A 69,220-nucleotide genomic window follows, 5' to 3' on the forward strand; every position below is an offset into this window, starting at 1 on the left:
GCTCCCCCTGGGAGCTCCCACACCTCCTGCATGAAACTCGGGGAGGGCCTTGACTGTAAACTCTTTGGGGCAGAGACCATCTTTTGGATCAATGTTTGTCCAGCCCCTCGCACCATGGGGTCCTGGTCCTTGGCCGGGGGTCCTGGGCAGTACAATAAGGCACATCATAAATCATCATCACGTCTCTGGCTGGAGGGTAGCGACCTGCCGCCTTGTGCCTGCGCAGGGGAGTCCTATTAATAGTCTGCCCAGTGCTTAATTTGTAATGAAAGAGGCACGGGGGCTCAAGCAATTCGTTTACACTCCTAACTGATGCAGCAAGCGCCGGGGCTATGGACTGCCAAGCCTAGAGGTGCCCCCGGGGCTCAGCCCTGGCACAGAAGCGCTTGACAAGCAGCATGCGTGGCAGGAGATGGGACGTCTCAGCAGCTGTTGGGGGCGGGGAGGGGCTCATCATGTCATTAACCCTGGAAAGATTCAAATCAAAGCACCTCCTGGTGAACTCAATGTGCACCAGAAGTGAGCAGCTTCTTACCCTGCATCGCCTCCTAGTGGCCAAGTACACGAATTAACTTCAACCACTTCACCCTGGCTAAACTTTGCAGGAGCGCTCTCTGCTTGCATGGGCCTCTGCTTTCGGGAATCCAATCTGAGGCACCTAGGGGCCCTGATCCTCCAAGATATTTAGGTGCCTAATTCCCACCTTGGAGGATCTGGACCCTAGTGCCTGACATTTGGCACGGCCCAAGACCTGCGGCTCCCCGTCCGCAGCCAGGCAGGGTGGGTATCAGGTACAAGGGGCCAGATTGTCAAATTCCCTCACCTGTCATTGATGTTCATCCCCCACCAGCTCCGCTACACCCAGCTTCTTTGAAAATCTGGCCCCGTGTCTGAAATGGGGCATCCCAGAATCAGTGATCACCTCTGGACATGGGGTTGTAAGCAAACGTGGTACCTTCCTCCCAACAAACCCGCAACCTGGCTGGATTCAGAGCCACATCTCCTGCTAGCAGTGACTATGGTGAGTGTTTCTTGCTCTTTGCTCCTTCGAGCCAACAAAGGGAGATGAGAGTGAACGGGACCCAGCTCCTCAAAAATATTTAGGTGCCTCACTCTCATTGAAATCAGTGGGAGTTTGGGTTCTAAGTATCCGGGCCTCGGAGGAGCCTGTTCCTTTTTGTGCAGCATCAAGCAAATTGCTGACAAAGTTTTGGTCACGGGGCAAACCCGCTCCACCTGCGCAGTCCGTGAAGGGGGCGCACAGCTGTAAACAAGCCAGAATCTCTAGAACTGGTGTCGATGAGTAAGGAGCAAAGAATCCAGCTTGATTCTCCGGGAGGGAGGGGGAATTGTGTTATTTGCAAGCAGAGCGGGTGTGATTGGGAGTCCCTGAGAGACTCCAGAGGCGTTTTTGCAGAGTCACTTTGAGGCGCAGAGCTGCATTGGAATAAAAGGCCAAAGAGAGGACGAGCGCTGAGGGGGGAGGCCTGGCTGTACAGAAGAGACAGATACAATTAGAGTTCACCTCGTTTCAGTGGCGCTGGGACACTTTGAATAGTCGGGGTGCTGAAAGCAGTTTTAACTTTTTGCCTCATGCCCCCCCTTACCCCTGTCCGAGCCCCCACATCCCCCAGAGCTGGGGCCGGGAGCAGGGTTGTGTCTCTGGGGGGACCTGGTAAGGGGGCTGAGGCTGGGGGCCGGCACAGGGCCAGGAGTGGACCCCCGGGTGCAGAGCTGGTGACTTGGATCCTGGGAGTGGAGTCCCAGCCGCGGGGCCGGGAGCGGAGCCCTGGGAGCGGGGGGCTGGGCGCAGGGCCCCGGGAGCGGAACCCCAGGAGTGGGCCGCGGGGCACAGGAGCAGAGCCCCAGGCGTGGAGCCGGGAGTGGGGTGCTGGGCGTGGAGTCCCAGGCACACGGGGCTTGCGGCCAGGGCCTCGTGTAAAACCTGGGGGTGCTGCAGCACCCCCCGCGCCGCTAGTTCCCGAGCCTTTGCATCATTTAAATAATGATGATGTGTAACAGAACAATAAGAGAGTTCATAGGAATTCTGTTCTCTGGGTATAATAGGTCTTACCTCACAGATCCTTGGCTATAAAGTGCTACAAAATCACCACCCAGAATATCTGTCTCATGTAACGCTTTCAAGCCAGAGATCTGAATGGCAAGTAGCATTATCCCCATTTTACAGCTGGGAAAGTTGAGGTGAAGTGACTTGACCGTGGTCAGTGAGCAGGCTAAAGACAGAGGCAGGAATAGAGCCCACATCTCTTGAATCCCAGTCCCCTATCTTCTGAGCTACCCGGCTTCTGCTGAATTCAGCCTCAGCCTTGCTTCTGAGGCAGGTAAAAGGGAGCTGGGTAAAGCAAGGCACAGAGCAGAGACTTGGCCAGAGTCATAGAGCAAGCCAGCGATGACAATACCAAGCACAGACCCCCCGCCAAGAGGCGTGGCTCTCGTCTCTGCTCCTAGGACTGCTGTCCTAACTGCTAGACCACACTGGCTATTTATAGAGCGAGTTCCTCCTTCTGACTGCAGCCTGGGGAACCAAAATATCATAGGCCAGATTGTCTGTACAAACTGGCCGTGAGACCTTCAGAAGCTTTGTGTCGCATTGCAATACAAAAGAAATTAAATGCATTTTGCGTGGTTGTTTTTTTTTTAAATAAAATGAACAGGATCCACTTTTTTTTTTAGACGGTTTGTATCTTTAGATGTGTCCTGTAGAGCTGAGGAGCCTGGGTTCTATTCCCAGCTCCTGGGGTCCTTTATTCAGTGAATCCGGGCAAGTCACTGAACTCTGTGCCTCAGTTTCCCCATCTATAAGGTGGGTCATACTCCTGCTCTTGCAGGGATGTTGGGAGGGCTGAGATTGCAAAGTGCTTTGAGATCCTCCAACGAGGCATGCGATAATATAATAATACTGCCTAGCCGGCAGGCAGGGTACCAGACCTCCGCCTGTACTGTCACTGCTCACATTCTCCACCTAGAAGAGTGTGTTGCAGGTGTGTTTGAGGTGGCTATTCTAGGCTGCTGCTGCTACCTATCCGATTCCTGTTGTAATGTCTGCTCTTTCCACAGGGTACCAGCAGGTGGCGTGTCTCCCTCACAAGTCTGCCAGCTCTGGTGAACTGGGCAACAGCCAGGGGTTGACACCAGGGGCCTGGGTTGTTTGGGGGCCTGTGTAAGCCTGAAGCCTTCTGCTCTCACCCGCCCTGTGTCTCTAGCTCCTAGCTCACACTGTTCATCTGCAAGGCGGCATGCTTCACAACTGAGGTCAGTATCATAGAATATCAGGGCTGGAAGGGACCTCAGGAGGTCATCTAGTCCAACCCCCTGCTCAAAGCAGGACCAATCCCCAGACAGATTTTTGCCCCAGATCCCTAAATGGCCCCCTTAAGGATTGAACTCACAACCCTGGGTTTAGGAGGCCAATGCTCAAACCACTGAGCTATCCCTCCCCCCATCATCCCCATTCCACAGAGGGGGAAACAGAGGCACGGGCAGGGGTGGCGTGACTTGACTGAGGTCACCCAGCAAAGCAGTAGCAGAGCTGAGAACTGAATCCAGGTCTCCTGATTCCCAGTGTGGTGCCCTGTCCATTAGCAGGCTACCTCCCCAGGCTGGGCTGGAAGGGCTCATCAGCCTGGTAGGCCTCACTGACACTCAACCCAATCTGCTCCAGTGTGGCAGGGAACAGCCTGATACCTCATAACAAGCACCTCTCAGCTCTGTTCTACATGCTCTGCCCAGCCCCAGAGCCCAGCGCCATCTGCCTCCCACTGCTTGAGATGCCTCTAGGTCACTATTGATTTCCCCCCCCCCCTCCCGGATAAAGAAGCCGTTTGACTTGCTGCTCACCCCTGCACAGCTGTGTGCACAGCTGCCCTGGCAGCTGCCGGCAGGAAGGGGGGAATCCAGCCCTGAGCCGCCGGGTGAAACAGCTGCAGAAGCAACAGCAAAGGGGTTGGCGAATTGGTGGAGATAAATCTCAACTGGGCAGAAGCAACGGGGGAGAGTGAGGCTCTCCGAGGCCCCTGTGAGGGACGGGATGCTGCGGGGGGAGAAGCTGGAGGAGCCTCTGGAGCTGCACGGTCAAATCTCCGCCCTTCATCCTGCTGAGTAGATAGATAACCCTGCAGAGCCAGTGCCCCATGCTGGGGCCACTGGCTGCATCTCAGCAGCACTGTCTGTATGTACAGCGCCTTTCTGTTTTCATGCCCCCCACCCCTTTGCTCTAGGTGGGGCTCTGTGCTTCCGAGAGCGAAGGGGGGCTTTGCTGTCCCCCGGCCTGTGCTGGAGGGTGTCTCTCTGCACCCACAAACTGTTCTTTTTTGGAGCCCCCATAGCCAGTAAATGGAACCAGGCCTGGGGTTCAGGCAGGGTACCAGGCAGGCTGAGTGGCACGCATGTGGGTGCTGCTGGCTGGGCTGCCTCCCTTGGCAGAGAGACAGAGAGATCTGTCCTGGGGAGGTTGGGGGTGGTGGGAGAGCGATCGGGGAGTGGTGCTGAGCTGGAAGTGTCTGCCCAAGTGGAAGGGGGCCAGTCGTCCCGCTTGGGTCCCGAGGCAACATAATCTTTGCTTTAATACGCAGCACCCCCTGCCTGAGCAGGACGTGATGCCTGGCCGTAGCACCGGAGGGCTGGTTTCCATTGTGGATCAGGCCATCCAGAAACTTCATGGACTTGGTCTGCTGGCCTCTGAGTTTACCGGGTCCTCCCCCTCCCCCAGCTGTTGGCACTGCCAGCCCCCCCCAAGTTTGTAATGCAGGGATTCTGCTTGGGCGGCAGCACCCAGCCCTCTTATGGCCACCTTCCCAGCATGGAGCCCAGTGCTTCCCGCAGGAAAGCCAAACAGCTCCTGGATGCCTCCCCACCCCAGGAGTTGTGGCAGCAAAGGGAAGGGAAACCAGGGCTGCTGGATTGGTGGACCCAGGCGCCGTCTAGCCTGGCTCCGACCTGGCCCGACCCAGCTCAAGCTGCAGCAGTGACAGAGCCCCTGTCCTCTCACTGGGGCCCTGGCCTGCACCCATCTCTCTGGGACTCTCCAGCAGGGCCCGAGCCCCGCATTCCTCTGGTCTCCTGCCCTTCCTCCCTGATGGATGGGACAGGCAGGGGGAGGGGCGGGGGAACAGCCTCTCTTCCTTCATGTGCCATTGTTGGTTCCCTTTTCTCCAGCCAGCAATCTGCTCCCTGCATGCCAACAGACAAAGACTGTAGCTCCAGGGCCCTTCACTCCCCCTATTGTGCCCTGGGGAAGGCATTTGGCCATAAAGATTCACCGTTTGCATCTCAATGCGGCCTCCTTCCCCACCCTCCACCCTCCCACCGCAGATCCTGAGACGCAAAACCCCAAGATGGGCCTGCAGCCCAGGGGAACCCCAGCAGGAGGGTCCTGTTCCAGCGGCATGGGCCAAGCCCAGGCCTCAACCCTCTGTGCCCAGGAGGGTGTGGCTGGGCTGGGTCATCAGCAGGCACTTTGCCAGCTGTGAACCCCCCCAGATCCTAAGGCAGGGCCGTGCAGGGCAGTCTTGTGAGCCGGGTTTCTGTTCGGTGGAAGAGCTTGAACTGAAGTTCACCTGCTTTGAAACAGCTGAGAGTCAAAGTGATGCTGAGCTGTTAGTTCTGTCTGTGTGCGCAGGGACGGGGATAAGGGAAGGAATATTCAGGGGGCCTTGGTCAATATTTCCCCTCTGCCTAACGTTGCACAAGGTGCTGTGCGCCTGTTGACTTTGAGCCCCTGCCCCCCCCCCACACCCAGAGGTGGCTGCATTTCAGTGGTGCTGCTGTCCATAGGTTGCAAAGTGCTTTGGGATCTTTTGGGATGAGATGCACAATAGAAGTGTGTGTGTTTGTGTGTGAGGGGGAGACCCAAAAGTTCAGCTCATTACACACACAGTGACAAGCTACAAACTTTGGGACAGGAGCCAGGCGTTCCCCCAACGTTTGGAGGGGAAGGGGATTGGCTCGGAGGGATGGGTTGGGTTGGCCCACCTTTAATATTGAGATGTTTGTATATTTCATGTGTGTATGTGCGCATGTGTAGCTTGGAGTGTATGTTTATATTGGGGGGGGCTGAAAGGCTCATATCTTTGTTCTTCCCATTTGGTTGAAAGACAATCTTAACCTTGTCAGCCCTCGATTTCTTTTTGAGCCCTTCAGCTGCTGTTCCCGGATACCACTAAAAACCAAGAGGATTAGGGCCGTCCCTGCCTGGGCCACCCCTTGAACCCTGTGTTCTCAGAGCTTCCAGGAGGAACCACACTGCATCCTGGGAGTGCACAGTCTGCAATACATTGGGGCTTGTTTATGGGCAGCTCAGCTTGCCCAGGGAGCCGGAACTCCATGGCTCTGCCACTGAATGGTTCCTGGGCACCGCATTGACGGTGGGCGTGGTTACAGCCTGCTTCCATTTTGGAGCACAGACGGGACCTACCCACACTGAAAGGTGTTTTCAATGGGGCCAAAGCCCTGGTTGTAGCCAGGTCTCGCTCTCAGCACAGTTCAGGGAGCATGGTTAAGGTGTGTGCTGTAGCTGGTGTGGACTGTTGCAAAGAGAGGGGCGACTGATTCACAACCACCAGCTTCTTCATGACGTTTAAACCTTCGGTCTGCTGCCAGATTGTCCTGTCCATGCTAGGACTGTGATTCTCATCAACTTGCTTGTTGGCTCTGGTGGAGCACAGTGCGGGCTGGTGGGTGTGGGGGTGTCTGTTCCTTGGAGGAGTCGATCCTCACCATTGTGTGTGGTTTGCCTGTGTCTCTGTCCTCTCGATTGGATGATGTAACCTTTGGAAACAGAAGGAAGAACTGCTGAGGAAAACCTGATTTTATTCTCTCAGGGAGAGGGTAGAGGAGTAATGGGAGGGAGGTGATATGAGACTCCGGTGATGTGGGCAGGATAAGTAGCTAGATATCAGGTAATTAACCATGCACAGGAGATTTTCTTTTCTCAAGAAATTATTTGCCTCTGTGGATTTAAAACCCCTTGGGATCTTCCCAGAGACAGACAGACAGACACCCCCACACACGCCACTGAAAGGTTTATTTGTTAGACTTCACACTTTCCCCCCCCCTTGTTGCTTTCACACAAAATAACTGCATGTGTCTTTACATGCCCAGCCCTATGCATGAAGGATACTCAGTGGTCTCACAGCTGTATCTCCTCTTTGAATAATTATCTGGGTGCTGGCGGTCTGGCCGGGGGTGGGGGTTGGGGGTTGAAGAACTGCTGTGTTCAGGATCCCATCCTATTTGCTAAGGGATTGCTTGAATTGTTGGTCTCTATCAGTCACCTACTATCATTATTGCAGATACTTCAGTAGTCTGTTCGCCTAGGAATTTATATTACACCCATCAGTGAGGAATCCGAGTGCCTTCCAAAGGGACTAGAGCGTAGGCATGATACAGGGGCACTGTCCCCTGTTGCAAAGGGGGTGGTCACATCTCTTTGGCCCTATGCTTTTGGCCAGGGACAGCAGGGAAACGGCTGGGTGTTAAGTGGCCTATCCCATGCACAGCAATCGCTCTTATCTGCCGTGTGCATAGTTTGAATTCACTTCTCTCCCTTTTCTGTTACATCAGCTCCACTGGCAGGGTGGCCGTGAATCGCCCAGAGTTGCATCACTGTTTGCTTTCACTCAGTACAGATCAGCTTGGGCTCCATGCTCTGTTCAGCTGGCTGTTCAGAAAGCAGGAGCGGCGCGGAAGGGATTGTGAATAACATCTCCATGAGAATGCGATGGGGTTTGATTCAAAAGCATATTTGCAAATACCGGGGGCAGCATTCACCCACCTGTTAAGTATAGTGTGGATGGGCCCTTGACCTCACTGTGCCTCAGTTTACCCATCTGTGAGGACAGCTAACGATTAACTAAATAGATCTTGAGATGATTCTCCCTGACTTGGAAGGCTGGGTTTGAGCTGCTGCCATCCCCAGGGCTTTTATCAGTCTGCTGAGAAGCCCTTAAGTTATTGCCTAGACACACAACTATTTTAGTAACAAAGAGTCCTGTGGCACCTTAAAGACTAACAGATGTATTGGAGCATAAGCTTTCGTGGGTGAATGCCCACTTCGTCAGACGCATGTGTTTCACCCACGAAAGCTTATGCTCCAATACATCTGTTACTCTTTAAGGTGCCACAGGCCTCTTTGTTGCTTTTTACAGATCCAGACTAACACGGCTACCCCTCTGATACTTAACTATTTTAGTGTTGTTCTGAGGCAGCACATAGTAAATAAATCCCTCCTCCCCCTGCCTTTGCTCTCATCAGGGGTGAATTGCCAGTCTGAGTGGATTTTACAGGCCCTGAAAGTGATGGGGTTGTAAACTGACTCCCAGCTGGTGAGAAGGAAGAGTTTTCCCTTGATTATGCCGTACACAATTGGGTGCATTATAGCGGAGCTCGTCCTTTCCGTTTGAAGGGACGCCGTCAAATTCAGAATGACACTTCTGACTGAATATTTCACTCCTGTTGTTCCAAGGAATCCCTATGATCTTTGCAGAATAGTGATTTTAGTCAGTGTGTTTACTCTGCGCATTTGACAGCACTTTGCGTGCTGTCAATTTCACTGTATTCCCCTGTCTGGTCAGTTACTTTCCCTAGTTTGTTTGGGTCTTTCACACAGTCATAGGGGATAGTAAAATCAATTTAGAAACAGGATGGTGTGATTGTAAAACCACAAAAATTGGCCAGGAGGACTTGGGGCAGGTGTAAAACTTGCAACTACTTTCAACTTCTTTTTTGTTTTCCCTGACTACCTGTTAAAATGATGGTTTCCCTTTAAACCATCCAGTGCCGGTCGGTGTCCAGACAGAATACCAGATCAGAGAGACAATTGCTCTCTCTCAGCTGGCCAATTTTATGGCTTGAAAGAAACAAACATTGACTGCAGATATGTAAAGCTGGTGAATGATCAGAAGATCGGTTGAAGGTCAGAATGTCTTGGTCTCCCACCCACCTTGGTCATCCAGCCAGAGCCCAGCAGGCCTGGCCAGCTTTAATAAGCTGCCAAAAGTTAAATTTAGAAATGCCTATGTTTGATTTAGATGTCCGGGAATGGGGGCTTTGTATTTCTAATCAGTAGGTGGATAGGTGAAAATACACCCATGCAAGACCACGGGAGGTCTTTGAACCACTGTGAGCTTCAGTGTACGTCTTACTTGGATTTAAGAAATACGTTGTATATAAGCATCTTCTTTTTCAGGTAATTAACTTGGCTCCTGTAGAGCAGACAATCTGGTTGTAGTATCAGATCAAGCTGTAGGTCTTTTCTAAGCTAGCTAGCTGCATGGGATACAGATTGAATTAGACCTTTGTATTATAGCAGTCACCCTTCTTGATGGTTTTTGCACTGCTAGGCTTACAGGTGGCTTTGCGGGCTATGATCTAATACCTCTATATGACCTTTATTCTACTCTGATTAAATGTAACCTAATTATCAGACATTCGTGTGTGAACCAGATTGGTATGTGCCGTAACCTTTGATTGACCAAATATATCAGGAGAAAAGAAACTAACCATGGGAACTTGGTACCCCTATTCGCAATATTGTTTATATTGTGGTTGTGCCTAGGAGTCCAAGTCAAGGACTAGACCCGCATTGTGCTATGTGCTGTGGAAACAGAGCAAAAAGACACCCTGTGCCCCAAAGAGCAATGCTGGATTCCTTTCTCCACTTCGTTCTGCCCTGCGGAAAAGATCGGTCTTCTCTATAGATGCTTTGTCACCTTCGGAAGGAGCAAACATTATCACTGAGTTATATATCACTATTAATGAGCCCTGGCCTGGATTGTTCTAGAGGGCTGCACTACACTATCTCTGGTTGCCATGCTCCACCCCAGCAGTGGCTGCATTTCAGAATCGGTCAGCGTCGTGGCCTCAGTTGGGGCGAAAGGGTTGTAGATCGCTCTCATGTTCTGGAGACTTTCCGCCGTATCATTCTAACTGTGACAAAGCCTAGACTGGCGCTGATTGACATGGCATCTTCTTCACGGATACAGTGCCTGTCGTTTAAAACAATGCCTTAGCAACAACTAGTGATTGAAAGAGTTATCCAGGGTCTGTTCTTCTTGCTCTAGGTGGACTTCATAATCAGACCCTGTTTCAGGCTCAGGATATAGTCAATTATTAGTTCTCCTTGTGCATGAGGGGGACTCCCCTTTCTCTGTTTTCACAATAACCCTTATGGTCATTGGCCCCAGTCCGGCAAGAGGCTCCGCCCGGATGGACCCTGGCACCCACGCAGAGCAACCTGGGTTCATGTTGGGTGGGGCTTCAGCTCTCTGAGATGTCAGTGCCTCTGGAGGCCAGATTTCAGTAAAGGAGCTGGGACTGGGCATTCCCATCTCCAGGTGCAAGCAGGATCCCAAGTGTTGGCTGCAGGAGGGAGTTGCATTTAATTCCTCCCTCCCCACCCCAGCTTTACTGATAAAGGCCTGAAATGGTCTAGTCGGGGCGATGAGCTTATTTGCAAATGGACATCTCCTGTTGCATAACATGCACCTAATGGGCCACATGGGATTATACTTATAGGCGCACTCAGCTGCCAGCGTCGTGGGGTCTTCATACAGCTCACTTACTACTCAGGCTCCTCGCTTGGTCTCTTGCGGTGTCGCTGGCAAAAAACGGACCCTTAATACACCCCCAGCAGAAGTGCGTAGAGTAGACGGAGCTCTGGCTGTTACCGCAGATGATCCTAGTCCCTGAGCCCTGTCAAGACTATCGCCTCCCCCGTGGCGACCAGCAGGGGTAAATTGCGGTGCAGATTGTTGCCAGCTTTGCGTGATCGAAGTAGAGGAAACTGTCTCAGACGTGCCCGTATCGGATTTCCCGGCGCCGGAGGATTTGTGGCTTGCCGCACCGGCCAGGTGTTTGACAGGAGGCTTAGGTGGTGCAGCTGGCCCATGGGTGTGGGTGGGCCAAGGGCCCTCAGGGCTTCGGCAGTAGGGTTTTGGTTAACCCCGTGCTTAACTGAAGTCACAGGCAGCCCCTGAATGCAGGGCCCTGTGCTCCCAGGCTGAGCCTATGTGGCTCTCTGGGCCTGGTTGGTCTTCTGTTCTGTATGTCAATAGACTCCATCAAGCGCCTGGCTATGGCCTATTATCGCTTTCTCCACTTGCCTGCCTGGGTATTCCCAGTAGCTACCTTCCTCCTGGCAGCTCTTACAAGGTTCCCAAATGTGCATCCGATTCATGTTTCATAGGGCCAGTTGTTACATTATCACTTACAGACGTGGCCTCTCTTCTGGGGTGGGGGGGACACGACGGGGTTCCACATGGTTCTCTCTGCTGCCCCCAAATGCCTCTCATCACGGCAACCCCTCACATGGCTAAGGCTCGTCCCCGTGGGGAAATATACCATCATGGCTAGACCAGTATAATTATCCTGACCACAGATCGTCCTCTCTGCCCTACCTGACACCACCTGAGGATACAGGTAAGAGCCCCCCACCCCCGTGGACTCTTGTAACAGTATAAGAGTGCTCTTTTCCAGTGGCTTGTCATGGGGGGTGTCACCAGCATTGCCATGCCAATATAATTATACTGGTATAGCTAGTCAATTTCCCCATGTAGACAAGCCCTAAGAAGAGCTGCTGGCTGTTAAACCAGAGCCCGTCAAGACAATTGCCCGCCTAGGCTAAGGGGGAAAACTAAAGAGCAACGTGATGTTACTGCTCCTCTCCAAGCTGGGAGATCTGCCCTTGTGGTTCTGTTACGTGGAACAATGTCCAGGCCCCAAGACAGCGGCGGTGCCTGGAGGCACCTCCTCTCCTCTAACCTCGATCTGCCCTCCCCGCACCGAGAACTGAGACCACGAAGTCCAACTGTCCAGCTCCTGGGACAATCCAGCCTGGCTGGACCCTACAGAGGCAGCCTTCAGACTGCAGAACCCTGGAACTGCCTCTGAAGAATTTTGAATGGACCAAGTCGCACTGTGGCACCTCCCCTTTGTGGTTGGATGGAAACTGGTTATTCCTCATGCAACGTGGAGCTAATTAGCAGGCTAACGGGAACTGACAGAGGAACAGTCCATCTAGCCCTGATCCTCACTCCAACAACCACCAGCCTTCCGCAGCAGGCAAGGCAGTAACACACCTGACCTATTGTGTAGGGCCATAGATGGAGGAGGTGAGGGAATTCCCACCCCATGTCCTGAGGCTTTCTTAGCCCGGCTCGGGTTCACGCAGATGTTCCTAGAAATATTTCTTTTGTATTTGACTCTCTAAGGCCTTGTCTGCACCAGGGGGATTCTCAATAAACCTTCCCACCATTCGCCTCTGCTGCGATTAGCAATGGTAAGAGCCTTGCTGGGGTTGGGCCGCTGGCTTCCTCTGCTGCGTGCCCGTGCGACCTGCTTTGAGCAGGGTTATGTGAGCTGGTGTTCAGGGCAAGCCGTCTGTCAGGCCTGGGGTCGCCAGCATTGCTCGGACGGGTGCCGCTAGACTGGGGTTAGCAATGGAGGGCTGCAATGTCCCCTCTCCCCGAGGGAATCCGCTTGTCACTGCCAACTGCTCCCCTCCCCCATTACAGGCTCCAATGCAGGGATCTCAGGCAACAGCTCCTTCTCTCCACCAGGCCTCAAGATTTGGGGCCTGATCCAAAGCCATTGAAGTAAGTGGCAAGACTGCCACTGACTGCACAGGGCTTTGAATCAAGCTGTCTAGGCAGTACTGGATCTTATTTTTCCTTCCCAGACCTGTGATCAGTGTTGTTCCTTCCTTTCTTCCTCCTGGCCCCCAGCTTTCCCTCGGTGCCCCCCAATATCTGCCACTGTCACATTCGCTTGGGTGCTTCTGCTAAAATGAGCAGCAGCAAGAAAGTTCACATCTGCCTTCAAGCTGTCACCTCAGCCCTTACTGAGATGACGGGGTGCCCGTCATACTTCCCGGAGCTGTTGTGTCAGGGTGTCTCCAGCCGGCAACACCGTGGCCACGCACAGCTGGCAGGGCTTATCTTCACAGCCAGAACAGCAACGTTTACAATTAAATCAATTCTGCAGAAACGGATGGGAGCTGAGGTCGTCCAAACCCCCAGAACGGCCCTGTCCCAGCGAAGAAGACCGATCGTTCTAACTGGCGCAGGTAGGGATGCTTGGAGTTGAAGATGCCTGACACTTTCCATTGCAAGATCCTGTTTTCAGACCCTGGATTGTAGTCTTGTGCATTCCCAAGCTTTAGAGTAGTCTTTGATGGTGTGAAATGTACCAGATGATGCTGGTGGGTGAATCTCTGCCAACTGCTCTCTCCTATGGGCCTCCCCAGGACCACCACCGGTAGCTCATAAATTATAAATCACCCTGATGCTTCTGGTGGGGGGTGTTGCCTGGAGGCCTGTCTTTGCCTGCTAAACTGCTCTGCTTAAAAAGGTGAAGCCATTCAAATGAAGGCTCCCCATCCCAGACATTGAGGAAGCAATTAAGGGGCAATGATGCAAATATTTGTGCTGCAGTCAGAGGGGTTGGCTAATTGCCTCTCCTTAAATCTGTTAGCCCAGGCTTTTGTCCTGGAGTCAAATTAACCCTTTGCACTCCCAGCCCCCCTCCTGTTAATGAATAAAGAGGAAATTGTGGAGCAAATGATGGAAAGATTTGAAAGAGATAGAGGCTGCCCTGCTTTTGCTAGCTAGACTTGGTCTGCAGCACTCCTGCAACACCAATGCTAGGGTGTAGTCAGTCCTCTCTCTGTGGTCTAGATGAGACTAGGGCCAGATCCTCAGCTGCTGTAAATGGACGTAGCTTTATTGAATTAAGTGGAGCTGTCAGGATCTCACCCACAGTGGTTAAAATACTGGTGTCCTGTATGTAACAGCACTCCCACCATCACCTACTGCGCCCATGGGAAAGCTGAAGAAAAATGCCAATTGTAGGCAAAGCCAAAGTAGATTTAGTTCCTATTTTGTGACAATGTTATGAGCTTCCTCAGGGAGACTTGCTGGTACAGATCTGTCGCATCTTAGGTGCATTTAACATGTGTGATTTCAGCTTTACGCGTTCGGCAAAAACAAAAAACAAAAAAAAGAGAAAAATAACAATTTAAATACTGTTTCTGTAGTGCGGGCGATTCCGCCCGCCATTAAACTCAATGTAATTTTGACTATACGCGATTTTCGCTTTAGGCGCTGACTACGGAACGTAACCCCAGCATAAGATGAGACAGACCTGTATATTGAATTTCAGCGCTTAGCTTTTCAACCCCCAACTGCAATGCCAGTCTCCTTCCTACCCAAAATCCTCAATGAAGATCATGTAACTGATGACGTTATTTAATCTCAAAGGGCTTTTACCTTCCATGTTGGATCACAATCACTTTCTTTAAGCCTTAAATATTCCTCAATTTCTTGAGACTGTTTAATCTGCCTAACTTTAAACTTCTCATTGCTTAGATACTACATTGGTGAATAGATATAAATACTTCTGCCAATTGTCAAGACAATGAATGAGACAATGGCCCTTATAAAAATGAAATACAGTATTAGAATGCTTCCTATTATATTGTGGTGATCTGGGGCTAGAATACTGAAGGTTTTTTTTAATATATATATATAGGCCTTGAATGAATTTGGCCCAATGTGCTAATTCAGATTAAGATCTTTCTGGTATGGCTCAGCCTTCATCTTTCCAGAGCATGTCAGCTGAGAGCCTGCCAGTGTGAGACTTTAACATTCCATGTTCTCTCTGCTCTCCCTGGGTGTTTAAAGATCTCTTGGCAGTTTTCATATTTGTAGCGGTTTGTCCAATATTTACCAAAATATTTCCCTCCCACTCCTGTTCTGTAGGGTGTTTGTGTCAGTTGAGCTCCTGGCTGATGCACTCCAGAAGTGGGCAGCTGTTAGGGATGGTTTCAGCAAGTCCCTGTTCACTTTGGGGGTCCAGAAGCAAGAAAGCTGCTATGTTTACTTAAACTAAAAATCTTATTTACCTCTCCAATTAAGTTTCTTTTTACTTTCCACTTCTTCCTCTTGTCAATGTTATTCTTTAAACCAACAGGGAGTTTCCATCCCATCTCAACCTGACATTTAGAATTAAGTGAAAATAGATCTTTGGTAACATCCACTTCCTTTTTTGTGTAACCAACTTTTTAATTAACCTTATGTAACTTCAGTTACAAAAGGGGAACGTTTTGGAGGGTGCAATTTCAGCTAGTCGCCAGATGGTGGCGCTTTTTAATACTGTAGTCCTGGCTAGGATAAATCAGAGATTCTGATCCAATAAGAAGCTTGGGGTAGGAGGTTGTTCATTCAGTTGCATTCCATGTAGATTCTATTGTAAATCGGTTCTGGATTCAGTGTGGGGTCTTGATCTGTGATGGGCCATTTTAATACCTGCCTGTTGCTCTGTGAAAAATAATGGAAGTTGGATTAGCTTGAAGTGTTTTATACAGCCATGTGCATTGTTCAATATAAAGTAACTGAGATCAGCTGCGTGCAGTACCCACTCTTTGTATTCCCTTGAGTAGGTGGATCATTTTTCTGCCTGTCTTAGGTATGGATTTATATGGCACCTCTTATCAGACTATCTGAGCGCCTTACAATCTGTTAAAATATTTGATCCCCACAGCACCCCTGGGAGGTAGGGATTATTGCTATTTTGCTGATAAAGAATTGAGGCACAGAGGTATGTCCACCTGGGGATAAAAGTCTCAGAGCCTGAGTCAGCTGACCCAGACCAGCTGCAGGATTTTTATCCCCATGATGATGTAGATACGCCAGAGGCTCAGGCTCAGAAATCAGTGGGAGCTAGATGCCAACAAGCTGATCAGGATCTGGGCTCATGCACAGTGCTCTAACCACTGCACCATCCTCCTTTCACCTCTCACTCCGGAAGCACTGAGAGTTCTTGGACACTAGTTCATCTTCATTACAGGACGTTAGCTGCATTGGAGAAGAAATTTAGTTCTTTAGTGGAAATAAGAGTATTCTCTAAAAGGATGAATGGACATAAAGCAGAAGGCTTCCAAGCATGTCAGTCCACAACTGACTAGGGAAGAGGGTGCAAATGACAGCTGGAGCATGTTGTACCAAAGTATTCTTTAGTATTTCAAGAACAAATCAATATATGCTCCATGCACAGCCTTCCACCAAGAGATTTGCCTGGGAATTTGCAAACTCCATCTTTGTATTAATGGGAGAAACTTAATGCCTTGAATAGGCCTTTCCTCTCTTACTACTGTAATCCTATGTGTTTGTTTCTTAAATTACATGCTACATCCAACAGCCTCTGATATTAAAACAACCAAACATATACCTTGTATTTTTAAACCTTTTTACTGTTTTACCTATTTAACAAATACACATGACACAAATAGTCAAAAAAGACAGACTAATACAGATTCAGCATAATAACGAGAAGTAATAAAAATATTAAAATAGTGTCGTTTGCAAGCTCTATGACTACAGCATAGGCTCCGCAGTGTAGACATAGTATGTTAGTAAGTAAGTGGCGTAATAAGCGTCCCCTGCCTATGCTGCCCTAGAAATTGTTTGCCACTGTAGGAATGCCGCTTCCTTGAACACAGTTAGCTATGCCTATAGCACTCTTCGGTCCGCAGAGCTGCATCTACACTGGGGGGTTTGTCAGGATGGTATATTGGTCAGGGGTGTTTTGGTTTTTATACCCCAGCCTGACATAGCCTATGTCTACGACGGAGCCTATGTGCACGTACAGCCCCTAGCACAAACAGTGCCCAGCGCTCAGCTGGGACCTCTAAGTATAATATAAATAATCAGTTCACGAGTAAGTCGGGCAAATAACTTTGCAGAAAAGTGAGTATACGCCGAACACACTACTCTAACAGATATAATCTACCACTCCCACAGTATCAGCTGCTAAACTACAGGCTAACCTGGGTGAAAAAAATGTTTCTCAAAGGTTGCTTTTGTTTTGCAGGTATTCAGCACCCCACCCCCCCCATCAGGTGTTTTACAAAGACGAGCAACGTTAGCCTTGTTTGTACAGAGGGGAAATGGAGTCACATACAGGTCAACACCAAGTCAGTACTCAGGGCTTCTCTCCCATCCATAGCTGCCCTAAATCTACTGGGGTTAACAGATTAGCCCGTGGGTTTAGGACAGTGTTAGTGCATGGCTTGCAGGCAAGAGCAGGACTTCGGGTGTGTTTTTAGGGCAGGGAAGATTCAATTGCCCTTACAGTGCCTGTGAGCAAACACTCCTTGATGCTGCCCCGCTGCTGGCTGCTTTCCTTGGGAAGTGGGCTGCGGTGGGACCCCCACGGCCGGCCAGTGCTTTGGACAGTCAGCTGCTCTGCTGTGCCATTACCAGGGCCAAGAGGGAACGGCAGCATTAACAGCGGAGCTGGGCGGAGCACCGAGGTGATTTACAAGGACTCGCCCCGCCCATTATGCAAATCACAGCCCCCTGGTTGGGGGTCCGCTTGCCGGGGGCGGGGCTATTCGCTGCAGACGGGATATAAGGCGGTGGGGGAACAATGCACCCGAGTCTCAGCTCGGTCGCTCTGATCGCGGGGACCGGCCCCGGGGGTGTAGGCTGTAGCCAGAGCGAGCCGCCCGCTTGGAGCAAGAGCAGGACACGGGGGAAAGGTGACTCCAAGGGGTGGGGCCCTGGGGCTGATCTTCTCTCTTTTTCTTTCTTCCCCCCCCCGGGGGGGCTGTAGTTTGGTGACCCTGGGAAACTTGGAGGCAGCGCGGTTCCCCCCCGCGCTTCTGCCCTGCTCCAAGCCGGGCAGCGGGGACCGACCCGTTTGTAACTTACCCGCCCCACGTGCATGGGGGGCCGCTGGACGGTGGGTGGGTGGGAGCAGCTCCGCGCGTGGGAGTCTCCCTGGGAGGGGGGTGACTCCGATTTAGGGCTTTGGGGTCTCTAGTGGGCGCGGTCCGTGTGGGGGCGGTTGGAACCCCCTTGGTGAGTGCGTTCAGTGGGGATTTGATCACGCACCGGGAAGATGCCGCGAACGCCCCGTAATTAGAGTTTTGAGGGGCGTGGGGTGGCCACGGTACAGAGGCTGATCTGATGTTGGGGTGTTTCCCTGCCTGGCTTGGTGCGGGGGCTTATCTCCTCTTCTCCCCCCCCCCCCCATGATGCTGACACTGCGCTTTGGGATCCCCAGGCGACCCCCTCCAGAGATGGAGTTCGACTCTTACCAGCATTACTTCTATGACCATGACTCCGAGGAGGATTTCTACCGATCCACCGCCCCCAGCGAAGACATCTGGAAGAAATTCGAGCTGGTGCCCACTCCCCCCATGTCGCCCCTGTGCAGCGCGGGGGGGAAAACCTGTTGCCCCGGGGCAGGGGAGAGGTCCGACTGGCTCTCCCACTGCTGCCTGGCCGGGGAGGAGCCGGAGTATCTGATCGACACCGGGGAGATCTTTGGGAACCTGAGCGCCTTCGTTCTCCAGGACTGCATGTGGAGCGGCTTCTCCGCCCGGGAGAGGCTGGAGAAAGTTATGACCGAGAAACTCTCCACGGGCACGCAAAGGGTTAATCCGCACAAGCCCTCCTTTGCCCAGGACTTCGGGTTCAACAACTCGGTGAGCGAGTGCGTGGATCCTGCTGCCGTCTTCCCCTGCCCCTTGGCTGAGAACAAACATCCCCCTGCCTCCTCCGGGCCCGAGCGGCAATGCGATTCTGGTAAGGGATTAAAAAAAACCCACAAGTTCCCTTGCTTAAAATCAAGGTGTGGGCTGGTCCCAGCAACCCAGTGAACTTTCTGCTTTCTCCAGCATTGCAAAACCGCCGTGCTGGTGGCTCTCCCGTTTACACATGTGTTGGTAAACAGTCTGGGAACGGCTCTCCGGAAGCCCAGCCTCCTTTTGTTGTGACTCCAAGCTCGTGTAAAGCCCACGGACAAGAACAAAGGGAAGCTGAACAGTCTCTTCCCCCCCTAGGATTTTTGCTTGGGAACCCCCTGCACATTGCAGGGAGGGGGTGACCCTGGAGGGACCCCAGATTCCAGAATTCTGCTGCTTTAAAAAAAAAAAATCTTTCCCTCCTGCTAGGAGACGGCGCTGGGCTCCTCTGGGGAACGCTCTCTGAGCCTGGAAGCTGCATGGGGAAGTTTGCATCCTCTTGTAATGCTTCCCACCGCAGCCATATTGGTGTTCTTTCGGCTTGATTTACAGCACCCAGGCTGAAGTGCTCCCCCACGACTAGGTTTCAGCTGATCAGACCGCTCCCCTTTGCAGCCTGTCTCCGATGGCCTCCTAGGACAAAAGGCAAAATCTCTTTGTGGGCTTTGACTGTCACAAAACAATTGTTCATGTCTCTGGGGACATCCCTTCTTGGTATGTGCGGGGAGGCATGCTACCAAGCAACTAGATGCATCTCCTAGCCCTGCCTCTGCAAAAGGGTCCTGTCTCCTGGGTCCTAGCCAGTCTCACACTACAGGAAAACTGGTGTAAATACTAGACTGAGGCTTAAAAGTGATCAAGGGAATGGTGTGTCAAGCCACCAAAACTAAGTCTGAGCCTTGATCTGTAGGGCTGGAAGTTTAATACATGCGTTTTTTTTTTTTTTTTTTTTTATGCCCTTGTTTTAAATTTGTCACTTAATGGCAGGCAAAAATCCTCCCAAATCAGCTGCTAATTTTTTTTTTTGCTCCTTCTAGAAATGACCAGATGGAGGAGGTGTGATTTCGATACACCTAAACTCCAGGCAAGATTTAAATGACTGCCCTCTGAAACGAAGGGGGGGCGGGGTATGGCGGAAGTGCTGACACAACCTTGGGGGTGCAGGGCTAGACACCTCATTATCTTGACCTTAATACTAGAGTCTGACTGATGAGTCAGGCATGAGTAATTTGGTTATGACTCATTCCAGGAATGAGGATGGCTGGGCCAAGAAGCACCTTTAGGACTAAGATTTAATTACATTAGGATGATGGAGATAGTAAGGAGGCTGCAGGCTCTAAAGGGCTTAATCTCAATTAGTGGGGGGGGGGGAACTGCATTCATTATTTCTACTTTAATCATGCTACTTCGGTGACCTGCACTTTACCTGATCTGAATCCAGGCCCCTTGGGCACATGCTCCTGGCAACATGGTCCCAGAACAAAAAGCAACAGATTGCAGCAAACAATGAGGGGGGCCTCAGTGAGTGACTTGGGCATTGGCCAATGAGGGATGGGTAGCTTTGCAGCAGCAACATTCCAAGCGCCTGCTGAGGCAGCCAATGGCCACCTGGCTGGGAGGAGGGGCCCAGCCAGTCAGATTTTTTATTAATGGGGAAACGATACTATTGTCCACACAATGGAAGTTTGTGACAAAAGAAGGGCATAAAAAGTGCACAGTACAAAGCAACCAGGAAATAGCATTGACTATCAGGAGGTGTGTGTGTGTGTGTGTGTGTGTGTGTGTGTCAGTCACCTAAAATAATAAAACCACATTAGCAAATTCTAGACTGCTGATCACCAAGTGATGCAAGCCCTCTGAAGGATAATCTCTCTAGCATTAGAGGGGCATGGGAGACAGTGTGATCTAATGCGGAGAGCGGACGATTGGGAATCAAGAGCCCTGGGTCCCAACCTCTCTTCTGATTTAACAATAATCTACTGGCATGATGAGTATTGCCAGCGTGCAAAAGGAGACAGACCTCCACTGTCTGCTAGCATAGAGCTTCACTCTATGTTGAGGGTCTTATTCACTGACTAGCTGCGTGACTGTGGGCAAGTATATTAAACAGCTCTGCCTCTGTTTCCCCAACTGTAAAATGGAGGCAATACCCATCTTTGTGAAGTGTTTTGATTGAGTGAAAGGCATTGCTAATGCAAAGGATTGCTAAGCCAGTTGGAATGCCATGCACAAGGGGCCTGTGCTTGCTTTTGAGCTTTACAATCTCTTGGGGAAAGACCAAGTGACTTTGGAAAGTGGCAGGGAGTGAATTGATAGTAGCCGCTATAATTCAGGGATGGCTAGAATGGAGTTTTAAAGAGTTGGGTCTGTTCTCTTTGTTTACAGCTTTGATAACCTTTCCCCTCAGACCCTTTCTTTAAGGCTGAACATGTTTGAGGTGGTGAGGGGAGGAATGTTAAATGGTGGATGGCTTAGAGGTTCATTGAACCTGATGGCAAAATGTCCCCCCTCCCCCACTGTGAGAGGGGAGGATTGTCTCTCCTCCTCTCCCCCCCAGCTGAATGGGGAGAGGAGAATACCAGGGTGGGGGGTGAATAGGATTTATAACTTGTGAAAAGTAACAAGTCACTAAAGTGCGAAGCTGCAGTGAACAGGAACAAAGGGCAGCTCAGCCCCCAGATCCCTCATTTACAATTCCAATGGGCCATGAAAGAGCCCGACAAGCAGGAGCAAGGGGAAGATCTTTATCCTTCAAACTCTGTCCCCAGCCACTAAGGCTCTTGCTCCCCTCCTTTCTGCTGGGGGAGGTGAGGACTGGTGCAGGAATTTCTTGCCTGTTGGGTCTTTGTTCTTAATGAGTGTTGCCCATGGTGTGTAAGGGAAACAGTAAGAAATCCATGTCCCACTTCCTGGGACACGGAGCCTGAAGCTAAGGGGAGAAATCTCAGTCCTATGACTGGGATTAGGGGATGTGGGAAAGACCAACTCAATCATCCTTCCTGGGGCAGAATTGTTTTATGCAATGCACTGGGATCCATGCAATATGATCCTCTTCCTGATAAGTTTAACCTAGCAGGGTGACTCTATAATCTCCAGAACATAAAGAAGTACTGGAGATCCATGCACTAGGTATGGTGCTGCACCCTGGTCTCTTCTTTGGGCATGTCACTGCCCCATGCTAAGAGGCTTGGCAAGGGGTAGCTGAAGAGAATAGTCGAATGATTCCAAGTGATGGGTTGTTTTGCTTGCGTCTGTTTTGAACAGAGGGTGAAGAGATTGATGTGGTGACAGTGGAGAAGAGACAATCGCTCAGCATGAGGAAGCCGGTCACCATCACCGTGCGAGCAGACCCCCTGGACCCCTGCATGAAACACTTCCACATCTCCATCCATCAGCAACAGCACAACTACGCTGCCCGCTCTCCACCAGACCCCTGCTCCCAGGAGGAGGCCTCAGAGAAGGAGATCAAGGAGGAGCCCCTGAGCAGCCCAGAGCAAGCCGCAGAGAGCTCATCGCCTGAGCCTTGCCTGCTGAAACCTGAGAGCGCCCCGAGCTCAGATAGCGAGGACATGGCCAAGAGGAAAAACCACAACTACTTAGAACGCAAGCGGCGAAACGATCTCCGCTCACGCTTCCTGGCACTGAGGGATCAGGTCCCCGGTCTGGCTAACTGTCCCAAAACCCCCAAAGTGGTGATCCTGAGTAAAGCTTCGGAGTACCTGCAGTCACTAGTTAGTGCAGAGAGGAGGATGGCTACAGAGAAAAGGCAGCTGAAGTTGAGACAGCATCAGCTGCTGAAACGAATCACCCATCTCAAGGGACGTTAGCTACCAAAAACTTGACACCTTTCCTATATTGATTTGCACATTTTTGGTTATTGTGAACCCTCCAAACTACAGATCCCAGAATGCACTGCAGCCAGCGCACACAAATATGGCTTGCATTCTAGGAAATTTAAACTGTGTGCGGGGGGTGGGTTCTTTGTTTCCCTTATTCACGTCTGGTCTCGGGTTCCTCTTTAACGGGGCAGGGAGTTGCCAACTGTGGGTTGAGTTAACTCTTTGGGGACGCTGGTAGGTTGGCACCGGAGTAATTTTGACACTGGATTTTGCAAGACACTTGGGCTGAAATTGTCAAAAGTGACCATTGAGTTCTGGGGGTCTCATTTTGAGGGTCTCCAACTTGAAGCACCTGCGTCCTGACTGCCAGAGATGCTGAGCATCTGAACAGAGATGTGGAACAACGCTGGCTGAGGCCCACAGGAGCTGCCTTAGTGCCTCTGAACTTCAGGCCTCAGGTGCCTGAAACTGGGCACTCAAAGATTGAGGCCCTTTTCCAAAATAGGGGCCTGAGTGGATAACCCCAACCTAGAGATGGCAGGATCCTCATTCAGACAGATAGGACCTGTCACTGAATCCAGCTATTCTGTGAATTTACTTTCATGCACACACAATTTTGGGTGGTTCGTTAACATGGCCGTTGCTGCCATGGACCTATTAAGTTTCACCCAACTTCTGTTGTTCAACCCAACCCCAGCGCTGGTTCCCGTGGTGCGGTGCTCTTCCACCGTCCCTTCCCTGACCCATCCTCAGGGTTTGTACTGGCCCACCTCCCCAATCACGACCCTTCACAACATCCCACCTCCTATTCTGCAGCGGGGGGGGCTGACACCATGTACCCAACACATCCCCTCCAGAAGAAGTCCATTCAATTCCTAAGTGGCACCTGCTCCACTGCAACTGAGTAGAGAGAATCTAGGCCAGGGTGTTCAGATCCAGAAAACAAGGGGGTTGCAATCCAGTGGTCCAGTTTGGGTCCATCTCTCTAGAAGCAGTGACAGCTGGGGGATGCCTGGAGGTGCGTTGGGAAAGCTTTGCTCTAGGGGCTGGGGCTGCCGTTAAAGATCCTCATTCTCCCAGGGGTGGGATGATGCATGGATTAAACTCCTATCACTGGAGAAGAACCGAGACGAGCTTGACATGGACTATACCTCACTTTCTTACCACTTTACACAGTAGCTTGTCTTGAGGTTTCTGTTCTAGAAACTGCTGCTGTAACTGCCTGAGTCTTATACTGGGGGACCCTTTTTTTAATACTGTATTTTTGTACAACTGTTTTGGAGAGTATTGTTAAAGATTTGTCTTTTTGTAAACCTTTCTCGGGGGAGTGTGTGCGCTGTCCCTGCTGCCGCGTGGAGAGTGCGTGTTTTGGGGGGGCGGTTCCTGATGCCTTTCTAGGAATAGTCCGAGAAGGGTCCTATGTTCTGATTTACTGTTTGGAAATAAGTGAGTGATTCCTTGGAGGGGGAGGACGTTATCTGGGGCCCAGCTCCTCAAGCAGTACAATGGGCTATTGAATGGGGTTTTCCTCTCTCTGAGGATGAGGGTGAAAATGACCCTGTGTGGCTGACTTTCACATATTCCCCAAAAGCAGGCTCTTAAGAGCGATGCTGCTTAAGATCCCAAGTGTAGCCCAGGACTGACAACAAGGGCTGATCTAATTGTTGCTTGGAGCTACTTTGTCTTTACTAGGTGGGTAGAAGCCACCTCTTAGAAGGGATCTGATCAGGACTTTTAGCCTCTGTTTGCTGACCTGCAGCTACATTCCCTGAAGTTGCATTTGTTCAGCTGGCCAAGGGTCTTCTCTCACCTCCCCACAAATCTCCCTCTTCTGTGAATACTAACCAGTTGATTCAAGGGAAGTGGGGAGGGGAGTAGGACCAGCGGCCTTCGTCTCCCTTGGCACTGATGGGGCTGACTCTCTACTTTGCAGCAGAGACGCACGGAGCAGCCAGTGAGCTGTCTGGCTCCTAACTGACCTACTGAGAAACTTTAGAGTTAACACTGTGGTCGGATTTAGCACTTTCTTCATTACCTCACACTTCATAAATAAATAAGTTACAAAGACAGACTGGGTTGGCTTTTTCCATATAGTTGTTCCCTGGGTGCCTGTTTCCAGGGGGGTAACTGCCACTGCAGCTGCCCTAACTAACTTGCCCAGCTTTGAGTCTTTGCAGGGTCCTGGAGAAGGGAACAGTGGCCTTGTTATTGCATGAGCAGTTGAGATGAGCCATAAACAATGCACAAAGCTAAGGAGGGCTGCTGGGATCCAGCTGCTGGGTCAGTAGGACTTTCACCTACAGCCCTTCCCTCTGCTGTTGGAGAAGGGCCACCATATCCCACTCAAAGCTTTGCCTTTCTAGGAAGAGGAGTATGCTGGCTTCTGGCCATTTGGCCGTATCCCTGAATGGCAGGATCAAAACATCAGCACAGGCACTGTTACTGTGCCTAAGGTATCCCAGGCAAGTAAATCACTGAGCACAGTTATAGGATTGATGTGTGTCTACAGAATTATCACAGCTGTTAGATCCCCAAATGCTCCTGGGGAAGGCTTGGATGATGGCTTGGGGGAAAGAAGGGGGGTCAGGGGGAGTTTGCAGAAATTAGAGTGCAAGATATTTAGAACCAAAATGGGATATTTTCCTTTAAGCAGCACATAGTCTCCTGCAAGCAAGACTAGTCCCTTTGTGTAGGCATTCTCACAAAATTTAAAATGTGGAATGGCTACAGCAGTGGGTCCTGGGAAACAAATCACCTAGATTAATTTATCTTTAAGTGGTTTTATTGAGGAAGAGGGGCTGAGAGCTGAGTTCCTCTAATGAGGGACTCGATGTAATTTTAAACTCTTCTAATGGCACTACAGAACAGTCAGCATGTGGAATTCACTGCCCCTGAAGGTCATCAAGATGACAATTCATCATCATATTCAGTGAGTAACTCTAGAGGAAAGCTCAGACGGGGAATGAAATTGCTTGCTGGGGTGGGAGAGGGGCTAGACTTCCCTTTAGGGGCTACTAGAGAATTTCCTACATCCCCATATGCAGAGTTTGAAATATTTTTTTTGCCTTAATTTGAAGCATATTTATTACCCATTAACAATCCCAGGTTATTGGTTTTAACTCCTGGAGGCAAAATCCTGTACTAAATGCAATGGAGCACAGGCATCACGTTACTGCTAAGGCAGTCTCTAGAATGCGGCTAAAATGCCATTTCAAGAGAGGTTTAGTCAGGAGCGCTGCCATCTTTTCCGCTGCCCCGAAATGCTGCCCCCCCACAGAAGCGGCGGAAGGTCCTGCCGCTGAAATACTGCTGCGGTCGCCGCCCCCCAAATCACAGTGCCCTAGGCGACCGCTATGGGGGGGGAGAAGGGGGGAGATCGATCTAAGATACGCAACTTCAGCTACGAGAATAGCGTAGCTGAAGTTGACGTATCTTAGATCGACTTAGAATTACTTACTTTGCGTCCTCGCGGCGCGGGATCGAAGGCTGCGGCTCCCCCGTCGACTTTGCTTCCGCCTCTCGCCGAGCTGGGGTTCAGCAGTCGACGGGGGATTGATTTATCGCATCTACACTACACGCGATAAATCGATCCCCGATAGATCGATCGCTACCCGCTGATCCGGTGGGTAGTGTAGACGTACCCTGGGAGTTGAACCCAGGTGTTCTGACTCCTAATACTTTTCTCTCACCTCTACACAAAACACTATGGTAAAGAATATAGGTTCAAAGTGTCTAGATTTATTTCGACAGGAGGGCAGGGTGGGAAGCAATAGATGCACTCTTCAATGCAGCAGTAGTGAGTTGAGTTGATCCTCTCTTATTCATACAGTCTGCTTGTCCCAGAGCATGACAAGAAAAAGATGGAAGGTGGGATTTGTACATGAGTCTTTGTGAGTTAGCACAAGTTTAATTGAAAGTCAATGGGACTTGTGCTGCTAAGCCATTTAGGCACCTAACTCTGATTGATTTCAGTGGCAGTTAGGAGCCTAAATACCGTTGAGGATCTGGGTTTTAAATGCCTTTGAAAATCTCACCCAGAGACTCCATTTAGTTCAGTTTAGCGGTTGGATCATACACAGGCAAAAAACTGGAGGCAGCATCTCTGTAAAGTTGTGCACTGAGCTGGCTTGGAAGCATAAGTGCTAGAACTAAGGGTGCTGGGGGGTACTGTCGCATGTCCTGGCTTGAAGTAGTACTGTAAGAACAAGCCAAATACATGGTATCTGCCTTCAGCACCCCCACTATAAAAATTGTTCCAGCACCGCTGCTCGGAAGGCTGCAAAAGTACTGGACCATCATTAGATGAGACAGCATTGTAAGACCAAAGAAGTGGGGGTCAAGATAACTTTTAAACCAAAGTGCAAAAGCTTGTAGAGATTCATTGTACGCCTGTTTAGAGGGAGAATAGCTGAGCTAGGTCTGGCTAGAGAGAAGTCTGAGCATATTTAAAAAAAAATTGGGTTTGCATAAAATACTCAGATATCAAATCATAACTCACAGTTGAAGAGGATGGTTAGTGGAGTAAGCATCATATTTGAAATAGACCCATTGGAAGCACAGGTTAAAAATACATCAGGATTAAATAAACCTGACATCTACCCAAAGCAGACAAACCAAATAAAGTGTGCATGGATGTGTGGGTCTCTTGAATGAAACTTTGTGTACCCATTAAAGATGGGTATTTTTAAAAGGATGGTGTTTTGCTTTGTTAAAATTACCTACTGAGAGGTTTTTAAAGGACTTTCTGCTTTTTTGGGGGTAGGGGGAGGGCAGAGGCTTAATGACAGAAGGTATGAAAGATATTTAAATGAAACAAACAGGGCTCTTTGTGTTTGGAAGTTACATGTTGTTCTGGGATCAATTTGAAATCTAGTCAATTTCAAAACCAAGTTAAAAGTAGCTTTAGATGTTACACCTGTCCCTGAATCTTCCTGCCATTTTTGTCACTTTTCAAGTACAGCTTCTATCTTTAAAAATGCTTTTTCTAGTATTACTACATGAAGGACTCAGGGAAATTGAGAGTATAAGGTAAATATTGAAACTGACTATACACACAGTGCTGCCAAAGGCACGTAATAAACAAATGGAGAGCCTATTTCCCCTTATAATCTCCTTCAGCAATCAGACTCTCAGGTGTTAGCTGTAATAATACAGCTAACAGACAAAAGCCAAATTTTTAAGTTCACTTTGTCCTGTTAACACCAAGCCTTTTAGGGGGGTCAGCCCATTTCATATTGCATGTATTCTACCATTCCATGGACCATGCTTTACTCTGCGACTGTAACTGTTTTACTACACTCCTGCAAAATTCTTCTTGTACAGGGTGAGTAATTTGTTCTGGGTGAGTAAAGAATCATGTTTTTTCCATTCTTATCATGCTGAAGGGTGGGGTGGGGTGGGTTTGCGCCTGGGTTGGTAAAGTTTGTGACAGTTTGGCAAGCCTGCGATAATCTCATCTCCTCCAATGATACGTCTCCTTGCTGCCTCTTGCTTTCCCTGTTGCTATGCCAAAAGATGTATGTTGCTAGGATAAGAGCCATTTTCTCTCCCTCTTCCATATCTGTTGCTGCAGTAGAAGTCACAGAACCCCCTCTGTTACCTTGGTAACAGTCTCCTCCTACTGTCTCCCTGGTAACAGTCTCCCCATCTTTTTCTTCCCTCTTCTCTCTGTTGCTACAGTAACAGTTGCCTGCTCCCCATCTCTCCCTGTTGCCTATGTTGCAGCTTTAGTTCTTTATCCCTCTGTAGGGCATGCGCTCAGTCACCATGGTAACATTCTCCCTCTTTCCTTTGTTGCTATGGTAACATTCTCCCTCTTCCCCCAGTCCACTTCTCATCTTCCCTTCTACCCCTCCACTTCTCTGTTGCTATAGTGCCAGCCCCCCCCCCATAACATAGCCTAAAGGAAGATCCCTGTAGTCAGCTCCGTAGGGGCTTAGCTCTCTCACTGCCAGGGCTTTACAGCAATGAGGGTCATGCTGCAGCGCGGGCGCTGGTTTCTAGGGATGGGACATGTCTGGGTGATCGTTATCCGGGGTACGGTCGGGCCCACTGTGCTAGGCTCTGCACAAACACACACAAACAGGCCCTGCCCCGAAGAGCAGCGGAAGCACCCCAGCAGCTCAAGGGGCCCCCTATTAATTGTGTGTGTATGTGGGGGAGAATATATTCCTGTTTAGGGCCCCTAGGGTGACCCGATGTCCCGATTTTATAGGGACAGTCCCAATATTTGGGGCTTTTTCTTATATAGAGGCCCATTACCCCCCACCCCCTGTCCCCATTTTCACACTTGCTGTCTGCTCCCCCTAAGGGCCCCCAACGGGCCAGATGTCAGCCCTGGAGCGGGCCCCTAGGGGTGCCCAGCGGGGAAAGGGCCTGGCTTGGCGGGGAGAGCCTCTGCCTGCAATGGGCTCCGGCTCTACCCCACCCTCTAGGCCCAGGGGCGCAGCCATGCCCCCTCCATCCCGCCTCCGTCCCTCCCCTTCTCCCGCCCCCCCGTTCCCATAGCAGCCGCCGGCCGCTCCCCCCCCAGCCCCGCCATGGCCGCGGCCGCCGCGCGCTCCCTCTCCGGGCCCGGCCGCCGGGCGCTGCCGCTGGTGGTGATCCTGGGAGCCACGGGCACCGGCAAGTCCGAGCTGGCGCTGCAGCTGGGCCTGCGGCTGGGCGGCGAGATCGTCGGCGCCGACTCCATGCAGGTAGCGGGGGGGAGCCGGGCCTCAGTCCGGCCGGGCCGGGGTCCCCTGGGGGCAGAGCGGAGGGAGATCGGGAGCCCCCCTGGAGGGGGTAAAGGCCAGGGCCGGGGGCGGAAGGGATCGGGGGCTGGCGGGGGGGCAGGGTGAAGGGGGCCCGGGGAGGGATCAAGGCCTGCGCAGCCGGGGCCTCCCGGAGGACGAGGGGCCGGGAGAGCCGGGGCCTCCTGAGGCGATGAGGGCTGGGTGGGGGGAAGGAGATCAGTATCGCTGCATCACAGAGGGGAGCCAGGAGACCCCAGCTAACCCCCCCCCCCGGCTCTGGTTCTGGGCTTTGTGGGGTGAACTCAAGGGCAAGCCCCCCAAAGATTCACTCCAGGGCGGGGGTTGCTCTGACTCCGCAGCTCCTAGTTCTCCCTGCAGCTGGGCCCCCTCAAATTGCAAAGCCCTGCGTGGGCATGTTATTGTTTAAGTCCATACCCCCGTTCACTCTGGTTTGCAGCCTGGAGAGGCTGGTATGGCTTCCCCTAACTCACCCAGTGTGTGCATCGCCCCATTCCCCCCAATACACCAGAGGGAAAGAATCCCACAGGCTGACTGGACTCAGCGTCATTGCAGATTTTTTTTCTAAGAACCGACACTGCTCACTTAAGATGTGATAGGTGAAACAACATGTATATCTCTCAGTTCCATCAAATGACATTTCCCTGTCTGTGAAACATACAGCAAGTGTCGTTTAAAAAAATTAATTTGCATTCTGGATAGAGGCTCGGTGTTAATTTTTACAAGCTCAGCCTCCAGTTGCTGCCCGGACGCGCTGTTGAGAATTACCCCTGGCCTAGCCCAAAACAGGGCCTGGAAGCGCTTAGGATGGTGTATAGGAGTCAACACGTAACTTTAAAACTGTTTGGGACGTCTTTGTTCTTTGCTCACCGGAGCTTGGTGAGATCTCTACAAACAAGCCAACTTTGACTTTTCTACCCGCTGCAGTTTTTTGAGTGATCCATGCAGAAGATTTCTCATCAAGATCTTAGGGGGGAGGACAGTGCAATTTGTTTCTTTGTTTTTTAACACATACATAACTCAAAAATGGTGGGACTGATTTTGTTCAAATTCCCCCAGCGGCCAAAAATAATTTCACCTTTGGAATGAGAACTGGGCCTGGACAACTGAAACCCCCCAAAAATCAGTATGAGAAGTAATGAGCTCAGGGAATGCAAAATGGAAGTTGAAGCTCACATACTTGCTCCTCAATATATTTCACTTTATATGCATCCGAAGAAGTGGGTTGTAGCCCACGAAAGCTTATGCTCTAATAAATTTGTTAGTCTCTAAGGTGCCACAAGTACTCCTGTTATACTTGCTCTTATAAGCACAGCTTCCAATCAGGATCCTCTAGCATGGACTCTTGGGCCTATGTTGTGTCTCATTGAAGTCAATAAGACTCTGCGGAGCACGTGAGACCTCCATAAATGAATCCCAGTGCAAGGTCAGGGTCTTACAATGTTAAATAAAACAGGACAGTAGCTCAAGGCCCTGTTCCTGCACTGAGCTCTGTGTAGGTGGTCTTCTGTATTTGCATGGAGCCCTGTTACTCTGTGAGGGGGGTCTGCCATTGGAGAGGTCATTGTAGGAGGAGGGTCCAAATGAAGATAATGATCCAATTTGGAAGCTCAGTCTGTGGGCTTCTATCACTGCATATTAAAGGGACTGGCTGGGTAAATAGGCTTGGCAGAATTCAAATGTTATATTTTTATAATTTTGACAGATAATATGCTTATTTTAAGCAGTTTTTCAATTTTTATCAATTTAAATTTTCACAGTCTTGAGAAATTTTTGGGGGGAGGGTCAGACAATAATTATTTAATATCCATAGATGTTGAGATTCAAAAAGTTAAAGTTTATAAGTGTTAAAACACAAATTGCCATCATCACATGTCAAATTCTACAAAGTAAATATCCTTAAATCAAACTCTTATAAGTGTTCAGCATTTTTCTTATTTTGCCTATCTGTAAGTTTCTGTTATCAATGGAAATATTTTTTCGTGTGTGTGTGTGTGTGAAATCGATGTTTACTGACATTTACCAACAAAAGACTAGTCTTTTTTAGCCCAAAGATAAATAATATTAAAAACAATTCCTTATTAGTCGCTAATGACACCATAGATCAGGAACGGGACAATGTCATCTTAAAAAGCCCATGTAAACAAATCAATTTCTTCAGCTATCTTACTAATAACTTCTTAGTTTATTACAAGCGAAAGATGTTAATGCTTCCATTGTACCCGTCGCTGTGTTTTATTTACTTGTTGGATTTCTGTTAGCTTGTACAAGGAAAATCAATGAAGTAAGTTTTGCTTTTGTTTATAGTCCCTTTCACTGAGGTTCTTAGTGTTGTGATACACTGCAGCGGGATTGTTACTTTAACATTTTTCATCGTTTTGTATTAAATCGTGGCAACATTCCGATAAGCTTATTTTTTACAATATTTTAATTTGGTGCCAAATTTAAGGGTTGGTTTTTACCTTTTCAACCTGAAATAATTTTTTTTAAACTGTGAACGTGTTTCCCTCCCCTCTGCGCTGTTGTCTTTTTGCACCTCACTCAGTTTAGACATGGACTTGTTGCTTTTACTTTCTGGTTCTTGTGTATTAGTTCACGGCTGCTGTTTGGGTTCTGAACACGGGAGGGGGGATAATCTAGAAACTCTTTCTACTGAATTTAAAACAGGTAATGAAAACGCTTTTGCTCATGTGGGAGATTTTAAAACGTAGGGAGGTGGGGCCGGGGAGTCTTAGGCCTGAACTAACGCTGTGAAGCTTTGTGCAGCATTGTCATGGTGTCTTTGAGCTACCATCAATTCAAGCGCTTGACCTAGCTATGTTAGAAAGCCACCTGCATATGGAATATCTGCTGGAGTCACAAGGTGAGGAGCCCTTTATGCTGACCAGCACTTAGAACAGTTTTCAGGAGGCCAAGCATATTCCTAGTGAATGATCTGCTAGTCCTGTAGAACGGTTGTTATCACATTTGGGGTTCTGACTCCATGGTAGATCACAAAGGGGTTTTCATAGAGGGAGGAGGTAACCTATTTTTCTCTGGAATCTAAGGCCCTGCCTAGGTAGGGCATTTCAGTGCAAGTTAAGTTATTGGGGGTAAATCTCTCTAGTATAGTGTCTTCATTAGGGTTTTCCACAAGAGTCACAAAGGTTATGTCTACACTATGAGCCAGGGGTTTGATTCCTCTGCTCGCATACACCTAGTTGCGCGAGTGGGAGTATAAATAGCAGCAAAGCTGCGGTAGCACGGGTGATCCAGGTAGCTTTGCTGTGACGTATGCAATCATGGCTACACTGCTCTTTGTGCTCGCACTAGCTTGATGAGTGCTAGCTCATGTATGTGTAGACGTAGTGTATATTGATGTAGCACTGGTACAAATGTTCCTAGTCTAAACAAGCCCGAAGCTTTCACTGGATGGATTCTAGCCCGGCTAGCGATGAGGAAAACTTTGCAAGGGTAATGTACAATGATCAAATTAATGTGCACTGGATGTGAATGCCGATTTAGGGCACAGTAAACTTTAACAAGTTACTGGGTGCTGTGACTTGTTTTGGCTGGCGTAGCAGAAATGAGTCTGAGTCAGGAGAAAAAAAAGAGTGTTATGGGAGGGGAAAAACATTGGCAGCCCCTATTTTAGGAATATGGCAGGTTTTTTATGGCCAGGATGAGAGGTTTCTGCTGCAATAAGGATCAAATCCTCATCTCATGGAAGTCAATGGAAAAACAAGCGATTCTCGCTCTGTCCTGACTTCTCTGTTTCTCTGCAGAATTGGCTGGGACTGGCTGCTCTCCGTGTGGCCTCTTGAGGCTGCCAGACAACGGGGCAAAGGGGGCCTGTCAGAGGTACTGGACAGCCTGAAGACATAGTGTAGATTGGAGCTGGTTGACACATCCCCCACTTGTGTTCCACACAGCATGGTGGCTCTCTTAGCAGTTGGAAGAATACGTCTCCCTTCCTTCTGGTATTTTTCCTGTGGCATATGCCTTCCCTCTGCGTATCCCAGAGCTGGCTGTAGCATTCGGGCCTGAGGATCCTGGTGAATTGCTGCATAGGGCTGGATTTGGGTTTCTCAGTCCTTTTTAAAAAAAACCCCGTCCCTCATTCCTAATTGACAGCCGCCCGCTACATTCTGAGACGGCTCTATCCAGTCACGGAAGGCACCCGGCAAACATCTGACGAATGTGGACAGTGGTTAGGCTGCTGTTTGAGTCAAAGCTGGGCCCGAGGAAGGGGATGGCAGTGCCCCGAGACCGCCTGCTCTGGTGATAGTATGGCCAAGGCCTAGTTCGCAGGGACCCTTGTATTTCCCAAGTGTTCTTGGTGCCTGTGGATCCTGGTGGCTGAGTTATGGATTCACAGCCCCCTCTTTGCGTGGCTCAGGATGTCAGATCATCTAAAGGGGCTTTTACTCTTTTCATTTTGTGTTGCCATTTCTCTCGGTTTTATAATCCTAACGAACCTCCTTTAGGAGTAACAGCAGCTCTCCAGGGCTGCCCCAGAGAAAACAGACAGAAACTTACCAGGTGCTCTGGTGTAACCCTGTTTGCAGTGCCAGCTAATGGGAGACAGCTGAAGAAACAAGTGGGCCTTTCCTTCCTTTCACATCAGGCTGTTGAGTAACTTTTCTCCCCAGACCACATGTGGGGAAAATTCCCAGCCAAAAACTTCAGAGCTGTATCTATCTTAGGTACTCAGATGGCCCCGTTACTGTCTGAGCAAGCACCTCCCATTCTGTACCGTGTTTCTCCTCACACACCCTGCTGAGGTAGGGAAGTGCTCTTCTCCCCATTGTACAGATGGGGAACAAAGAGGTTGGGGTCCAGATTCCACTGAAATCAGTGGAAGTTACACCCCTAAATACCAATCTGGGCCTAAGTGACTTGCCCATGGTCGCCTATGAAATCTGTGGTGGAGATCTTATGAATTCCAGGCAATGGCGCTAACCACTGGACCATCCTTCCTCTCATAATGTCAACAATCTTGTAGAGGCTAGGCTGCTGCTGAGTTGTGCCTACCACTCCTGACAGGCTAGAAATGGCCCACATGCAGTTATTGTTACCCCATCTCCCCCACCCTGACGTGCCCGTTGTGAGGTCTTATCTTCTAGACTGGAAGCCCTTTGGGGCAGGGATTGTCATTTACTGTGTGTTTTTAATAGTGATTGGCAGGATGACTTTCACGCTCCGTGCCTCAGTTTCCCCACCTCGATACTCTCCCACCTCTGTGAAATGCTTTAAGATCTCTGGATGAATCCATCTAGGTATTTACGCGGCCCACATCTGAGTGCTCTAGCAGTGCTAAGTGTTGTTATTCCGAGTGTTGCACTCAGGGGACTGGTGCTCCAGGCTGCTGCTAATCTGTTTTGGGGCCTTAGACAGTAACAAAGGCTTATCTGAAACGCTGGCTGAAAATAGACATGAGCGTACAGTGCAAGGATATCTCAGCGGCGAGGCCCTGAAGCCAGCCAGCTGGTGGAATCTTTCTTTTCTCTTTGCTCTGTGTGTGTAAAAGGCTCCCTTTGTTCCGCTCCCAGCCCACACACTGACACCACATTCCTCCTCCTCTTGTTTCCAGATAGCTAGGGAGCCTCTCCCTCCGTGTTTATTCTCAGGAGAACCTTGAAGGATTGAGCATGCCCTGAAAATCCCAGCTCTGGCCATGTAGGGCGCGGGGGCCCTTTTATCCCTGCTCCCACCCCCATCAACCGCCTCCCCTGCAACTAGTCAAGTCCTGCCCTTAGCAAGAGATTTGTGTGTATCGCTATGATTTCGGGGAACCAGGGGAGCTGAATGGCTGATGGACCTTGCCTGGGCAGAGGGTCTTCCCATTGACTTCCGCCGGCTTTGTATCAAGCCACAGCAGACCTGAATTGCACCAAGCAATTATCTCCTCTGGGTCTGACTGTATTAGACAGCGGACGGTAATCAATAGGCTGCAGCCAGCCATGGGGTTTGCCGGCAGGGAGTTGGCTCCTGGGCATCTCCTTCTGTCTGCTCTGAGCCCTGTTTGTGTTTGGGCTCAGAGCTGGCTGCATTTCCACAGGGCCGGCACATTTGGTCACCCTCCTGCCCCTACGGAGACTGCCTGCAGGCAGCCGCTACTCTTCTTGATGCTGTTAAGGGGGTGCCAGTGGGTGGCGAGGAGAGGTGCTTTCAAAGCATGGCACCCAAGGGGCAAGTTAAACGAGCAAATGAATCTTGTTTCTCTCTGTAGCTTCCTGAAATGTGATATGACACCAGAAGGACCACAATCCTCCCTCTCCCCGTCACGGGGGTCCAGTGGAGGAATGAGGCCCAAAGAATTTGGCAGATATTGACAATGGTCCCTTCCAATCTGCTGACTGTTTTGTAGGGGCCAACATAAATTCCTTCTTCCTCCCTGCCCTTGATCTGAGCGTCCCATGCCATTCCAGGGCATTATTATTAGGAGACCGCCTCGGAAGCCCAGCTGAGATCAGGCCCCTCACTGTGCTTGGTGCTGCACAAACAGAAGATTGCTGCCCTGAAGAGCTAGTGATCTAAACAGGCCAACACAGGGTTAAGGGAGAAGGGCTGTAGCACAGGAGCAAGGGTGACAGATGGTACCTGTCAAGTTAGTGCCATGGTTTGGTGGTTTTGTTTTGAATTGTTTGGGTGTGGTTGTACTGGGAGGAGAATTCGCTAATTAGAGACTAAGGGGGCTAAGGAGAATAGGGGAAAGGAAAAGAAGGGGTGCGCGGAGTGAGCTTGAGCCAAAGAAGATGTGGAGGGTGTTGGAGCAAACGGCCAATCAGCTCGGGGGGAGAATGGCCAGAGTCAAAACGAGGGGAGAAAGCGATCGGGCACAGATGACATCGGCAGAGTCATCGGCTGCTTGTCCCTGCTGCTGCCGGCTGAGGCCAGGACTGCACAAGACAAGGTTTGCTGGGACGGTTCTACCGGTCTAACTCTGCTGGCAAGCTCTCCGCATGGAGACACAGCTTGTACCAGTGGCGCTTATCGCTTGAGTGAGGGCAATGAGCGATACCAGCAAAAGGACTCTCGCACTGGTAGAACTGTAACCACACTAGGGCTTTTGCATGTTGCAAAAGTCACCTCCCTAACTGCCACTGCTGTACCGCCAAGGTTTCCAGGGTACACGTGGCCTGAGTCTCTGGGCAACCCTTCCCTGAGCTGGCTTGGTTTGGGGACGGGGTGGCCTTCCTTCCTTTCTCCCTGTTGTGTGCAGTTGCTCCGGGGGCCCTGTCTGAAGGGAAGCAGCACATCTACAAACTAGAGGGTGGTCGCGGGCTGAAGGTGTGTGGGGTGGCTTGCTCCAAGCCAGGGATGGAGCTGTTTTGCTCCAGTAACCTCACATTGTTCTTCTCCATTGTCCTCCGCCTCTCCCTAGCAAGTCACCAATGGGATCCATTGAGCACCACTTGCAGGAGACTGGGGGGCTGAAGGGTTGGCAGCTAGCAGAAGTAGAGTGGGGAATAATCTGGCTCTGTACGTCTGGCTCTCCTGTGCCACAGACTGCTCTCGCCCCACCAAGCCAGGCTGACAGGGTCTTATTCCAGCGCAGGCTCTAACCTGAGGCCTGGCATGTACAGAAAACTCCAGCCCGTGAGCTGTGCCGTGAATATATCCTCCCAGGGGCTGAACCCCGTGGTTACAAAGCAGGGCCTCAGTGGGTGTCTCACACAAAGAAGGCCCAGTCCCCCTTAAAGCGTTGAAATCGGATTTCGGAACAGAGAGGCTGCTTTATGAGCAGTGTCTTCGCCCGCGCACACAGCGCCGAGTGTCCCGGGGGAGCGCTGGGCTATAGAACCCGACTCTGATCTGGGTTTGTTTGCAGGCTCTTTAGAGCAGTGGCGCAGCTGCTTCTCAGCACGGGCTGCCAACAGCATCCGAGGCTCTTTGTGCTGTGCCAGGCCAGTGCCAGGGTCCGTGGGCATACAGCACCGAAGAGACTTGTAGTTGCACGGTGCTGTGAAGCGTGCAAGGGACACACCCAGCGATGTAACAACACGCTCTCCTCATGGCACCCTCACAATTCCTTAGAGCTGAGGCTCTAAATTGCCAGTGCGGCTCTGATATTTACACTGGGTAGTTCCCTAGCTTTGGCCATAACTGGGTATTTACGCGCCCCAGAGGGTGGATCCTGGGCATGACCTTGATGTTTGTGCTGCCTGGAGCCAGAGCTTGGCTATTTACAAAGAGTCCTTCAGAAGGGTTGGCCTGTTTTTAAAAAAAGCTGTGTTGCCTAAATCAAGGAACGCGATCCAGCGGCTAGTCACCAGCCTGGGAGCCAGGAGATCTGGGTCCAGTCCCAGCTGTGCTGCTCACTTGCTGTGTGATAGGCAGGTCCTTCCTGAGTGCCTCCATTTCACTAGAGGTAACTCCTCTACCTCACAGGGGATGTAATGATATGAGGTGCTTTGAGATCTTCACATGAAAAGTGCTCCCAAGTCTGTTTCCTGTTCCGCAAGGAGGGAGTAGGAGAAGAGAAGGGATTGAATAGCCCAGCGATACTAGACTACCTAGCTGAGGGATGTTCTTAGTCAGGGGCTCAGAAAATAATCCGATCCAGTGGTGCTATCTGCACAGTCCGTTTGATGACTGTGGTAGCAAGTCTTTTTCTGGTCCTGAAGGGCTGTGGTGCATCTGGTTTGATCGGTGATTGTGCATTTTCTTTCGGTAACTACCCAAAACACACATCTTCCAGAGTGCCCCATGCACTGTGCTACACCATTGCAGGAAATGATACAGGTAGGTCTGTACGTCCACTCAGCTGCAGGAACAGCTGCGGATGGTATGTGCAGAGATGTGTGTGTGTGTGTGGCATGCAAGTGTGTGTGTTAAAGACACATCTGTAGAGATCAGTGGGGTATCACCAGATCAGCACGTGGGCTTGCCATGATTGGGATGCTCTTCTCTGCACTAGTGGGCATTGGTTGATTTGGTCTCTGAAGCATCCAGGGAGCTGAATTGCTGCCTCTGTGTATGTTTCTGCCATGTGAAGTGGTGTCAGCTGGGACTCAGAGCTGGGGTGGGGGAGGGCTGACGCTTACCCAGGGTGGAAAAGAGCAGCTGCAGCCACAATGGAGAATTTCTTACTCCTGATTGTCGTCTGTCTGTTTCTCTACCTTGCCAGCTTTTTTTGATCAGATTTCCACTGTAGCCTGCAGCCCTTTCAGACCAGGGAGATAAACTCTGCTATGAGATCACGCCGAAGAGAATGCAGCAGTCAGAGCAGCTGGCTCTGGATAATCTCATGTTCCTTTTGTATTAGACCGAATATAATAATTTGCCCACCCTTTGCAGCGCCTGCCACCTGAAAAGCTTGGCGTGCTTTACAAAGGGCGGGAGGCGTTGTCTGTATTTTACAGGGAAATAAGCATGCAGACGCAAAGTAACTTGCCCACCGGTCACCCAGCAAGTCAGTGGCACGGCTAGGAATGGGACCCAGGAGTCCTGACCCCCAGTCCCGTGATAGGAAACGTTACAAAGCTGACAGGAATGAGTCACCCAAAGCGAGTTGGACTTTCTGGTCAGACGTTTATTTCTACCAAAGACCCCTTGAATTTTCAGCAAACGTTGAACATGGAAGGGCCCCCGTTGAAGGTGGGGAACCCAGTGGGTCTTTGATCTTCTCAGAATACCCATCTACTGCTAGTCCTTTGCCCTTCCTGGACACAGGCAGGGTTCTCTCTTCCCCAGGTCCCACCCACCCACCCTCGCTCGCTTAGCCCTGCGGGGCGTAGGCACTGCATATTCCATCCAAACGCCCATTGCGCCTCACTCATTAGGTACCAGGAGTAGGCTGACCAGATAGCAAGTGTGAAAAATCAGGACAGGGAGTGGGGGGTAATAGGAGCCTATATAAGAAAAAGCCCCAAATATCGGGACTGTCCCAATAAAATCGGGACATCTGGTCACCCTAACCAGGAGGTAGGGGAGTATTGTCCCCGATTTTACTGATGGGGGAGAGGTGAAGGGGACCTGTCCAAGGCCCATGCACATAGTCAGAGGCGTGAGTTCCTGGCTCCCCTTCAAAGGGAACTGTGTATCTTTTTAGAATTGTGCGGGAACTAGCCTGGGCCAGAGGAGACCTGAGTTCTATTCCCGGCTCTGCCGCGGGCCTGCTGGCTGACCGCGGGCAAGTCACGTCAGCGCGCTGTGCCTCCGTTTCCCCATCTGTGAAGTGGGGAGGATACTGACCCTCCTCTGTAAAATACTTTGAAATCTGCTGATGAAACGTGCTAGAGAAGAGCTAGGTGGTATTATTATTATAAATGGAACCCTCAGGGTTTTCTGCACTGCGCTTTCCCACTGGGGTTTCCTGTTAACATGATTGGAGCCTAGACTAAGGGTGGCCATGTGGTCCCTGGTCTACTTAACACCTGGAGGGATCCTAGTGTAACCAAAACCTCAGCCTCCAGCTCTCCAGGCTTTCCTCTGTGCAGCTCCCTTACCACTCTCCGCTCCCTTGTTGCCCTCTCACTGGTTCTTGGGGCTTGCACCCAGGACCCTTTGAAGCCCAGAATTCCCATTGTCTGGGTGTTGAGATTTGGTAAATATCAGCTTACCTCTAAACGTGGAGACTTTGATTCTATTCTAAGGGCCTCTAATCCTGTGGCAGAACTAATGCAACTCCAGAGAGTGGCTGCCCCCTCTCTTTGGGGGTTGTTGACCTGAGCTGATGTATAACCTTTTTCCTTTGTGTACCTGGCCCGACGTGTCACCAAGCGAAATGGGTGATAAGCTCAGCTTTTAACGAGTTGGGGCTCCGTGGAGTCAGTCGGTGTTTGCAGAGGGCTTTGTGCTCTGTGGGGCCCTGCGTTTGGACAGAGCTGCACCTGAACTTTTACCAGCAAAAACCCCGCTGAGGTTCATGAAGACAGGCTGTTGTCTGAGGGCTGCACTTCGGAGCTCGGCTCGGCGAGGTTACCCTCCCTGATCAGCGGCTCTGCCCTTGCTCTCCAAGCGCTGGGTCATTGGAACACGCTTGTGTCAGTAACGCACGTGGGGCTGTATTTGGCTCCGGCGCAAGCAGATGCTGCCCTGATTGGCGAGTCCGCTTATGCCAGGGCTGAAGCCGGCCTTCCTTTGCATGGCCTGTGTCCTGATCTCCGGCTGGGTCAGAGGATGGCTCGAGAGGGAAGAAGGGGAATGTCTTGAGAGCATGAAGGATTAGCTGAAGTGGTCTGTGGTCATGGGGCTGGGGAGGGAGAGCAAATCCCTCCCTTTTCCTGTGTGGTGGAGGGGCGGGGGGGGCTCTGTGGGGAGTGAAGGGGAATTCGGACTCTTATCTCCTGCTCTCTGTGTTCCAGGTGTACAAGGGGCTGGACATCATCACAAACAAGATCTCTCTCCGGGAGCAGGCTTTGTGCAGACACCACATGATCAGCTTTGTGGATCCCTTGGTCTCTAACTACACTGTGGTGGACTTCCGGAACAAAGCAGCGGCCCTGATATCCTTTCACAGAGCAGTCCGACTGGCCAGTGGCTCCTCCCTTCTCTCCCTGGCCCCTTCCCTGCACCTAGGCCCGGGCGATTGCCTGGATCAGCCGCTCGCTCTCTTCCAGGAGTGACTTCCTTAGAAACTAAAGCTGGTGGGAGAATGTTAAAGGCGGCGGGAAGTTGAGCTGCTGCTGTTGTCGGAGAAGCATTAGCTTGTCCAAACCCCTCTTTGTCCATGTGTGGGCATCTGGTCATCTCGTGTCAGGCCAGCAAGAGGAGCAGCTCGGCAACCAATGTTTTGTAAAAACAGTGCTGCTGGCCTGATGGAAGGCACTCGAATTTGGGGTTACCCGGGCAGCTGTCGGGTAGAGCCCTCTAGCTTGCTGCGTACCACCTGCAGCATTAGTGCCTGGGGTGGACGTGGCTAGTGGGGAGAAGTGGAGTTGAGAGGGGGATGATAATCTCATCCCAAACCCAAGTTGGTCAGGTTTGAAATAGATCAGTGGACTCCTGCAGGGAGCCCAGGATTTGAGAGCAGGTGCTGGTCTACTTTATAGCCAGCTGCATCAAGAGACGCAGTCACAGCGCCATTGTCCATTGGCAGATTAAAGCCAAGTTTAGTTTGCACTGCAGAGAGGCTTGAACAAATGTATCTGTGTCCCTGAGACATGCGATGACCTAGCAGTAGCAGGGCTCCGGCTCAGCCTGGTTCAGTCCTGTCTATGCTACAAGACCAGACTGGATTTCCGGAGACATGTGTAGCAACCAGACACAGTTGTGTCCATGGTGTAGACGGGCTGTGACAAGCTCCCTTTCCCTCCATCGAATGCTGAGATTTCGCAGAGCCCCTCTGTGTCTCGCACTCCTTAACCGGTCACATTGAAGATATATTTGCTCGAGAGACGATCCCAATTGTTGTGGGAGGCACCAACTATTACATCGAGTCCCTGCTCTGGAAGGTCCTTGTCGATACCAAGGTAGGAGCTCTGGGGGGCAGCAATTCCTGGGTGAGGCAGGTCCCTGCTGGGCTTGCTGTGATTGGAAGCAGATTCGCCTTCCTCCCTTGAAATGCTACAGCTACACTATGCCCGGGTAACCCCCTTCGTGCAGAACAACATACCACGTGCATCCAGGTAACGCACTCCCTCGGCAGCAGCCTAAGGCAATCGCCAAGAGGTGAGGACATGCTTTCATTGCATTAGCATCTTGTTAGCTGAGTCAGCACCAAGCAGGTGCCTGGAGGCAGATTACCAGTGCTGTGGGTGGTACACTATTGCAGCAGGCTCTTGTGGCAATCCCTAGCCAATGGCAGGGAGCCAGTGCCCTGCGCAAGGTGGTAGACCCGTGAGTTCTTTGGTAGGCTCGTAGGCAGCAACTCTGCTTGGAGCTGGGCCTGAGGCGTGATGTTCGGGTCTGGCTCTGCACTGCCCCAGAGCTCAGGAGATTTGGCTGCCCGGTTTTCATTTGGGCTTCTTTCTGATCTGTCCCACCATCGCCCCCTTAGGAAGCGGAGGGTCCCAGGCGCAGCAGGTTTGAGCTGGGTCTCGCTTTGACCTGCAGGAACATTCGCAGAGGTTTGACTTGGGCGGGCTGATCTGTGCCCCACAGGAGAAGACCAGCCCTTCCCCTGGGCGAGCAGCCGACCGGAGGGTGGAACTGGAGCAGCTGGATGGCCGCGAGCTCCATTGCCGGCTGAGCCAAGTGGACCCGGAAATGGCTGCCAAGCTGCATCCCCACGATAAGCGCAAAGTGGCCAGGTGAGCTTGGCTAGCTGGAGAGAGCTGGTCTCGGGGGCCCTGCGGCACATGCCGTTTGCGGCCTCCCTTGCTATTGCTGAGGTTTGGGCCTCTCTGCAGATCTGCCATGGCCGGGCCCCTCGCGGGGAAGTGGGCATGCTCGCCTCTTGTCCACCATCTGATGAACAAACTTCGCTGGCCTCTTGTCGGTTTCCGTTGCCACTCACTAGACTAGCACCAGGTCACGTGCGGAGGCGGGACAGAGAAGGGAGAGGACTGTGAGGGGCGGGGCTTGCATGGAGTGACATCGCAGAGAGGGAGGAATTGGATCTGACCTCTTGGTTCCAGCTGATGCAGAGAGATTTTGGGGGGCTGGAGGAGGGTGGTTCTCATCTCTCTGGCGTTGGATGAAGAGCAGTCTCTGGTCCTTGGACTCTGTGGGATCAGCAAGAGGCCGGGCGGTTCGTGAGGGTCTAATACCGTTATCTCGAGAGACGGGGCAGAGCCTTTCTTTGGGCGGCCCTGATCTCTGCTACAGGCTGATGGAGGTGATCTGACAGGGAGAGGGAGTGAAAGTCCCAGCTGCTGCCTATCACACCAGGGCGTGGTTTGCGTTTCTTTGGGGGTTTATGAAATGTGCTGCTCCGTCGGCAGGGAGACAGCTGGAAACAGGCAATGGAGGCGACTTGCTGCCCAAAGCCAGAGGGAGCAGGTTCCCGTTCCCCACCCCCGAGTGGCTGGAGCGGCCTAGCACTGTGCCTAGGACATCACCCAGCTCAGGCTCTGAAGGGAGCCAAAGCCCAGGGCCCTCTGCAGTGAAGGCCCAGCCCTGACTTGCAAGCCTAGGGCCTGTTAGCAGGAGCATCCTTGCTGCTCTCGGAGGCATCAGCGAGGGTGGCCAGGACCTCCAGTGGCCCTAAATAGGGTGGCCATTGGCAACTGGTATAACGCTGCCCACGGGCCCATATCGCGCTGGCTGCGCTGCCGGCTCTACCTGGCAAGGGGAGCAGCAGCAGCAGCTTCTCTCGAGCTATTTAAAGCGAAAGCTGCCGTGCTGGCTGAGTAACATACCGCGGAGCTGTGGGAACGGGGCCGCGGCGAGATCGGACTTGTCGCCTCGAACAGACTCTGCCAACCCAGCCCTGCCCGCAGGGGAAGCGGAGCAACGCCCACCCCGTTCGCACGGGAGAGACGCAGTCATTGTTCTGCCGGCTGCCTCCGTTGCTCTGTGACCTTTCTGAGCCGTGGTACCAACCCCTTCCCTGCAGGGACTCTTGACGGGAAGAGGCAGGACGGGTGCCAGCACCTCTCCCCTACCCCCGCAGGGCCTGTCTCAGCGCCATTTTGGGGGGTGGTTCTTATGGTCAGCCAGCTGGGTGCTCCATGCGTTACCCCCTCCCTCCCCCAGCCTCTTCCCCAAGGAGCTGGTAGTTGGCTCTGGGCATACTCAGTACATCAGGCTCCAGGAAGGGGCAGATACCTTTCCCCCAAGTGGGAGGGTTGGATTTTCCTGTGCGTTCAAGGTTCCCTCTCGCCGTATCCCCGAGGGGACTGGGCAGATGGAAATCTGCTCCAAACCCAGCCTCTGAGCTGTCTCTGTCTGTCCATCTGCTGTACAGGAGCCTGCAAGTATTTGAAGAAACTGGGATCCCCCATAGCGAGTTCCTGCATCGGCAGCGAGAGGAGGAAGGTGGGGGCCCGTTGGGGGGGCCCCTGAAGTACCCAAACTCCTGTATCCTGTGGCTTTATGCAGACCAGGCAGGTAAAGAGCGGGTTCTGACCAGCCGCCGTCTGGCTGAACGAGCAGAGCCATCCGGGGGCCGGCTTCCTTCTGCACCCGAAACGCAGGCAGGGCCTCTCCCGTCCCAAGTGTAGTCTCCTCATTGAGCTGTGTAGCAACCTCATCCAATGCCTGGTCTGAGCGGGGCAGGAGTCCTCGGCAAGGAGAGAGCCCGGCTGAGCAGCGTGTGCAGCGTGGGGTTAATGTGAGACCCCCCAATCGTCAGGGTGCCCTCCCTTTAGCCCTGGTGATTCCCACTCGTACCCTCCAAAGCAGTCCCCCTTCCTCGGGGTTCACCCCCTCACTCCCTGGGTCATGCCCATGGGCCCTGCACAATGGGGTTCTGACGGTGCAGGACTCCTAAGAGTTCTTAGCGCGTCACCCAACACGAGGCTGGAGCCGTCGAAAAGGATCGGCGTTTTGCCATTGGCTTTAACGAGAGCAGGATCTGGCCCGTGACTGCGCCATAATTCTCACAACCCCCCGTCAGTAGAATTATTCCAGTTTTCCAGATGGGGAAACTGAGGCAGGGAGCAGTGGAGTGACTTGTCTCGGCTCAGACAGCGGGATTGTGGCCACCTTGGGAATAGAACCCAGGAATCCTGTCCCCAGCTCCTGTCCTCTGTCCATTGGCCTGTTCCTTGGCAAGCATGGAATGTCCCAGTGCTGTCATCCAGGGATCAGAGTCCCTTGGTCGCCTGTCCCTCTTCAGGAGCGTTGGCGATGGTGCCCCAGCTCCAGCAGGGAGGGGGCATTCGATGTGGGAGTCACACAGTGAGAGAAGCAGCAGGTTTGTGAGTATGGAGATGTCTGGGGTGGAGCGTAGGGCTGGCAGTGCCCCCTCCCCCTCCCCCCCCGTGAGGATTTAGGGTGCCTGGCGATGGAGCCATGCGCATGGTCCTCAGGAGGTCCGGGATGCAGCCTGCTGCTGTGGGTGTATGTGGCTGGGAAGCCATGCGCTCTTGGTGCTGGGGCTCTCCGTCCTGCGAATGCAGCTCGGGGTGTTTGAATGGCTGTTGTGATCTCTGGCAGCTTTAGATGAGCGGCTGGACAAGCGGGTGGATGACATGGTGGCAGCGGGGCTCCTGGAGGAGCTGCGGGACTTCCACCGGCGTTACAACCAGGAGAAGGTGGCCGAGAACTGGTGAGTGTTCGGCTGGCTGCTTCGCACTCAATCAATCCCCTGTTGTTGCAGGGCCTCGGGCGTCGGTGCACCTCAATACTCCTGTTCGCTGCCTGTGGCCTACGATACGCGAGTCTCCTGGAGAGCTGAGTACTTGGGCAGATTGTGGCTGAAGGGCTTGGTGTGGGGGTAGTTAGAGGGTGTTTAGTGGCCTGTGACATCCAGGATTGGGCTGGTGTGATGGTACCTCCTGGCTGTAAACTCTGATGCCAGGCTCCTCGTATGGGCACCTGGACATCCCCACCCCACACCTCAGACCCAGGCCATTGCTGGGGTCGCTCCCATGTGGTCGGTGATGGCTGTGCTGTTCTAAACCGATGGGAGCTGCTATTGTGGGGACACAGCACAGAGGGGGGCAGCTCCTTGCTCCAGCGGACGGGGTTGACCCGCTGTCTGTGACCTTCTTCTCTAGCCAGGATTATCAGCATGGCATTTTCCAGTCGATTGGCTTCAAGGAGTTCCACGAGTACCTTATCACGGAGGGGAAGTGCCCACAGGAGACCAGCGCCTTGCTGCTGGAGAAAGGTGGGAACTGCTTGCCCAGGAGGCTGTCGCTTGCTCACACCTGAGGGGGGTCTCGTGTCTACCCCTAGCCGCACTATGCAATGGCCCAGGAGGTCCCAGCCACCCACGCCTGACAAGCCCTGCAGTGCAGGAGGTGCTGGTGTCATTTGGCAGAGTCTTGAGCAGGGTCTGGTGCCCTTTGGCCAGCTGAACCAGGCTGTCTCCCTGGGGAAGGGCTCCCTGGAGCTGGGCTGCAGGGTATCTCCCATGCTTAGAGACTGATGGAGACTCCTTTGCCGTTGCTTGGTGAGCCAGGGGTTTGCTCACTTGCCCCTTGGTTGGATCCAGAGATGGAGAAGATCTGTTGAGGCCTCCAATCCATCCCCTTGGAGCCCTCTGTAGAATTGTCCCTAGAGACTGTTCCTCGGGGCCTTGCCCAATCGAGTTTGAACTGTCCCCCATGATGGTGTTTCCATCCCTTCCCTTTGGAGAGTCCTTCCCCTGCTGAGAGACCTCCCTGATCATTAGCCTAGAGGTCACTCCCCCATTAGCCCGGCTATCCCCCTCCTCCCTTGGGGTTCGCACCTTCCCACGCCCTGCCCCACGCTTAGCTCCCACTGGCTTCTTTAACATCCATGTAGTCTAATTCACAGCGGCTTTGTTACCTTCATTTGAAAGGGATCCAGGCCCTGAAACTAGTGACAAAGAGATACGCCCGGAAGCAGAACAAGTGGGTCCGAAACCGCTTCTTGAGACGTAAGTGTTTATATCCCTTCTTCGCCCCCACCCCCAGCTGCCCTGGGAGTGTCCCCTCCCCTCTCATCCTCTGCCCCATTCACGCCCCACTCCCGGATCCCAGACCTCCTCTTTCTCCTCCATCCCTCTGTGCAGCATCCTCCTCCCTCCTGGCTGGAGAAGGGAGCCTGGCTGCTATTGGTGGCCGAGCGAACTCTGGTTTGTCAGTTGCTGTCCAGCCCGTGGGGGCTCCGAGTTCTCTCAAGGGGGGTGAGTTGCGTACAGGGCGTGCTCTGACCCTGCTCCCCACGGTCCCCCCTCCCTGCGAAGAGCTCTCCTCCGCCATTGTGGTTCTACGGCCGAGGCAGCTCTCTGGAGGGAGGGGGCCGGACACGACGGGGTGGCTGGATAAATAGCAGCGTCTCTGGGTGGAGGCCATGTCCAAGGACAGTTACGTAACATGGCTCTCCCAGGGCCACCGAGGGAACTGTTCCTGCATGAATTCCCTCCTGCTGAGTCATATGGATGTTCTCTGCGAGGCCGCCCGCTCCCCAAATTACCGGGATCTGTCCAGCAGCCTCTGCTGTGAATAAGCTTTGGGTGTGTCCTGTCTTCAAGCTGCCTGGGCACATCAGGACGTGCTGTTCCTGCTTCGCTCCCGGCCCATCTGGACCAGGCCTGCCCAAGACCTTGCTGCCCCGGCCTTGTCTGTGGTCATTCCCCATCCCACCTGGAGTGGATGTTCCTGAGCTCCCTCCCAGGGCCTCTTCGGTGCACCACTCCCTGCTTGTCCAGCTGTGACAGGGAGGTCTCCACCCCTCCCAGGAGAAGCTCCCTCATTGCTGGCTAAAATCCCAGCAGAACAAAGCCCCACGTGCCACCCGTCCCTCCACACGTCCCCTCCTCCTGCGCTAGCTGTTGCTGGCAGTCGGATCCCTGGCTGCTCGCGGGCCAGCTCTCTCCTGTAAGGGGCCATGGGGGATCTGCCCGTCGTGTTTACCTCTCCCCATGAGCCCACACGCGTGCCGGGCTGGAGTGAAAAGCCCAACTGACAGCTGCCCTCCAGATTAGGAGCTGCAGCCGATTGGCTGTTACGGGCCTGCCGTGGACACCATGATGGCAGGAAGCCAGTGGGACTTCCCTCACCCTGGAGCAGGGCCAGGATCAGCAGCTGGGAGCCGAGCATTTGTTGAAAGGTGGCTGGTAGGGGCAAGAAAAAGAAACCCAACCAGGCCGAAAGCCTGGCTTTGAACGGGGTGCAGCGCTTTCCTGGGGCCAGGTGCGTAGCATCCGCGTCTCACCTTTCTGCCGAGCAGCAGGTGGGGGACAGGTGTGCCTTCGATCGGCCTCCTAAGAGCCTTGCCTGTGGTTGGAGCAATAAAAGTCAGCACCTGCCGGATGCTGCAGCCTTTGATGGCTTTGTCTGAGTGGCGAGGCGCTCGCTCTGCCGGCTGGCAGGTGAGTCCTGGCAGCACGGCGGGGGAGCGACATCGCTGGGGAGTGTGCGCTGTCTGCTTTGCAGACATCTCTGTGCTCTGAGTGCCGGCCAGGCCTCTGGAAGCGCCAAACGCCCTCACGTTGGCTCAAGGAGGCAGATGGGTTGGTTTTAAAATAGCCCCACATCAAATGCAGGCGTTCAAATGAAGCACCTCCATTGCTACCTGCAGACGTGGCCGCAGCGCGTCCACCTCCGCGGCCTCATTAGCCGTGACCACTGTAAATAAAGCAGCCAGGCTGAGACCCTCCCAGGCAAATACCTGACCCAAGCACCAGGCTCGAGCCTGCCTAGAAGAACAGCTGCACCTCACATAATTGCTATGTGCTGGAGCCATCTGGGTCTCTGTCTCTTCTGCTGGCTGAGGGAGCGTGGACTTTTCCCGTGGACCGTGCAGGTGGGAAGTGGGTTGTAGTTATGAAGGGAGCAGAATTTGCCTGGCTCTTACCAAGCTCTAGATGTTGGGTTTGCTTTCCTGCCCCTAGACTGCAAACTGCCCTGCTGGGATTGAGGATGTGCAGTTCCTAGCAAACCAAGGGCTCTGGTAATCCCGGCTCAGGACCGCTCTGTCTCGGAACATTGAAGGACAAGCCGGTGAGGGTAATCTGGGGCCCCTGCAGCGAAGACGGGTCTCCCAGGGATGTTCGGGTCCTGCAGCCACACTGCGACTGATTGGCTAGGATACTGCTGGCAGCGAATTGCTTCTGCTCTGTGTTTCTCCCTAGGCCCTGGACCCAATGTGCCCCCAGTGTATGGGTTGGAGGTGTCTGATCTCTCACAGTGGGATGAGAATGTGTTGAAACCTGCCCTTCAGATTGTGGAGAGCTTCATCCAGGTGAGCTTCATCTGTGGCCAGGGGTCTGTGGGAGCAGTTGCTTAGGAGACACTTATTTTGGTGTGTGTCTGATCTCTCTGTCCTGCGCTGGGTGGGGACTGTTGCCAGAACTGCAGCGTGTCCCTGCTACAAGCTGAGATCTTCTCCCCAGAGGTCCACCCTGGCAGATTGCCATCTCCATGCCTCTGACCTAGAGCTCAGTCCCTCCCAACTCCAAGGGCTTCCTCTCTACTCCTCTAGCCTCCAGACTTGCCCCTCTCAGGCTATTGTTATCTCTCTAACTCCAGATTTCCGACTGTGTCCCACTGTTACCGAGGCACCTCCAAACACTCAGCATGCCCCTCCTCTCATACTGGGAGGAGACGGACTCCGTAGCTCTGACCCTCGAAGGTCAGGAGGAAAGCCTCGTATCTCCAAATCCCATGACCGGCAGTGACGAGAGAAACCCCGCTGAATAGAAACTGACCTGACACATTTGTAACCTCAGGGGCGGCAGCCATCGGCAGACCCTGTAAAGATGGAGAGCGAGATAAAGGAGGACAAACGGAGTCATCACATGTGTGAGCTCTGCAACAGAGTCATCATTGGGGACAGAGAATGGGCAGGTAGGATCCCGAGGGCGGGAAAATATATATGGGACAACTGAAATGTGGAGATTGCAGTTTGTGCGAAGGGAACAAAATGAGTCCATAGATACCTGCTCTTGGCCATATGACCTTCATCACATGATCTCAGGCTTCCAAGGATTGTTTACAGCCCTCTGATAAAAGCAGCCACTTGCAAGCCTGGAGGGGGTATGTCAGCTATGCCATAGCAGCCATCTGTCAGCTCTTACCACTGGGCTAGGGGGGAGGGAGACAGTAAAGCTCACGTTCTCTTCTGGCGGTGGGCAGCGGGAGCCCTCTCCATCAAAACACGCTTCTTAGCGCATCGCTTCTAAATTTGTCAGTGTTCGTTCTGAGCCGCTGGCCCTTGCTAGCAATTCAGGAGGGTTAGCGAACCTGCACTGAGAATCTTATTTCTTTTACAATCCATTTTTTTATTTCAAACCAACAATAATATATCCTGGAAAGTTTTTAAAAAGTCGGGTTTGCTCCAACATTTAGGTTTTGTAAAACTAAAGCTTTCCCCAGATCTGACGTTGATAGGAGCATTTCCATGAGTTTGAAAATTGAATTTTAATCCCATTGGAATCAAAATATTTTAAACAAATTAACATTTCCCTGAAGCTCAGAACCTCAAAGTGAAATTGGATAGAAACTGACTAGCAACAAACATGAAACTGACACGTCTGTCTTCATTGTGCAAACTGAGTGAAATGCTGAAAGCAAATGCAGTATTAATAGCGAGAACTAGATTTTAAAGATTAATTTAGTTTTATTGATCCAAGGAGCGGCTTCTAACATAGGGAAGTTGGTGTTTTTAATGTAGCAATTCTCTTTAATATGCTTAGATCATAAATGTAGTTATCTGGTTTTTAGTAGATCTGTGTATTGTACTAGTTTGAAGACATTTTAAAAGACATCCATACACACCAAGGAGAGTGTCTCTGAAAGATCTGAGAGCTCACTCCATGCTGCTAGGGCACAGGAAGCATTATGACCAGAGTGTTACTTTCATAAGCGACAGTTACAGGTCAATAGATTCCTTTTCTGGGCGTGTTGCCCAAGTTCCCAGTTATTAATAATATTCATTTATCCTTGATCAATGCTGCATCCCCTGTATCCAGCCATATTTGGCATGAACCCATAAATGGTGTCGGAGCAGTGTTGGGGGGGAGGGGAGGACTCCTGTAGAACTGAACTGAAATGTTGCCGTTAAATGCAATCTTAACGCTACAAATTTAAACACACCAGGCAGGAAATGAAAACACTGGGGGCACAGAGTCAACTTGAAATCTAGTCCGTTTCTAAAAATGAGTTAGAAGTAGTTTCAGAAACTGCTCCTGCCCTGATGGTCCTCTCAGTTTTTGTGGGTTTTTTTTGTTTTTTACAGTTGCACTTTCATGTTGTTTAAAATGAAAGACTCTCACAAATGACAGGAGAGATGTGTACTGTCTCTGTTAAACTTTGGTATCACTTGTAACAAAACTTCAGAGAAGTGCGATTTCATTGCAACCTGATGGTGTCCCAATAACATTGCAATAAAGTACCAAATTTGCATGTAATTTTCTTTAGAAGGAGGCAAAAAAAAAGTCTGGAAAACACCCTAGGGCCCCCATCCTGCAGACACATATGCACATGCTTAACTAAGGCCTTGTCTACACTGAAGTATTGCTGCCTGAACTATGCCGGCACGGTTAGAGCAGCAAAACCCCCCTAGTGTGGAGGCTGTTATACCAGTATAAAAGTGCTTATACTGCCGTTGTTATTCTGGTTCGGTGAAGCACCTTATACCGATATAACTGCATGTACACTGGTGTTTTGCCTGGCATAACTGTGTTGTAAATTAATCATACCTCTTACGGACATAGTAATGCCAGTAAAACTTTGAGTGTAGGCCAGGCCTAAGCAATGGGACTGCTTGTGTGCTTAAAGGAATGCACAAGCGTGAGTGTTTGCAGGATCAGGGCCTACCTGTGGCACACCTGTGCTTTTGCACAACTCTGTAGGTGTTAACGTCATCCAGTCTGTAGACACACAAAACACCCAGCTATGGCAGATTGTATATAAAGACATATTTTTGGCACCACTTCGTGGTGCTGCAGACAATTGTCCAACAAAGATACGAAAACCATTTTGTGATACAAGTCTCACGGCAGCTGTTCCTCACTGAGGGCGAGACTCGTCAGCAGTGTAGGGGTCACCCATTTGTGAGTCTTTTGGCACAAAAATGGTTTTGCGTCTCTCTTTAAAGTGCAGTGTGTGTGTGTGTGTGCTATAATATAATGTTTATCCATTTGGATTATTCAAGTGGGTGACAGGATTTTAAACACACCAAGGCCTTTCCCCCTAGTGCTAAGAACGAGAATGAATTGGTTTGGCCTGAAAGGAATACGTCTAGGAGTGACTGGAACAGGGGCTAAAGGGGCTTGAGAGCCGGATCCTATGAGGTAATGAGCATACCCCCCTCCCCCTCCCCGGTAGTAGCGAATGGGAGTTGAGGGTGCTCAGGATTGGACGAGTTGGGTATTTACTTCCCCAAGATCCCCCTGAGTCGCATGCTCTGCTTTGTCTTTGCCCTCAGCTCACACAAAGTCCAAGTCCCACCTCCACCACCTGAAGAAAAGACGGAAGCTGCACTCGACGCTCAGTGCTGTGGAAAGCCGAGTTAATGTCACAGAGACTCAAGGAGACCATGAAGGGACAGAGAACTTGGGACAGGATCCCCAAACTTCTCCAGCCCAGCCTGAAAACGGCTGAACCTCCAAGCAGGCGCCTCAGGAGCAACCGAGCTGAGTTGTGTTTTTAATTCTAGGCAGTGACACAGCATCCCAGCCTTGGGGTTTGATCTAGTTTGCTGGCATTTGAGTGAGGCGTTCTCAGGGACAGAAAGACTGTGTTCATACCAGCCTTGGCCAAAAGATTAGAGCCACCTACTAGTGAATTCTCACTACCTTGATTTATTTTTTATAGAGGCTTTTTTTTTTTACATCTAAATAAAGTAGAAACGTTGGCGCTCTCTTGTTGGTGAAAATGATTAGCCCTCCGGTTTGGTAGCTCCAATCTGTTCCAGGCTTCCCTGAGCTGCAAGTGACCCCAGGTCCAGCCCTTTTCTCCAGACATGCGTTCTGCAGAGCCTGAGGGAGCTGCGCACCTGCGCTTTGTGTGCTGTGGGCAGAAGGTAGTCTTATCTCTCTGCATATTGCAGGCGGTGAAAGCACCAGCACCTGTTAGACAGCACCTTTGAAATGATCTTGACAATGGGCTAGAACTAAAATCCCTGGAGTTGACAACAGGTGAGTCTGTCCTAGCTAAACCCTGATTCCCAGGGGTTTATACCGTGGTTGGACATCCATTGATGCTTGGAGATCAGAGCCGTGCTTGGAGCAGATGTACTCCTGTGGGTTTCTATGTGGTAGTGAATGCATCTGAGCTTCATTCTGATGGATCAAAGAGAGATCCAGCTACCCTGCCTTATTTCCCTGTGTAAAAACCATTCTGTCTTCAGACCGGGCTTGTGGGATTCTTGTTGCAAAGGGAGCAGACTATGTTTTGGCTCAGGTTTCTCCCATGGGGCTTCTAGCCTTCAAAGCGCAAGGTGTTCCTGCAGCTGCCACAGAATCACTGAATGTGGCCAGGATGAGATGAATGCCCCAGGGCTCTGCTCGCTTGGGAATGGATTGAATTACTAAAAAAGTCTCTCTGCACAGATTCCCCTTCGCAGGCTCTGGGGATGGATCTTTGGTTGGGGATTAGGTTGAATTGCCGGGACGTGCTCTCTGGGTCCCCTATGTTTAATTGTTTCTGTAATGCCCTGAAAAGCAGCATCGTTGATTTGTTTGACCCACTGGGGTAGCTCAGTCAAGATAAATCCAGGGAGAAGTTGCAAATAACATGTCACTCTTTTCCCCTGGAATCAGCAAGGACTGAACGCCGGCGTTGAAACCTTCAGACGCTGCTATTTTGTAAGGACTCTTCCCCTCCCCCTCTCCCTGTCTTCCCAGCCAGCGTCGGGATCGTCCAGGCAAACTCTGTGAATGAGGCCGGGATTATGCGGGGGGGGGGGGGGGGGGTCCAGTCTGCCTCACGGAGCATGTGCTGTCAGATGACCACACTGTTAAAAATGGATTTAATGGGCCTAATCGGTTTAATATGAACTCCACTATCTCCAAAGATTAACAGTGTTATGCGACCAAAATAGCTGCTGCTAGTCTGCATATTCCATTGACGATCCCATTAGCGATGGACACCGAGCTGCAGGTGGGGGCTGCGCTGGCGAGAGCTTTTCCCTTCTCCTGGATGTTGCGTGTGTGATGCTCACACTTCCTCTCGCGCTCTCTCGTGGCAGGGGTAGGAGGATATGGCCCTCGTGACTGTAGGTTCTGTTTCACTATCTCATCCCTGCGGTGCCTGAGCTGGAAATGAATCCACTGGTGGAAATGCAAAGGGTCATAGATTCCAAGGGACCATTGTGGTCATCTACTGTGTCCTCCTGCATAGGACAGGCCAGAGAATGTCCCCAGAATAATTCCTAGAGCAGCTTTTTCCACTCACGATGGAGAATCCACCCCGAGCCTGGGTAAATTTTTATTGCTCCCGCAGTGAAAAACGGATGTCTTATTTCCAGGATGAATTTTTATCCTTCAACTTCCAGCCCCTGGAACATGTTAGACCTTCCTCCGCTAGACTGAAGAGCCCCATATTAAATGTTTGCTCCCCGTGTGCATGCTACAGACGATCAGCAAGTCACTCTTTAACCTTCTCTTCATTTAGGGCTGAGCCTGAGAGATGTCCCCTTGATTCCTGGAGTAAAGGGCCCTCAGCACCTCGAAGGGTCAGGTGCAAGGTTTCGTTTCTCTGTCACTGTTTGGCACATGAAGACCTTGCCGGAGCATCTTCTCCTCTTGAGCAGATAGAAAACACCGCTCCTGTAGGTTCTGTACTGCCACCCATCACCGCAGTATCTGAGCATCCTGCAAGTAAAGTCTCTAGTGGACTTAAGACTTTCAGGATCCTAACCATGCTGCAGATTCAGCTGGGGCAGTGGAAATGCTCCATACACAGGGGAAGGGTCTGAGGCTGTCTTGGCTCTGGATTGCAGTCTCGAGTGGGGAGGAGTTAATGCTTCTTTGAATGATCTTCCTAGTTAGCTGTTGCCCTGAGAGGCCAGCGGGGAAACTGCCGGCAGCTCCTCACCGCTGAACTTAGCCAGCAAATTGTGCAGGTTACCCCTAGGTGTGGAAAACCACCACAAGCTATTTTTATTCCCAGCATTAGGTAAGTGCCAGCACGCAGGCCTGGTCTGAAGGCGGTTCTGGCTGGGTTCTGCCAAAGACCCGAATGGGTTCCTGCTGCCGTGTTGCGTGACCTTTGTTCAGATTTCCCTCTCTTGGTTTTGTTGCTTCCAGCCCTCTCTCTGCCTCCTTCAGCAAAGAGCGCAGTTAAAAATCAGCCTCCCTGAGAAAGTTGTTGGGGTCTCGAGTTTCAGGCTGTTGTCAGTTTCGAGTGGAATGAGGATGAGGAATGCCACTTAGCTCCATCTGCCCTCCCCTAATCCCCAGACAAATGCAGCCTTCCCATCTGTGCTGCCAGAGTCTCAGGGCCTATCACACCAGGCACTTTATCTAAATGACTTTGGCCAAAGATAAGGTAATTAATTACAGTGGGATTAGAAAACAGCACAGGCCCAGCCTTGCCCATCAGTAAAAACCTTTGCTAGGCTGGCCCTGACCCTGCACTAGAAGTACAGGTAGTTGTTTCCCAAAGAGAGAGGTTTGAGGAAATGCACTGCCTGCCTTAGGGGCAGTCCTCCCTTGGAGCTCATCGTCCCCTGGGATGTAGGAACACCCTGACCATCAGCAATTAACACGGAGATCCTGCTTTGCTCCCACTTCCCAGCTGTGTCCTTCCATCACAGGGGCCGTTAGTGCTCAGGAGAGATGCTAGCGGGAGGAGCTTGGAGAGTGAAGCCCCCAACCCTACAGAAGAGAAAGCAGCTCTAAGGGGGGGGGATTCAGTCATTGTACCCTGCTCAGTTCTTAGTACCTCTGCTGAGGCTGCCAGCAAGGTGCCATGCAAGTGCCAAGTGTGCTGGTGGTTTTGAGTTATTCTCCGTGACGTGGACTGAGACCCACAGTGCTCTTTCCATGGATGTCACAAACCATTCATTGGATTCCCATTGTCTCCATAGTAAACAGCTGATCCGATTCAATCACACATTATTGGGCTTGATGGGTGAAATGTTATGGCCTGTTATCCAGGGTCAGACTAGATCATTACAACGGTTGCTTCCAAAATGTCTGGCTTTGGCAATCTCTGAAACTCGTTATATATTTTATTTATGCTGGGACCCAGCTGACCTAGTGGCTCTTCCATCTCCCCGTGCTATTTACCGTCCTGGCAGATCTTCCATCTTTACTCCTCTTTGGATTACAACCTTTCCTTGTAAGGTTTTGCTTGCGCTTTTCCTCAGCATCGATCCCCTGGCCCCGTCGGGAGTTTCTCATTCACCCGTACAAAGCTCTGTCATTGGCTTCACTGTTCCTCTTGTCACCTCACGTGTGTCATCTCGGCCTTTCTTGGCACTGCAGGTGTTTGTGACTCAGGGTTGAGCCAGCTCTGACTAGAAGCCAGCCTGGTCCCCTAGCTGTGGTCTGTACAGTTAATCCCTTTGCTTTTGTGCTGTTTCCCTCCGGATTCTTCTCGGAAGCTTGCTTTCCTTTTCCCCCCTGCAGGCCTCTGAAGAGCGATGTTTGATCACAGCCTGCTCTGTTTTTAATCCTTGCGCCCTCATTTGTGCTGTCAGGTCCGTTGCTGAAAATGGCTGGGGAAGGGTGGGAAAGAGTCTCCATTTCATTGGTGTGATCACTGAGGCCTGGGGAAATGGCATGACTCGGCCATGGCCACCCAGTGAGTCAGTGGCAGCATTGGGCGTTCATCCCAGACTCCCAGCCCTGGGAGATTGCAGCTGTCCCTTCAGACTTTTTTTGTTTTTAATTAGTAGTAGTAGCACCTGGTCACCTGCAAGAACCAGGTCCCTTTACACCTTAGTTACTTGATGGCTCCTTCTTTGCATTATTGCTAAGTTGCAAACTTCGAGGTGCCACGTTTGATATTGTACGTGAAAGTGACCGGCCGGAAATGCAGCCGGTACCTGCCCGTGTGTGAACAAAGTGTCTGGAGAGGGCCTGGCTATGCTGCCAAAAAGTGGAACCATAACGCTCTATTACTCCCCAGCTTCTAATGGAGCTGTGCTGCTGGGGGGCAATTTGGCTGGACTCTGCCAGGTTTGGGGCAGGCCTATTCCCCTGGGAAATCCCACGTCTCCTCCTGCTCCCGCCCCCTAACTGAGCAGTGGGGGGGATCCCTGTCAGGAGATTGTCATGGAGACATCCTACCCCAGAGTCCCCTCCTGCAGGTTCCACTGAAGGGGATAAGCTGGGCCTTTGTTATCGAACGTATCGTCCTGGCGTGTCGTTCTGACGGCCCCTCGGGCTACCCGTCGTCAGCAAAGCAAAGCCCCATCTGGGCTGGGATCAGAACAGTGCCAGCGCCTGCCTCGTTTACAGCTGGCCGCAGTCAGCCAGGTGCTCGCACGCTCCCTGGGTTATAAACTCACCCTGTGTACTGCAGCACGATCCTGAATGAGAGGGAGTTACAGAAACCACGGAGGGACTCGAACCCCAAGCAGGGAAATTGGGCTGGAGCCCAGCCCAGTTGTCCGGACCCGTCTGTGGCATGTTGAGAGCCTCGGACAGAACGCAAGCCCACATATTTCTGTACAATAGCCAGTCAGTCGAGCTGAGAACACGTGGCCAGCAGAGATCCCTCCAAGCTGTCTTCTCTCGCCTAAGGAAGAGACATCAGGTAACATTGTGGCAACAGGTGCTGGAGAAAAGAGGTCAAGAGATTGTGTTACATAAACCCAGCCAGAGCGCTGTTCCGGCAAAGAGCCTCTGGGAAGAGAACATCAAGAAACCTAGAACAATGGAGAAGGACAACAGCTGGTAGCCCCCTACAAGACCAGCTGTGGCTGGGTTGCCAGGTGGCCCTTGCCCCATGTAACGTGCACCTAGGTGAGGCAGGTGCTGCCGAAAGAGCCTCCGCGTTGATTATGGGGAAATGCCCACTTGCAATTCCTGTGCAAAGGGGAAGGGAACCTTCTGCATAAATCGTTATAATTGAGCCGTTGCTGGTTTTTGTTTAAGGGTGGCACTGGTGTCGTGTGGCTACAGCAGGGTTCTAGTAGTCGGGATTCAACCACTTTGATCCCCTTCTCTGCCACTGACTTGCTGGGCAATCTTGGTCAAGTCACTTACCCTCTATGTGCCTCTGTTTTCCCATCTGTAAAATGGGGCTAATACCCACAGTGCCGAGGGCGGTGAACTGTACAGGACTCTGTGGATTTTAAGGCCAGAAGAGCCTGTTTATGAGCACCTACAGAACACAGACCATGGGACCCTACCCAGTGCTTTAGTATTTGCAAAGTACTTTGAGGTTGTCCAATGGAAGGTGCTGGGGAAGTGTCACTATGTATATGATTAGTTTTATTGAAAGCATCAGCTCCTGTTTTGAGAAGACATTCTGCAGGGTCTGCACCGCAGCTGCTGGGTTCCTTGTACCACTGGCATCAGGCCTGTCTCATTCGCCAGGCCGGTAAGTTCTCCAGTTTGTTCCTCCCGAGGCATGCGGGGAAATGTCTGCAGATGGGCACCCACCACAGCGGACAGTTCTGCATGCTGCATCCTGTGCGCTCTTGGGAGTGAAGCCTCAGAGCAGTTTGAAGCAAGTGCTGGCTGCCTTTGCTGATTGCCCAGTAACACAGCGCTGTTGATTTTCAAAGGAAAAATGTGGTGAGCCCATATTTGGATGAGCACATGGGAAGGGAGTTTAGTGCGTCCATTGTGTTGTCCTTTAGCACTGTCTCCAGTAATGTGATCAAAGGGATTAGCAGCCAGGGGATAATTCTTCTTTGCTGCTGAAGGCCGTGATTTCTCTCTGCTGGCTGGAGAATGCCTCTCAGCCTGTGGGGATAGGCCTGGCTGGCAGGAAGGCTGGGTTTTTGTCTTCAGGATGCTGTCCAATCTGCCTTGAATGTGGGAGGAGATAGCGTCTTTCCCCTTTGGTGTCATCGTCTGGTGGTCGCCTGTGGGAGAGAAGAGGGGTGGAGGTTTGAGAGACTGGGCCCAGTTCTCATCTCTCTAGGGCCAATCCCACTGGAGTCAACAGAGAGAAGTCAGAAGAGGATCTAGTGTACAGGTGTTCGTGGGACCAATCCTCAGCCTTCCCGACCCTTTAACTCCCACTTGGCAGCTGCCTGGTGGTACAATGTGCCCCGCCTGGGGAGGGTTCCCACGCTGAGAGGGCTGGTCCCTGGCCCAGGCAGGCTCTGACCTGGTAGGAGGCTGTCTGGGGGATGGTGTCACATGAGGAGGCACATATGTGCAGACACATGGCAGCTGCAAGATACAAACTGAAACCGACTGTGGATTAGCAGCGCCGCTTGCGTGATCTTTAGTTCCCGAATTGGATTTTAGTGCAGCCGGGGACTGGGAGGAGATAGCAGCGGGAGCACTGCTTCAGCTTCCCTTCTTACACTTGGCATGTCCCCCCACCCCTGCCCCGCCCATCCCAGAGAGCAGGGAAGCTATCAGTGTGTCCAAGTCAAGGGTGTCTCTTCTATTGCCACTCCCCTTTCCCCACCCCATCACGCAGGTGTATCCAGCAAGACAATGTTAACTCTTCTTATGCCAACTTGGGGAGGGGGCAGAAGGAGATGCCCTGTCTGTCTGGGTCTCTCCTTCTAAACTAGTAGTAGGGGGGAAATCAGCTTTGAATCCAGACTCTTATTCTGAGCCCTGCTGCTTCTCTCCTGTTGGTTGGGGTCGGGGTTTCTGGTGGATGGAATCCAAGTCAAGGCCTTTTGTGCAGATTTTCCATGTGGGTCGAGTCCCCGCAGCTGAGACTGGAGCACCCGTGGATAGTAGGAAACAGCCACTAGGCATGACAAGGCGGAGCTGAGTTTAGGCACCAGACAGATGAATGGTCCTTGTAATAATAATGCAGCCAGTAATAACTGCCTATGCATTCCAGTTAGGTCACTCCCTTGCCAACCCTATGGCACCAGTGCTGTTTCCTGACACCGGATCTACTTTTCCAATCTGCTCGTGACTTGTGTGCTGAAAATATCGACGCCCCAGCGCCAAGGGGCGACTAACAGCAGCGCTCGCCTCCTGCTGCCATTGCATTGCTGGATGGGGAAGGCTGCCCTTTGACGCACACGCTGCTCTTTGAGAGACTAGTGATGATACTGCTTATACAGGGCAGTCCTCTGTCAGTATTCGCTCGCTGCCCACGTCACAGGGGCTTTGTGGGGGTTCGGTGCATTACCGTGAACCAGATGGGCAAACTGTGGCACACAGGTGACATGTCCAAGGTCAGACAGTGAGTCAGTGGCAGAGCTGGGATTAGTGCTGTGTTCGGATCGCCATGTACACAGACGTCCTGTGCGCTCCGCGTGCATAGACAGCCACATAGAAACATGTCTGTGCAGGTTAGCAAGGGGACCACCCTGCGGCTCGGGATCCAAGCACCCTCAAACGCTGGGGAAGCTCTGGAGCCATCTCAGGAAATTGGGATTTTATCTTTTTCACAGGCCCAGCAGATCTCTCCGATCTGAGCTTCCCGAGCACTGGGCAAGTCTCAATGCCTGTCGGTTCCCATCACACCTCCTCGCCCAGTCAGAGCTGCCAGCTCCACTCAGGGCTGCCTGGAACGCAATCCCTGCACTTCTTGCCTTGCACCGATTGTACCGGAGCCGGTTGCTAGGAGTCGCGGCTGACACAAGCCCCACCATGTGAGGGTGGAACAAGGAGTGAATTATAGAGAGCTCAGTGGCTCGTTGGGAGCCAGCAGCCGGTTCTCCCGCCACGGCACAGAGCAAACAAAGGTGCGGCAGAAGCACTCCCTGCGTGCAGCTCTTGGAGACCGCACACACTTGCTGAAGCTACAGCTGCAATTGCCAGCCGTAGGGTTGGTTTGGGAAGTGCACCGGTTGCTCTCTAATCTCCTGCCGCATCTTATCCCATTCTCATTGAGCCAGGGGGCAGTTCCCTGCATGCACCGTTCAGGCTGGCTGCAGAGGGACACACCAGACTGGCAAGCGCATCCCAGGGGTGCGAAGCTCCCGGCGTGTAGGGATCACAAATCCTTGGCAAGCTGAAGACGGGACAGTGGGAGGAAGGACAGTTTAGTGGGTAGGGCACTAGCCTGGCCCTCGAGACCCAGGTTCAAGTCTCTGCTGCACCATAGCTGCCCTGTGTGACCTCATGTGAGTCACTTAGGGCTTGTCTACACAGCGAGTTACTGCACAGCAAGCCCAGGAGTGAATCCACAGTGTGCTGGCTCGCCGTGCACAACTCATCCCGGTCTCTGGGCCTCGCTGTTCAGTGGGGATAACAGCACCGCCAAGAGGTGGTGTGAGGCTAAGGACGGTGAGGTGCTCCCGTGCGATGGGATGCGGCCATAGGAAGGACCTTAGAGCAATGGAAGCGTCACTTAGGGTGACCAGATGTCCCGATTTTATAGAGACAGTCCCGATTTTTGGGTCTTTTTCTTATATAGGCTCCTATTACCCCCCACCCCACCCCGATTTTTCACATTTGCTGTCTGGTCACCCTAGCGTCACTCCTGCCAAGGGGCTGCGCGAGCAAGAGGAGCTCTCGGGCTCCGGGGCCCATCTAGGGCCAGCTCTGGGGCTGATCCTTGGGACGTGGAGGCCTGTCTGTTAGCAACTAGACTGAGTGGTTCCCCAAAGGCGATGCCACCGAGCAGCTCCCAGATGGCATGGGGTGACTCCCGGCAGCTACTGCCCTGGGCCAGATTGCAGCCGGTGACCGAGCTGCCAAAGGCTCTGGGTGCCCGCGAGCAGCGGGCCGGGGGAGCAGGCTAAGGAACCGGCAGCTGAGAGGCTGGCTTGGGGGGTCTCTGCTGGGCTGCTAGCTGGCTAAACATCTCTGCACTTAGCCGCCCTGGGCTCTGTGGGATCTGAGCCTGAGCTCCAGTGACGGGGAGAGGCTCTCCGCAGGGGCAGCTCCTCCTAGCCTGCTTTACCCAGGGTCTTTTAACCCCTTCTGCTTCTGCTCAGCCTTGATTCCTGACTATCGGGAGAGATTTTACAGCTTGTTGGGGCGAACAGGAGACCGGATTGCTGATATCCCACACCCACTTGTAATCTTTGCTGGGACCTTGCTAGTCGTGTGGGAATCGGCTTCCCCCAGGTGATGGGGGTCGGGTGCTTCCTTTAGCGCCTGCTCCAAGTGCCAGGGGAGTCCCATGGGGTGAGCAGTGCCCGTGGGCTCCGCTGAACGTGGGTGCTTGGGGTGGTTCTCGTGACTGTACTAAGGTTCTCTCCAGTGGCCCGAGAGCTGGGCCTGTTTCTGCTCAGCCAAGCTCCTGAATGGCATTGTCTGCGCCCGGAGCTGGGACGGACAGGTAGAGCAGGGGCACGGAAGGAGGAACAACTCCCTTCCCCCAAACCTGGCCGAACTAGAGGGAACAAACAGGCTGTTTACATGATGCCTGGGAGTTTTCCGACCAGGTGCCAACTTCCCTGTTCGAAATGTTCCTTCGAGTTGCTCTAGGGCTGGGCCACGAGAGCAGCATTTCCTCCTCCACGCCGTGTTTTGCCAACAGCTGCTGATCATTTATGTTGCACCATGCGCCCAGCGCCAGAGGCTGGTATGTTCCCCACACACCTGAGACGGATGCGATTGCATTCAGATACAGGTGCCCTTCTCAGTCACCAGTGCAGATAGTGCAGGACACAAACCCACAGCCTTCGGGAGAGCCAACGCAGCTCAGCCACCTGCGTCCTCTCCCCCACGGACGGGGGTCCCAGGGTATCTAGCACCGCCAGCATCCGACACACCACAAGGCACCGGCTCTCCTTGGACTTACCGAGCCACACGGCAGTCACGCCCGGCAGCAGTCCTGCGGATCTGCCAAGCGTTGGCTCTACGGTCTGGTTACAATGCCCAGAATGAGGTGTCGTCAGCCCAGCTGCTGCTGTCTCTGGTGCTTTCTCCACAGGGTCTTTCCGTTTCTATCCCACAATGCTTTGTTGCATAGTTGGAAATTACCCAGAAGCCCCCGATCCCAACACCGTGTCTGGGCACTAGATGTCCCAGAATGCACTGGGCCAGCCCCGGAGGTGTGACACTGCTTCTGACACAAACGTCGGCGATGCTGCTGGAAAGCGAAGGAGGCAGCATGTTGTGTAACTGATGTGCCCGGGACAGTCTCCTTCCATCGTGTGCAGGGGGCATCCGTGCAGGTCTCGTGCTCCAGGCAGGCGTCCCATTAATAGTAATGAATCCCCAGCTGTTCTCTCGCACTCTTCATCCCTCGCTCTCCACGCGCTTGGCAAGGGAGGTCGCTGCCATTCGCCCCGTGTCACAGACAGGGAAACGGCGGCTCAGAGCGGGGAAGTGATTTGCCCAAGGCCACCCAGCGACAGGAGCAGGATCAGAACCCAGGTCTCCTGTGGCTACAGCACCACTCCGGTGCACTCCCCACTACAGCCCGCTGCTATTTCCCCAGCCGAAGCCCTGCCAGCAATAACCCCAACTGGCACAAAACAGGTCGGATGATATCAGTGCCATCCGGCCTGGCGAGGGCTGCGTCGCTGGGGAGGGAAGAGCCGCTCGGCTCCAGCTCCCCTCCGGCAGGCGATGGCAGGAGCAGAGTACGTTCTCCTGCGCTTTCAGGCCATTAGATAAGCGCGTGATTCCCGCGCTATAAAGCGTTTGAAGCCAACTGTTTTCCCTGCTGCGGTGATAAGAGCTGGGGCACGCCCTGCCTCCCCAGGGGCTACGGGCGGCTGATGTCCTTGTTCTGTTACTCTGGGTGGGACAGATTTATGGTCCCTGGCGGAGCAGGAACCTGCCACTGGGTCAAACAGAGAGGGTTTGGCGGCAAAGCCCGGGTTTTTTGTTTTTGTTTTTTTTGTGTTTTTTTTGAGTGTGGAGACAATTTAGAGACACTCCCTGGATCCTGGCTGCAGGCCCAGTGAGCAGCAGTTCAGGGAACGCCAGTAACAAAGGAATTATTCTCTTCTCCCACCGGCCACTCTCTGCTCATTCCCCTCCCAGGGCTGGTACTTTCCTAGGCAGCTGTTTGAAAACGTTGGCCTGCAGCAGGAGACTTCATCCCAGACCAACCCTCCCACCTGCTCTCACCCAAGGAATGGGGGGGCCGTCCCCTTCTCCGGGCCAAAGCCAAGGCAGATCTGTTAGTCCCGTGGTCTGATAATAGGCCGTCTTGCCGCAGTGCAGAGCAGGTGTCGCAGTGTGGCTGGGTTGTGCCCACACCAGAGCACCGGGTTGCCCCACAGATGCAGCCCTCTCTGTGCTTTGGGCTTCGAGACAAGCTCTGAGCTCCGCCAGTTGACGCAGGGTTTTCCCTGGACCCGCTGAGACGCAGGGTGTCAGTGAGAAACCTGGGCTGGGCAGGCAGAGATTTGCTGGGATTCGTGGACATCCCGCCCAGCTGTAGCTGCGATTCCTAAGGGATCGCTAGCAGCTGCCTGACGTGGAGGGGCAGGGGAGGCAGTTCCCCTTCCCTGTCTCCAGAGGGAGACTTTGCTTAGCCACTTGCGGCTTGAAACAGTCCATAACCCTCCTGCTGAGAATGACCCTGGGCTGGGCTGCTTCTCGACTGGGAAAATCAGTGGGGTGGCACTTCCCACATGCCGCCCACCAAAAGGAGGTGTCAGTTGGGGTGAATCGGGCCACTCGGTGACCCTCCCACCCCTTCCTCACACGAGCAATGAAATGGTTAACAGTGGCATCATTGCCTGGCTGTCTGAGTTAACGTCATGGAGATGACTGGGGCAGTTCACACCTCTCCAAGCTATTGAGCTGCTGTCTGCTTCGGTTCCACTCAACTCGCAGTTTGTCTTAAAGCACTCTGAGCTACTGGAGAACGTGACAGTAGCTTCTGAGCCGTTCCAAGGTCCGATTCTAGCTCCCGGGGGAAATACGTCGCTTGCGAGGTCTGTGACGTTCTTTAATGAGCCACAAAAAGAGGCCAAATGTTTCAAACCTGGGAGCCTACACTTAAGGCTAGGCTCATCCGTGGCCTGCAGGGCTGCTGAATGCCCCTAACCCCCAGCACAGTCCCGGGGGCTGCAGGAAGTTCGCGCCTTCGGGAATCGGACCTCTGTGGATTCCGGAGCCACCCGCTCGGTCTGAGAGCGCCAGCCGCAGTCGGTGAGTTGGCCCACGGGGGGTCAGAGCCCCTCCTTTGTTGGATTCTTTCACCTGGGGATCTCCAAGCACTTTACAAAGGTAGGTGAGCACCGGGGTCCCCATTTTTCTGATGGAGAAGCTGAGCCACAGAGACATGCCGTGACATGCCTGAGGACCAGTGCCCACGACTCCTGGCTCTGGCCATTAGTCCCTGCAGTGGAGAAGTGGCTGAAGTGATGCAGAGGGAATGGCACACGGTGGGGGTCAGGGCTGTGGGGCGGGAGGATGTGCTGTTTATTCCAGCCCCCCCAGAGGAACGCAGCCAGGGAAGCTGGAGGGCCTGAGAAGAAAGGCTCTTGCCAACAGCTCGTGCATGGCAGAGGAGTCAGAAGGTTGCCAAAGGGAGTGAGAGCTGCAGTTGGCGCCGGTTTGGATTGCTCTGATCAGGCGGGCGGGGGAGGGAGGTAATCTGAGCGCCCCGGCGGGAAAGGCTCTGGGGCTTAGCGGCAAAACTGGCCGGGGGAAGGCCTTTTTCACAATGAAAAACCTCTTGGAATTTGGACTCTTGCCCTGCGGCGCGAGAGTGGCGGTTGGGAGAGGAGCCGCTCGGTGACTGAGGGAGATTTGGCGGCAGGGTCCCTGGGAAAGCCGCCAGCACCTGCTGCCCACGGTTGGTCTGTGCAGCAGGGGTGGCAGGGCGTGGGCAGGGCTCAACTGTGTTTCCCTGCACCCAAAACTTGGTCCCTGCGTCTGTCAGAGCACCCTGTTACAAACATGACTGAATTTTCAAGAGACAGGTGGTTTTGGGGGGCCCTAGCATGAGACACCATCAAAGGGCCCAGATTGCCAGAAAATGCAGCGCCCCCTCACCCTGCATATCAGGCCCCTCTTGGGTGTCTTGAGCACCCCAAATCTCTAGTCACCTCTGAAAGTGTAGGAGGTCCTTAGCTACTTACACGCCCCAAGCAATAAGGGGAAAACCTAGGTGCGGAGTAGCTGCAGCTTCTCCAAGGTGTCCGAGGGCTTAGCACCTAGGATTCCCAGGCCTTTGCTCTAACCACTAGACCCCTCCTTCCAGGCCTATGTGGTTGGTTATTTGCTTTTATTTTTTCCTTCCATTAGGCACTTGGTGTTTAACATAACCCACAGATGGCGTCTTATTTCCTGGAGTCCGGTGCCGTTCGCTGTCTTTGCAGCAGCTGGTGCAAGGCGCTGGGTCCACCTAGCAAACAAACCCACCAAAGGGTGAAGTCTGGGCCCGATCCTGCGCTGCTGATGCCCGTGATGTTCCCCTTGTAGCCAATGGGAGCTCTGCTTGGGCCTGTGTTGTAGGACAGGGCCCTTGGCAAAGCATTTCAGTGTCCCAAACACAGGACTGGTGATTTGATAAATAATGTTCGTTTTAAGGCCGCCCCTTCCCCCCCCCCACACACTTCTTTTCAATTTTGCAAAGTGCTTAGTTTGCTGGGTGATGCTTTCGCTGCATAAGACAAGTTTGCAGCCCCGAGGAGTGTGCAGTGGAGGTGGGGTGGATACCCCGATGGGCACTGCTGGGGGCACTGGCAGAGCGAGGGGGGAAACGCTCCAGAGAGGGTTTCTGGGTTCAGCTGGCCTGTCTTGCTGTGTACAGTTTTATCAGTGCATTTCCGCCTGGCGTTGAGCCGTGTGTGCGGGGGGCGATCAGCTAGGGAAAGTGTGTGTGGGGGGGATGCGAATGGGAGGCTGTGCAGGCCCGGGGTGGCGTGGAGCCCAGAGGGGCAGAGCGGAGGGCCCGGGAGGAGGAGCTGGAGCTGAGATGCAGGTAGCACCAGAGGCTCCAAAACAGGGGATGGGGAGGGGGTGACACTGGAGCCAGGGGCTCTTGAGGAGGGCAGGGGGGTGTGGCTGGGCTGGCGGTGGAGGACAGAGACAGGCATGGCAGGGTCTGCTGCAGTGGAGAGGAGTGAGGCCTGGGGGCGGGGGATTAGCAGTGGGAGTGGGGAGGAGACCCTGCATGGAGGAGCTTGTTGGGGGTGGGGTGCCCCCAAGGCTGTTGTGAGCCTGGTGACAGGGCTAGCGGGTTGTCGCCTGTGATCGAGAAGAGTGGGGGAGTGGTTGGGATTAATTGGAGCTGATGGATCGTGGCGGGATGTCCTGCCTGAGGTACCGGAAAGGCAGCTGAGGAAGAGACCAAAGAGGTCAAGGCGGGAGTCCTCGGCAGAGAGGCAGGAGCTGAAAGCGGGGGGGACAGGTGGGAGGGGCACGGTCCTGGGGGCTGGGGGAGACGGGTGCCCCAGTGCAACGACTGGGAGTCTGGTGCCTGGGCCGGAAAGATAAATGGGGTGGGGGCTGAAGTCGATACAAACCCTGATCCCCCCCCCCCCCCCCGGGCCCGGCCGTACATCCAGAAACGACGGGGCAGGTTCCATTTCAACCAGTGCCCAGGCAAGGAGTGTCCCCGGGGGGCCTCTGAGGGGCGCTGGGCTGTAGCGTGGTGCCCTAGCTCGGAGTTGATGGGAGCTGGGGCAGCTCCCAGGCCTGGCGTGGCCTTCGGCCTGCCCTGAGCTCGCTGATTCTCACTGGGCTGCCGCTGACTGGGGGGTGGAAATTCCCTCCCATTCGTCACTCCCGCACCGTTCCCCCATGGCTGGTACCGCGTCCCGGGAACGGCCCCATCCTAACGGCAGGCCCGTTCTTCTGCTGCTTTAATGCAAACGTGCGCAGAGAATTGACGGCTTCAGCTCTGGCAGCTGTGTCTCATCGGGTGCTCCCAGGGTTTGGATTTCTCTGGCGCTGCTGAGACCGAGCCTGGCCATGGGATCTGGGCTTGGGGCTGGGCACTGGGGCTCTGGGCAGAGATGCAGTTAACAGCCAGCTTCTGATAGTGTCGTGGGGCCACCTGCTGGACAAGAGACGCAGCACAAACTCAGTGAGCCAGTGGGATCAGTGGCGCTGGTCCAGTTTGATTCCCCTGGCTGCAAACAGGCACCGCTCCCAGCTCCCCCTGCTGCAGGTCACCGGAGCGACTCTGGCCGTCGCCAGCGCTGCTGCAGGGCCGGTGGCAGCCTTTGCCAGCTGGACTCAGGAGTGGACTCAGGCCAGAGTGCTGGATCCTTGGCCCCCAATGTCCAAGGGCTCCCGGCTGCGGCAGGAAGGCAGCGGCCCAGGTGGAAGGGGTCAGGTTGCCACACTTCGGAGGGAGATCAAGGACTCTGGCGGGAGGAAGACGGTGCATCTCTGCCCGGGGGAGGGGAGAAAGAGGGTCAAGTCCAGGAGGAAGAGGCTGTTGGGAGCCCTCAACATTTTGCAGTGAAAGGGGACGAAATATTGGTGGATCTTTTTAGAGCCCAGGCTGGCACTGCTATAACGTAGGGGAAGCAGTGACTGGGGGGTGGCCTCTCCAGGCCCAGCCTGCCCAGGGGGTGATTGACAGCTGATTGCAGGGGGGTTGCTGGTAGGGTGACCAGATGTCCCGATTTTTGGGTTTTTTTTCTTATATAGGCTCCTATTACCCCCCCATCTCCTGTCCTGATTTTTCACATTTGCTGTCTGGTCACCATAGCTGCCGGTGACCCCTTCCCCCTGTAGAGCAAGCCCCGGCGAGGCCAAGTGACAGAGATGGCGCCAGTCGGGCAATAAACAGATTAAATGTTATTTTATTTCACACAAAAATGTACAAAATAACAGGTGAGTGGATTTTAATTGTTTTATATTAAAAATCTAAAAGGTGCCACTGAGCTATTTTCAATGGACTCAGTGCGGGAGGATTTAAAGATGATGCCCTTTTTCTTCTTCATCATCATCATGGTCACAGCCGGACCCTTGGAGTGATTCACGCACATTATTTACATCTGTCAGGAGGGGCGGCTTCGTGCCGGCCCCGCCCTGGACCCCTCCCTTCGCACTTGGGGGGCGTAGTCCAGATAAAGTGACCCTACATTGTACCCCTGTGGGAACCATGGGACGCCCCCCTGCTCCCAGGCTTCCATCCCCTAGCCCCCACCCCAAGCTCAGGCAGGCTAAGAACTGGGCATGTCACTGCACCACTGATGGGGGGCGGGGGGAACGGAGACGCACGGAGTGGGTGACACACAGCCTGCCAGAGTTGGACACTGATCTTTTTTGGAGGGAGGTGGGAGGGGGGAACACGTTGGGGAGGGCGGATTTGCGGGCTGCTTAGTTTGTTCTTGTATTTCTGTATTTTTATTTTTTAAAAACTTTTTCCCTTTCTTTACAAAATGAGGAATATGATCATGGTTATTTATAGCAACATGGCAACATTTAAAATTTTCTGCTGACAGTTCTAAGTGAAGCCTCCAGGCCCCAGCCGGACAGACCCCCCCCCACCCTACCGCTCTTGAGGCGCTCACTGCAGCAGGGCCCGGATCTGCTTGGATGTGGTGTCGTCGTTGAGGTGCCGGGTGGTGTACCTGCAAACGGAGGAGGGGGGTTATGCCCCTGACGAGTCCACGTGCTTTTCAAGCCATTAAGCCTCATGACCCCCCTCCCCCATAAATAAGTGTGTCCTTGAAGCAGCACAATGAGTTGGTAGTCCGAGCACAGGACT

General features: G+C 52.6%; 3 protein-coding genes across 12 annotated transcripts in view; 2 read left to right on the forward strand and 1 right to left on the reverse strand.

Annotated features, from left to right (window-relative positions):
• Positions 1 to 3,220: 3,220 nt before the first annotated feature.
• MYCL (MYCL proto-oncogene, bHLH transcription factor) lies at positions 3,221 to 24,407 on the forward strand. 2 transcript variants are annotated; one of them, XM_024202536.2, is made up of 3 exons: positions 3,221 to 3,273; positions 18,096 to 18,605; positions 21,809 to 24,407. In XM_024202536.2, exons 2-3 carry the CDS (start codon positions 18,098 to 18,100, stop codon positions 22,369 to 22,371), a joined length of 1,071 nt encoding a protein of 356 aa, XP_024058304.1. In that variant the 5' UTR covers positions 3,221 to 3,273; positions 18,096 to 18,097; the 3' UTR covers positions 22,372 to 24,407. The 2 variants fall into 2 exon arrangements, with proteins under 2 accessions (XP_024058304.1, XP_024058303.1); XM_024202535.2 differs by lacking the exon at positions 3,221 to 3,273 and adding an exon at positions 17,483 to 17,554 and having other exon boundaries at positions 18,082 to 18,605.
• A 4,507-nt stretch (positions 24,408 to 28,914) lies between these two features.
• TRIT1 (tRNA isopentenyltransferase 1) lies at positions 28,915 to 52,441 on the forward strand. Of its 5 annotated transcripts, none has more exons than XM_029912689.1 (11): positions 28,915 to 29,078; positions 40,427 to 40,567; positions 41,435 to 41,563; positions 42,165 to 42,313; positions 43,912 to 44,054; positions 45,105 to 45,216; positions 45,668 to 45,780; positions 46,438 to 46,515; positions 48,715 to 48,824; positions 49,312 to 49,429; positions 52,011 to 52,441. In XM_029912689.1, exons 1-11 carry the CDS (start codon positions 28,923 to 28,925, stop codon positions 52,184 to 52,186), a joined length of 1,425 nt encoding a protein of 474 aa, XP_029768549.1. In that variant the 5' UTR covers positions 28,915 to 28,922; the 3' UTR covers positions 52,187 to 52,441. The 5 variants fall into 5 exon arrangements, with proteins under 5 accessions (XP_029768549.1, XP_024058298.2, XP_024058299.2 ...); XM_024202530.3 differs by having other exon boundaries at positions 41,435 to 41,533; positions 42,117 to 42,313; XM_024202531.3 differs by having other exon boundaries at positions 41,435 to 41,533.
• Positions 52,442 to 68,350: 15,909 nt separating this feature from the next.
• The window catches only part of LOC112108409 (protein FAM49A-like), a 38,881-nt gene continuing 38,011 nt past the window's right edge, over positions 68,351 to 69,220 (reverse strand). For all 5 annotated transcript variants that reach the window (XM_024202529.2, XM_024202525.3, XM_024202528.3 and 2 more), the window contains one exon: positions 68,351 to 69,083. In XM_024202529.2, coding sequence (XP_024058297.1) covers positions 69,020 to 69,083 — 64 coding nt within the window. In that variant the 3' untranslated portion in view covers positions 68,351 to 69,019. The remainder of the gene's footprint in view (positions 69,084 to 69,220) is intronic.

Source organism: Terrapene carolina, unplaced genomic scaffold (assembly GCF_002925995.2).
Source record: "Terrapene carolina triunguis isolate 2854851 unplaced genomic scaffold, T_m_triunguis-2.0 Scaffold236, whole genome shotgun sequence".
Taxonomy (NCBI): domain Eukaryota; kingdom Metazoa; phylum Chordata; order Testudines; family Emydidae; genus Terrapene; species Terrapene triunguis.

Coding starts and splice junctions, on each gene's coding strand:
- MYCL (XM_024202536.2), top strand. CDS start 18,098: ATGGAGTTCGACTCTTACCAGCATTACTTCTATGACCATGACTCCGAG. Junction 18,606..21,808: donor CGAGCGGCAATGCGATTCTG/GTAAGGGATTAA, acceptor TGTTTTGAACAG/AGGGTGAAGAGATTGATGTG.
- TRIT1 (XM_024202530.3), top strand. CDS start 28,923: ATGGCCGCGGCCGCCGCGCGCTCCCTCTCCGGGCCCGGCCGCCGGGCG. Junction 45,217..45,667: donor GAGAAGGTGGCCGAGAACTG/GTGAGTGTTCGG, acceptor CTTCTTCTCTAG/CCAGGATTATCAGCATGGCA. Junction 49,430..52,010: donor TGGGGACAGAGAATGGGCAG/GTAGGATCCCGA, acceptor CTTTGCCCTCAG/CTCACACAAAGTCCAAGTCC.